This window comes from Chiroxiphia lanceolata, chromosome 14, assembly GCF_009829145.1.
Source record: "Chiroxiphia lanceolata isolate bChiLan1 chromosome 14, bChiLan1.pri, whole genome shotgun sequence".
Taxonomy (NCBI): domain Eukaryota; kingdom Metazoa; phylum Chordata; class Aves; order Passeriformes; family Pipridae; genus Chiroxiphia; species Chiroxiphia lanceolata.
The window spans coordinates 1,237,022-1,306,300 of record NC_045650.1 but is presented as its reverse complement, the minus strand read 5'-3'; the positions used below and the strand labels follow the sequence as shown (position 1 = coordinate 1,306,300).

The following is a 69,279-nucleotide window of genomic DNA, read 5'->3' as shown; positions in this document are numbered from 1 at the left end:
TCTCAGTCTCCTCCATCTGCATCCTGAGGAGTCATCCTCCTCTGGTACAAATAGGATGGCTTGCACTCTTAAATAGAAAAGCATGTTGAGTCCCTAGTGCCAAGTTCTACTTGCCAAATATTGCTACAGATCTAGAGCTTTTTTCTTCTTCTGTTTCAAATTTTCTGTTTGCTACTCTCTGGTTTGGTCATGTTTTCCTACATGCACACTGGCATTCACATGTGGAGAAATGCAGGTCTTTGTTGTCACTGCTGTTGTTGTTATTATTATTGTTCCTGTTTTTATTTCAGTGAATGCCTCACAGATACATTTTTTCTAAGCTTAAATTGCAGCCCAACATTTGTAAGCCCGTTGCATTATCTCCTCCTATGACTTGAGCAAAGTATTTTCTTCACAGCCTCCATGTCAGAAAACAAATACTCTTATGGCTCAAATCCCAAACCAAGCTTTAGATAAACATTTTATCATCATCTCAAACTGAGCTTTGATTGTACTTTAAGACAAGTAGAAGTAATAAGAGACAAAGGAATTCTCATGGACTTATAAATCCTTACAAGTCTCTGGTGTGGGAACAAAGCACGATTTCATTCAAAATTTGTAGCAAACCTAAAAAAAATTCTGCAAAGATTAAAACATTTTAAAAGGCTTTACAACCTAATTGCCTAAACCTGTAAACTATTCTTGCAAATGAGCCTTATTTTGTGTGACCAAAAGGTGTTGAAGCAGGCTCTAAAATACTAGTCTTCTCCCTCTTATTTTGTATGTTTTATCTTGTTGTGCACATTAAAGTGAAGGTGGTTTTTTTTCTGGGGGGAACACTGGAAAGTTAAAATAAATGTTATTATTGATCACATGCACTAAGGTTGTAAAAGAGCTCCCTGGATTTCAGTGTGAGCATTAATCAGTATCAGAGGGGAGGTTCAGCACCTGCTGATTTCACTGCTGATCTTCCAGCTGACAGAGCCCAGCTGGAGCAGCCACTGCCCTTCTGCCTTTCCCCAGGGAAGCTTGCTCAGGTGGGGTTAAATAACCAGCCCTGCAGGTCTGTGTGTAGCTGATGGGTAAGGAGAAAGGGAAAGAAAAGAGGAAGAATAGTGGGAATGCCTATGTAAGAGAAACAAAAAGTTTTCCTGGAGTTTCTATGGAAAGTATTTATGTAGTTCACTGAAGTCCAATTTATTATTCTCTCTTCCAGGAGAAGCAGGGACAGAGCAGCACTGGAGAGGGGTAGGTAGGCCTTTAGGAAGAAGGCAGTTAAAGGAAAAGAGGAAGGGACTGAGGATGGAGAGGTGCCAGTGGCTGCAGATGGGTCTGAGCATGACAGAGCTGCCCCCAACCTTTTGGCAGGTGGGGAAGAAGAGCATGGCTGGGGCACAGAGAGGCAGTGCCTGGCAGGGGATGGAGACGTGGACGAAACCAAGTTCTCACATTTCCTCTGTCTGGGGCGGTCTCCAAACACCCACAGGAACAGCCAGTTATTAAATGTGGCTTCCCATAGTAAAGGCACCTGTGTTTGTTTTTAAATAAAACAGCTAAAATAACTTTGCTGTCCTTCTCGCACTGCAATGCAATGTAACTGGGGAGCTCTGCACTTGCTGCTGCCTGGTTGTGATGCACAGGTGAGGTCACAGTGATGCATGTTATAGACCCACATGTGGTTTTAGAAGAAAGATTAGCTACTGGCTGCCAGGCATGGGAGGGTAGGAGTGAGGGGCAGCAGGCCAATGCATCCAGCAGGACTTAAGCAGAGAAAACATTTGATAAATACTCTCATGTGTTTTATTTGCAACGACACTTGTGAAATCACCTTCACAAAAGGGAGGAACCACGAGTGGGGAAAAAGGCAGGTTGATATCAGGTTGCTTTATTTGGCTGAAGCCAGGTAACAGTCATCAGAGTTAAACAAAGCCCCTGAACTGGCTACAGGCTACAACAGTACATCAGTATTCTTTCTGCTTCCCTCTTATCACAGACACCAGCATTTGCTTGCAAAACTGGGCTGCTGTAAAACTCATGACGTCTTTTACAATGCCACCCACACTGACTGTTACACTATGTACTGAAAATGCAACAAGGGCAATGCCATTCCATGGGAGAGCTGCAGAACACTTTCCCAGGTACTTGGACTTTAGTGGATAGTAGGGAGCTGTTTGGGCACCAATTTCATGTACTTGTGTACTGTCTTCAGTCACATGTTGCTGTATTTATTCCCTCTTTTCTTAGCCACCAGAGTTCTGGGGGCTCAGGTACTGAGATTCTACAGGAAAAAAGCTCAGTGTAGAAACCGTTATAGAAAGCAATTTATTGTCATGCTCCTAAAATGGTTTTATCAGCCTCTGGTTTATTATTTGAAAGAAAAATAGTGTATTATCAGAAATATGTGGAAGATAAAAAGTCACAAAGCAGAAAAGCTGCTTCTTCGCCTTCTTCTACTCATTCATGTGAGAATTCCCTTCTGTCACTGCCTCTTTTGCTTCTTGACACAACAGTCACCCTGTCAGCCTGCAGCAGATGCTGAGGCTTCAGCAGAGGGCACGTTTTAATATCTTAGACAACTGAAAATCTGTGAACCAGCACTCACACTAAGGAAACAGGTCTGTGAGTGTGTCACAAGCCTTGACAGACCTGCTTTGGGCACTGGTGCCCCTCTGAACGTGTCACCGGCTCACAGGGAGAGGTTCTGGCCAGGTGTGGTGTGAGCCAGCTGCCAGTCAGCTCCTCTGGCTCCACACCAGCTCCTCCTGCCACTGTCCTCAGTGTCCCTGGAGCTGTGGCTCACACAGCCAGCTCACTCTGGCCCTGCCTGATGTGTGCCAGAACAGCCCCCTCACACTCTGCCTCCCCCCTGACCGCTCCAGCCGCTCTCCGCCCTCTGACAGCCCTGAGCGTGATGCTCCTGGGAAATCCAGCATCTCCTCCGCCTGTGGTCATTCCTGAAGGATCTTTGCTGCTGCTGAATGCACCAAACAGCCCAGAACTGAGCAGGTGGGTTTGCCCTGGGCAGTGTGATGTTTAATTGCCTGTGCAGTAGCACCTCTCCAAGCACAAGTTCCAGGCAGCCAAAGGCCCAGAAACTTGATGCTCCATGTGAAGAACACAATGTTCACCTAGTGCTTGTTGCCAAGACTTGAAGGATGAATTTTGAGACCAGGACAGCCTATAAACTCTCACATTAGGCTGAGTCACTGTTCTGGCAAGATAGGCCTAATTTCTCTCTATATAAACTTATCTCCAAAGTACTTTATCATCCTGCAACTGCTCTAACACAACAGCCTCTGAATGACTGAACATTGCAGAAGCAATTATTTACATCAGGTGGGGGAAACAATGCTGTGGTAGGTCTTCCAAAGAAATGAAGCAAACCCAGATATTTTATTTTTGTGCTTTGTCTTAACACTCAACTCCTCTGTGGATCAGGAAAGTCTCAGTTTTCCATGCCAGTTTGTCCTATCCTTCCCAAGAGCATTGGGTCAGTTCATGTAGTTTTCATAAAGACTCCAACAACTGACACAACTCAGAACTGGCCACTGGTAAACAAGAATGATAATTGCTGGTAATTACACACTACAAGGAGGAGGAAGGCATTTAAAAGAAGCTGCAGGCTCTGCAAGACAACAATTTGTAGCTGGATTAAGCTGGAATAAACCCAGGTCCCAGAAGTGAAAAGACAGTGTTTCTAAGCCTAAAGCAACACTTGTCTGCCAGTTAGCCTGGAGTGTGCAGTGCCCAGTTGTAGTTCCAGGCTCTTTGGAAGCATTTAACACTCAAACATTAAGGGGACAGAAGCTTAACCTTTACATTCTGGAGGCCTGAATTTTTTGGGGCTGGTTTTGGGAGATTTTTTTGGACATGTACATATGTGCCCAGAAGGGTGTTTAATAACTTTTTAACCTAAATACAACAAAAATTATTTTTCTGTACTATCTCACGAGCACCACTCGCTAAAAAGGGCAGTTTAGCAGTTAAAACAATTAAGCTGAAATTCTTGGATTCCACTGCAAGGGCATCCAGTCTCTATCCATTAAAGTCTTGCTCGGGTTTTGCCAGAGATTTTTTTCTGGAGAGTGATGGATGGGCAAATGCTGGTAAAACTGTTTATTGTAGATTTTTCTAAGCCAAAGTGTGTTGGCCACAGCAGTTACCATGAGACACGTGGGAGAAGGGCCAGACCAACAGGTACAGTGTGGGTCTGGAGGTGGGAATGCTTCAGGAATATCCTGGGGCTGGAGGTGGGAATGCTGGGTCTGGAGGTGGGAATGCTTCAGGAATATCCTGGGGCTGGAGGTGGGAATGCTTCAGGAATATCCTGGGGCTGGAGGTGGGAATGCTTCAGGAATATCCTGGGGCTGGAGGTGGGAATGCTTCAGGAATATCCTGGGGCTGGAGGTGGGAATGCTGGGTCTGAGGTGGGAATGCTTCAGGAATATCCTGGGGCTGGAGGTGGGAATGCTTCAGGAATATCCTGGGGCTGGAGGTGGGAATGCTTCAGGAATATCCTGGGGCTGGAGGTGGGAATGCTTCAGGAATATCCTGGGGCTGGAGGTGGGAATGCTTCAGGAATATCCTGGGGCTGGAGGTGGGAATGCTTCAGGAATATCCTGGGGCTGGAGGTGGGAATGCTTCAGGAATATCCTGGGGCTGGAGGTGGGAATGCTTCAGGAATATCCTGGGGCTGGAGGTGGGAATGCTTCAGGAATATCCTGGGGCTGGAGGTGGGAATGCTTCGCAGAACTCTTCCCTCCTGGAGTGTTTGTATTTCCAGTCCTAAGGGGATTGCCAGAGGTCAGAGTTTCAAGAAATTAATCCCCGTTTTGATCTGTGCAGGAGTCTTTCTGTGAACCAGCACAGACAGTTTGTAGCACACCATGCACTTGGGTACTTAACCCTTTTCCCCCTTTTCTGGCTACAAATGCAAAGAGCAGACGCAAATCCAAGGTTTTTACAGGAAAAAAAACAGTTGTCCTCATAAAACCTGGGCAAACTTTAGAGGGGACTGGAAAATTATTGGCTTCAGTGGTATAACTCACAACTGCTAGATAAACATACAAAGCAAAGTACTTAAAATGAGAATTGTTTTCTCTGCAGAGGGCTGTGTAGGAATCCCTTGCAGGAGCTGATGCCATCAGGGGTTCTGGGGGGAAATACTCTGAGTCTTTAGCAGAGACTCAGGAGTGCTCCAGAGAGGAACTGCAGCACGAGGGCATATGCAAAGTGCAAAGGGGAAGATGGGGCACAGGGTATCAGGAAGTTTTTTAGATGGCTTTGATACTACAGAAAATATTAAGTGGAACGGCACCTTCGGTTCTAGTGCATTCTTTAGGGTGTGCAAATAGATTAAACACTTGGCAGAGTCTTTATATAATAATCATCTATATGAATAAGGAGTATTCAGGGTCTTTTTAAGTATTCACTTTCCAAGCAAATACATACAACAGAAGAAATTATTTTAGGCTTAACGTAGTTTGAGTTGGTTTTCAGTTGTTGCAGTTATATTTTCTGAAGTTTTCCTCTAAAAGTGCCAAGCTGATTAGTCTAGCTAGCTGCTTTCCCAGTCTAGCAGCCTCTTCCAGGGTTAAAACAAAAAGCAACAATTGCTAGATCTTTTAATTTCTGGGCCCCTCTGAACGTGCTGCCTGTTAACCCCTGAGGACTGCTGAAACATTTGTGCTCTGCAGGCCCAGAGCCAAGCTTAGCATGCCACAGATGAAGTAATGCCATACCTGTCCATCCGTTTGGCCTATTGCTTTACAATATTTGGAATAAAAAGTGAATTTCATCTCATTTTCTGTGACATTGTTTAGAAATAGCCCATTCTGACGTGTCAGAATGAAATGCAAATCACCCCTTTAGCGAACAAAAGTGTGATTTCTCACTGATGTTTTGCAAGGCCTGACTGTTATGATTGTACCCACTTGTATATCCTCACCTTCCTCCAGCAGAAAATGTAATGGAAAACGTAACCCTGACGATTACATACAGATGGCACCATCCCATGATTTCAGCTCTGGGTGGTGCTTATATTTCTGTGCTACAACTGGTGTAAATTAGCTTGGAGTCCTCCTCTGCTCATGCCTGATATTGTATCTTCCCTGGCAGGGAGAGCAGGCCCTGCACATGTGCTGGGGGAGGCCGTGCTGGCAATATTCGGGTTGTTTGGCCGTGACACGTTGCCAGTGCCAGCAAGAACCCAGGGATCCAGTTGGATTGCTGGGAACAGTATTAAATGTCTCAGATCATCCAGCCACGATTATCATCTTTGTGTGGTGACAGAGCAGGCTGGGGTGTCGTTTTTTCTTCATCTTCTCGTATGCTGGAAACAACAGCCTTTTCCAATTGGAGTCAGAGGATCTGTTATGGGATCGTTTATGTTCTGGGAGAAAGATTAGGTCTGTCAAAGTGGAGGAGGGAGGGAAGGGAAACAGAGTATCTGCACTTTGCCTATCCTTGAAATCAGTTTTCTCTTCTTTTCTGTCTCATAAATGCTGATTTTTCTTTTAAGAAGAGACAGAAAAGGCCTCCTGCTTCATTCAGCCACTCTTTCCCTCGGGTGCCTCAATTAATGGAAATTAATGTCATCCAGTAAATAGTTCCCTTCCTTTTCAGTCCTTAGCCACTGTCAGCACCCAGGGGCAGCAGGGCTTTCCAATGCAGCACTGCTGTCACTTGGCCCTCTTTAAACTTAGCACAATCCTACAGCTTCAGTAGACTTGGTCTGAATTTAAGCTGAGCCAAGTGAGAACATCTTTTAGAGGCAAGATTAAATGATTCTGGGGATTGACAGAAGAGTCAAAACACCAGCAATAGAACTTACCTGCTTTATCCATCGGTGTTCCCAGGGCTCTGGCTGTAGGGATTCAGCTAATTAAAATTCCTTTTACCTACATTTTCCTTTATAGCTTCAGGTGGCTATAAGAACCTTCATTTCATGTCCCAAACTATTATAATGTGTAAACCAGATGCTCTGTTCCACTCCAAAGTGGCAGCATTTCAACAGTAGATCAAATGATCCTCCTGCATAATATCTGTTACTGGCTCGTGCCTTCTAAGATTGTGGTAAGAATTTTAATGAAATGTCTAAAAATAATGTGAAATTTTAAGATTGTAAGTCTTTGTGCTGTATGAAGTGCTGTTTTTATTTGATTTTACCTTCTTTCCATTCCCTGTGTATGTGTGTACGTGTGTTTATGTGTGCATATATCTCAATAGATTAAATCAGCTTTTCTAAAGGCCTGGCTGGCTGATTCTCGCATGGAAAACGGACAATACCAGACATATGAGTTGTTACTTACTGTAAGATTATGAGCCCAGTCTTATTCCCAGGGAAGTAGGTTTAGAGCAAGGCCTACGTCCTTAATGTTTTCCCCAGAAAAGCCCGAGACAGAAACCTTGGGAGAATGAAACGTGAAACCCCTGGGGCAATTTAAGTAGGGCCACAGTTGAAAAGCAGCAAGAACAGGTTCCCTTTGTACTTGTCTGAGCTACACTTGGCATCCCTTGGGGCAAACCGGGAGAATTTCAGCCTTCCGTGTCTACACATCCCTCATTTTTCGGGAGGGAGGCTCGTTACAGAGGAATGCTCTCTGTTCCTTGGGAGCATGGAGTGGAAGGAGATCACTGATTAAAGCAGAGCCTTTTGATTATGATGAGGCTGCTTTCAGTGATTAAACACGCCAAAAAAAAAGTATTTTAGGGCAATGCTTTCTGCAGAAGCTTGGGCTAAAGTAGGCAGCTATTACAGCTCATGAAAAGCAGGCAGGTCAAGAGTGGGTTTGGAGGCTGGGAAGATGCAGAGCTTGGAAGGGGAAGTTACAATTTCAGGATTATGCCAGTATTCATCTGTAATGGGATCTCTGTTTATTTTTGTTTCTTGAGATGCTGTCGCAGGCATGTATTGTATTTACCTTGCTGACTCCAGACACACAATGCTGTGTCACTCATCACAGATAAAAGGCTCCAGTGTCCTCAGATAATTACGGAAATTTTATTAGCTATGATGAAACAATGATAAAAGGTATCAGGGCTTTGATTTCATCTTTTGGAAGGGAGCCTATTTTTTAGTCCACATTTTCCTTTTATTGGAGCAATTTTTTAAAGGACTGGTAATTTTTTAAGAGTCAAACTACCCATTTCTATGAAGCTTTTACCTACATTCCTAGGCATCGACTTCCATAATCATCATAATTATCATTATACACAGACCCACTGTTGCAGAATGATTCGTTAGTGGGACAGCACTGGAATCTCAGTCCATGGAGTCCACAGAGTCTGTTTGTTCACCCAGGATGGCAACACTCTGGTTTCTGTGTGACTGCTCTGGTTTGCATGTGCAATCCCAGCTCTATGGAACTCCTATAAAATCGTGGAAAAAGGCTGTTCTGGTAACATTTGTTTCTATGTATTTTGCTGAGTTGCTATGCTTGCATTTTTTAGTGTTTACATGCTGTGGGGATGTAAAAAACATAACGTTATGGGGGAAAGGGCAGAGCTTGCCTCAAATTATCATCGAAAGAAAGAAAAAATGCAGAGAAATGTCAGGAGATCTTGATGAACATGTTTCTGCGGGAACTGGAAAAGAGACCAAGCCACAAAATTAAGAACTAGATCCAGATTCCATATCCTTCAGCCTCACCCCTAAGGGGATGAAAAATTCAGAGCTGAATTACCACAAGTTTGGAAGAAGTTCCTTTATTTCAACTCATCTCTCCCAATCTGGTTATACTGATAACCTCGTTATAAATGTTAATAGAGCAACACCTCTACCTATTATTATACCTGAGCACAGCAATAACACTGCAATGAGACTATTGCATAAATGCAATTTCTTCCTATTTTTTCCCATTATTTGAATGCGTTGTTTGAAACAGGCAATTCTGCTGAATATTACTGAGCTGCCTACAAAAACATTGTGAGATGTTTCCTGCTTTTAAATTCAATATAAGAAAATCATTGAACTTGCTTTCACTCTGGCCCTTAAACTGATAAAACATAAATTACTGGTTGCAGGAGATGGGCAAACATGTCAACTCTTGGACTGAAAGTTAGAGGTTTTTTTATTCGAAAAACTAATTTGAGTCCAGACCAAGCCAACCACAAGATAATAGCAGAAGCTGCATTTAACTAAATAATCCAACCCCTCCTCCCCACTAAACGGATAAATTATTTTCTACATCAGAAACTTGGGATACTGCTTTTTATTTCTATATATCACAATGACATTAGGTGAGAGCTACTTGTAACATGTCTTCTGGGTACTGAATTTCCCCTTCCTGCATTGCAACATTTAAGATAAAGCAAAAAAATATCTTCCAATGAATTTTAAGTTTCACATTAGTGTTGTCACAATAATTAAATGAAAGTGGGATTTGGTGGCAGCATGTCCTGACTGTGCTGAGTTAGCAAGAAGTGCAGGACTAGATGGGATGTGTTGATGCTAGAAGTGACAGCTTGTGATACAACCCCAGTTACCTGTTGGGGTTCCCACAGTGGGATTAAAACACGGAGAGATTGATACATTTCTGTCCTTCAGCATTATCAGAAGGAAACTGGTCTGTCACTGAGCACTTGGTCACCCCAGCTGAGACTTTCAGGAGCCTTAATCATTGAATTAAGACGTAAAACTGTGATAATTATCTTCACAGTCAGTGTTCTCTTTCTTGTTGTCCTTCTTCTGGCTAAATTCCTCTGATAAAGTATAAGTGAAACTGTATGATGATGGGAAGGAGGAACCACATTTGTTACTTGGGCAGCCAAGCTATAAAAAGTGAGATAAAAAGACTCATACAAAAGAATACATAACCTTGAACCTGGCAATCTGCCTTGTGTCTTTTATCCTTCCTCCTTTATCACTTTGGTACCTAGTTGTCTCTTTATCTTTTTAAGTCACATATTCTATATCATTGCTCTGCTGCCAGGTCAGCTGCGACAAAAGGTAGCTTACTTTCTGTAAAGAGAGAATAACTGTGGAACAGGCAAAATTAAATATTTTAGCAATAAAAATATTATATAGAATATCTTGACCAGAATTCTGTGCTGGCTGCTACGTAGCTTCAGTTGCTTCATGCATACCTGGTCATCAGAACTGACCAAACCTGGGCTTGCAATAACGTTCAGATATTTCCAACTAAAATGAACCCTAGTTGGTTAGATTGACACAGGTCAATTAGGTTATTGATTAGGACTAAGAATATTATAACCTTGGAGAAAAAGACTCGCAGCATTTTTACTCTCAGTTTTGCAATGCTATTTAAAAGGACATCTAGCAGAGAAGGGTGATATTTAGGTAAATTTAATATGAGTTATGCAGAACTACCCTGTCTTCATCTGTCAATCTCAAACACAGGAGTGCAAAACTGTCTTTGCACCAGAGCAGCAGCAACCAATTCTGAAACGTGAGGATGGGAATGACCTCCAGCCTCTCTCGATGGGTTGTCTTTTGACAGGACTCCCACTAACAAATGGAAACTTTGTAAATAGTTTTTTGGTTTTTAGGGATGTCTCCTTTGGGCTTGTGTTCCATCCCAGCCCGGGAAGGACTGTGGGAGCAGCAGGACCAGGACTGGTGCCCCAGGCTGGGTGTGGGCAGGAGGCAGCTGTGGGAGGAGGAACACCCTGGATGGGTTCGGGGGAGATGGGTTTGACTCCTCCAGCTGAAGCCAAGAGAGAAGAGCAAAATCCATTTGGGGACGCACAGGAAGGGAACCAGCTAAAGGTGTTGGGAGACTTAAATCATCACAGCTGCCTTTTGCCATCCTTGTTTGGCCTCTTCTGAATTCCGACACCTACACAATACTCTGCCTTCTAAAAACAATGTTGGAGTTCCCGACATTGAACTCTGCAAACAAGTGTGTTCTCAATTAAGGGAAGAACTTCTCCTGCCCCCCCCACCTCGATCCGAGCGCTTGGCTCAGATGTTCAGGCCTCCAGAGGAATCACACCAGCACATTTTTCAGAAGGTTTCCCCCTCCCAAAATCCCATTGAATGGCTGTTTCTTATAAACCAATGGAGACAATTTCATGGCTTTTCCCTTTCATGGCCACCCACCTCCTCTTCCCAGCCAGCTTTGATATAAAAAGACAAATCCTTTCCCATTCACATCAAAAGCAGGAGGGTCGCCCTGTGTCACCTACCCTGGGATTTTGACTCAAGTTATTCGGAAAAAAAATTAATGGAAAGAGCAGCTTGGCTTTAACTCCACCACAGTGTGTGTCACAGAGAGTTTTCGGGGTCATTGACAGATCAGCTTCATAGACCAAACAGATAAATAGGCACAAGTTTTTCTTTAATATTATTGTTCATAATTTGTTCATGCCATAAGTGTGCTGAGTGCATTACAGAGGATACCAACCCTTCCTCAGGGAACACAGGGTCTAAGTTGGACATGTGTTTTGTATATTTGCAGTGTGTATTCAGGCACCTCCAGCACTGAATAGGCACTTTTAAAAACAAATTTCAAGTAATAACAATAACATGCTGAGTGATAACAACAGGCATGAGGGTGAGAGGAGGACGAGGGTTACAAAAATAAAGATCATGTGAATTGTTTGCTTTATGTCACACACGAGGCTTGGGATCTCTCTGTTTTTCTTTTAATTTGAATGCTTTTGTCATTCCTTTCTCCTTGGCAAGAAAAGCTGACAAACTTCAGAGGCAGAGGAATTGCTGCTGGAGTAAAGGAGCAATGAGGCAGAGGAAAGGGGCTCTTCCTGCTGATACCTGAAAAACTTCTGGCCTTGCTGCAGGCTGAGGGCTGACTTAAAGAAGGGGAATGAAGAAAGTCTGAACACAATTGCTATCCTCTCTGGTGTAGATTGTCCCTAGTACAGGGTTAAATTTTTGAAACGCCTTTCTTCATTCTTATTCCAGCTGCCTCTAACAATAGTGGAGGTTTGTGAAAGCAAAAGAAAAATAGCACGATGTTCCCAGGACTCAGCACTTGATGAAATGAGATTTCTGATAGTTTAGTGTTCATTCTCACGTCAGAACATTTACCTGGTTCTACAGGTACCTGGTACCTTTCCCTTAAACTGCTCAGTGGGTTCCTCAGTGTTTGGAGTAATCCCTGCATAGGGGGGATGTTTCTATGACACCTTTGGCCCTAAAAAACGGCTGGAGCACCCTGTGCTTCGAATAGTTGGTTTAATCTTCATCAGAGCTCTTCCTGAGCATCCCTTCTGGTGCATCTTACAAGAACCTCGGCGTGAGCTCCTGGTTGTTGTGTTTGCTCAGGTGTTGTTTGTTGGAAGCTTCCTGCAGGGAACCCGCAGTCAGTGCTGTTACAGTGGGCACCTGGGGTGGTGTCCCAGGAATTACACAGCAACCAGAACCCTGAAACAAATTCAGCAGCAGAGTTCATTGTGGTGCCTTGCAAAGGAGTAGGTTTCTGAGAGTGCTCTGGATTTGAAGCAGTGCTTCTGAGAACACAGCTTGTAGTGCCTGAAATCCTACTGTTCCAGGGAGACCCTGAGGGGTTTTCAACTCTTTCCCCTTATTTTGTGTATGGGGTCAAGAGGCTCTTAAGGGCTGTCTACAAACTGGGGGTCTTATGGGGAGCATAGAGGTGTCCCAGGCAGCTTCACATCCCGTGCTGCCCCAGGCAGAGGGGACAGCCCAACACCAGCACAAATCCGAGCTTATGTCTACATTTGTGCTGGTTGCTGGACCAGCCCTTGGGGCAATACCACTGCCTGGTTGGGTTTGGAAGAACCAGAAGTTAGATGGACTCATGGTAGGACTCGCTGGCTCCCGTTTGGTCTCAAGAAGTAGGGTGTAAACTTACTACTTTGTTTGTCCTTAGAAAAGTGACTCTTCACCTGTCTCACATCCTGCAAATCCCTTCTACTCCAGCACATTCCTGCCACTGCATTTCCAGTGCCAAGGTAGGGGCCTGCCAGATGTGGTCTGTATGTGCTTTTGTTTCCAGCTAAGTCTATTTTTTTTCCCTGGTAAGCACGAGAAATGCTGTGGCCTGTAGATGTAGAACACGTTTTTGCATTTTCTCCATTGTGTGAATAAGTTAGTTGCTAATAAAGCCGATTCCTTTATCAGATGATATTTGCAAAAATATTTGTTACACATGCTGGAATTAATTTTTTTTATCGGTTATTTACCTCTTGTGGGGATTACAATGGGCTGTGCTTCGTCTGATAACTTTTGCAGCTTATTAGATGTGAATTTACTGGCTGTGAACAGTTGAATAATATGAAACTCACAGAAGAAACAAGCTGCACCATCCATGGTGTAACAATCTCTCTTAAATTAGCTCTGGCCAAAGTTCATATTTCACAATCCACTAAATAGCTTTCTTATGGATCATAAGATGAACATACATTGAGTGAGGCAACTGAGTTTACAATATCTTTGGTATAAGGTGACCACTTTCTAACAGATCATGACATTATCAAAGTGCTATTTGAAATTAGCTCCATATGCTGCAGCAATGCTGTAAGATTTTACCCAGAATTTCATTTTCAAATGTTTTTCATTCAAGTTCACTGAGGGTAAATTGGAAACACTTGGGTATATCCCACTTATGGACTTGTTAAGACCCATTTAACTCTAACATGTGGGTGTGTGGGGAGAGAGGAAGGAGAGCTGCAGGATGGTGTGAGCAGGGATAACTCTATCTGCTGCTGGCTTTGGTGTGTGTTTGCTGGGGACTGCACAAATACTGCTGTGAACACACACTCACCATCCACGACTTGTATAAAGATGGGATTTTGCTGTGGAAGGGGTGAGAGTCAGCCTTTGGCTCTGCCTGGCTGTGGCAGAGGGTTAAGCAGAGGCTCAGCTCTGCCAAGGTGACAGGAGCCGGTTGGCAGCGGGCACTGAAGAGGAGCCCAGGCAGACCTGCACTGGTGCTGTGCTTGGCTGGTAGGCTCTGGGCTGGCTTCAGACCTGCTTTGTCAAAGCAGGATCCTGCTCAGGATGGTCTGGGAGTGGGGCAGGGAGTTGTTTTCTCAGGTTCTACAAAACAAACGTGGTGATCTTAGCATTTTCTTTTTTGGTGATCATTGGGTAATAAATGCGTCAGAAACCCAATTGGCTTTCAATTATTTTCTTTCTTTAAAAGAAACTGTATGAGGGACTGTATGTTGCAAAGAAGGATTCATGTGTCTTATTTCACAGACTTGAGGAGCTGAGGAAGGGACCAAACTGCTTCAGTGACCACTGGCTACAGAGAAGAGGATGTTTTTGGGAGCTTTGTTACACTTTTAGGCTAATAGTATTCCTTCTGTAAACATTCTGCCTCTGCTACTAGGAATGCGTAGAAAAACCTGGGGTTTAGTAGCAGTACTAAACAGTCTTTTTAGCTGTTTGTATAAGATGTTTTGAAGCACTTTAATTTGGACCCCAGGGTTGGACTCAATGGTCCCTGTGGGTCCCTTCCAACTCAGGATATTCTGTGATTCTATGGATAGTGATAATTCACATTCACAGGTCATATGGAATAGTGACTGAAGGGGAAAAGTGCGATTTTCTTAGTGCTCATTCAGTTCTGCATTTACATTTATCTGTGATATTTAATTATGGGCAGAAACAAAAGCTATGAAGTGTCTTGGTAGCTGTCCGGTCCTATTAAATACAGTCAGCTTTAGTGGTGCTGGTAGTATTTTGAAGGTTAAAAAAGTTCTCATAATTTGTGGGCATTTATCACGCTATTTCTAGCAGGTTTTCGGTGTCAGACAGGATCTTTCTCCTAAGGGGGAAATGCAGAAGAGAGCTGACTGTTGTTGGGAAGCACCAGGAGATGGGATGCAACAGATCCAACACATCACCCACCCAGCAGAAACAGTGTCAGGAGAGGTGCTTGCTCAGCTTACCCATGGCTGGGACGGTATGGTTCTCGTTTAGAAAGTTCTATTCACCTAAAATCTCCAATTCTTGTCCCCTCAGCATGAGTGTTTCTGGGTTCTGCAGCAGGGCCTGGAGTGGAGCCGCACACGTGCACACCTTCCCATCTGGTGTTTTATGGATTGCTTGGAGGAGCTGTTACTAAGCAGCAGCTATATCAGGGCTCCATTTTATAAAGAGGAAGGGCTGTGTTACTCATTTTGTATCCAAAAAATTCATTTGTTTTGCATTCCCAGAAGGTACTTTTATTCTTCCAGAAAGGTCAAGCAGAAACATTGATGTAAGTCCTGTTTATGGCAATTTTGTTAGATTTCCAGCAAGTGCAGTGGAACATATTTATAACAAGTGTGTTTCTCTCTGGGGTGATACCATTAGTCAAATATGCTTTCTCATATTTCCTCTACATAAACACAAATATGTTTTAAGATTCAAACTTACTGGTCTTGAGGATTCCCACAGCTACATCTCATTAGTGGTTCAGAAGGCTGTGCTAGCCATGGTTTCAATTTGGGATGCAAAGGTTTTGTTAGGGGAAAGAACTTCAACCAGACCAGAGGGCTGAAAACCAGAATAATATTCTATGTGTGGGCTGTGGTCCTGAACAAAACAGCAACAACCAGGAGAAGTGTGACGCTTGTGATTCAACATGCCAAGGATCCAGGCAGGTCTGTGTTTGGTGCCCAGGTCTAGGCTGGGCTATTGTGCTGTTCCCAGAGTGATTAACATCTCACACACTCAGCTACACCCCATGTGCTAATAATACAGCTGTCATCCCTGCTGCAGAACAGCACAGACTCTGCTCTCTCCAGGTATTCCAGGATATGTTGGTGTCCTGCAGAAACTGTGAAGAAGTGAACTGTCCTCTGCTACAAGTGTCAGGAACAGACTGGACAAATCAAACTGATGGCCGGGAAGGAGATCAGAAGTTGGGAAGAAGATCAGAAGTTGTGACTAACATAGTCATGGTTATAAATAAATTATGTATCCCCACTTTAATCTCATTTCTTCATTCACAGGACTTCTCTTGAAATAACTGGAGGGTTAATCTAGAGAGTGTCCAGATAAAGAGGCAAAACCCAGTCGAGCTGAAATGACATTTTACATCTCAACATAATAATGAACTCTCCACGAGTTAATTATTGACAGAAAAACCTCATCTGAAGCCTTAGGAGGATCTATCTACAGAGTGTGTCAGGTTTTTCTTCCACAGACATCTCAGTGTGAACAGAGCTCGGTACAGACACAAAAACTGGGTTTATAAGAGTTTTAGAACTAGGATGCCTTAAATGCTACATTTAAACACAAGTCTCACTGATGTATGTGGAACAAAAGTGAATAAAACTGGGAAGTGCAAAAATTCCTTTTCTTCCTCCTGCTCCAGTTGAAGTGCAGCTGTTTGAAATGCAGAACTCCCCCTTCGTGGGGTCTACCAGCAAATGCATTAAGGATTTTTTGGAAGCAATATCTCCAGCTGATTCTACATGTCCTAGGACCTGAGTGAGTTGAAACAGAATTTCAGGACAAAGTTCCAAGGAATAGCATTAAGGGCGTTGTTATGTATCACTATGTTAAAAACACTAACTACAATTTAGCAGGGAAAAAGCTGGCAAAATCCTACCTCCTCCAGCCTGCCAATATTCCTAAGAGCTCTTGGGGCTCATCGGCAGCACAAGGGGAGAGTGAATCCAGTGGTTATATTATGTTCCAAACATTTGGGGCCAAAACTTGTTTTTCACACAGCACTTCAAGAAAAGTATTTTGTTTTTCCCACAGATTAGAATGGACAATTGACAATAAATTCCATTTTTCTCAGCGTCATCAGCTATAATTCCCAACCCCCATTCTGTCCCTCACACTCACGGTCCAGAAGAGCTGGAGCTTGTGTAAGGCAAGAAAAAAGGGATGGGGGCTGTCAAAGGTGGGTTTAACCAGCAGCACTCACTACACTATTATTAAATATTTTTTTTACATTGAAGACTAAAAGCCACAATTCCAGGTATTTTAAAGTGTACTAGTTTTATATGAAATGGATTTGTTGGAGATTCGTAACAACGTGAACAAAACATTCATCCCTGATAGACTCAGTGGTATCTCAGCAAATAGAATTTGCTGTTACTCAGGGCTGAAGCTGAAGGTAGATCCCATGCCAGGCCAGAAGAGAAATAGTCTTTGCTAGGAATACAGAACAATTTGAATTACACAACACTCATCAAATTTTCTTTACTATCCGATTAATGGAATATCAACAAGGAAAAACGTGATGGTGAAACAGAGGTGAAGAATTAAATCCTGATTTTGGAAATCACTTGCTGTGTGACCAGACTTTCACCAACATTTTGACAAGTAAAATAAGTTTAGGAGTAAAGCCATGTGGGTAACGTGGTCTTTTCTTCTGATTACTTAATTACACCTCATTACAGATTTTATACCCCCAGCTTCTCTACCCTGAAGTATCTCTCAGATAATGAAAGCAAAGGAAATGTACTGGAATTGAAGGCAAAATAATAATGAAAAAAAAAATGGACATTATCTCTAAAACATAGTCAAATTAACAATTTTATTCATTAGAATACTATGGACAGAGCCATGCAGAGTCTGCTAAAGACAGTTGAGAAGACACATCTCTAGGTGATTTCCACTAGAAATGATCCCCTGTGTGCATCACAATCATTCTGGGTCTATCTGTCACTGCTGGGCTGGTTGAACATTATGGAAAAGAAAACAGTGGGGAAGATTGTCGTGATTGACAAGAGATTAAAGGATTAAGTAATTATAACTTGGATAAATTACAATTAAGGATGAGGAAACCTTCTGAAAGTAACTGAAGTTGAGCTCTGGAGAGGGAGCAACACTATTCAGTGTTTTCCATGGGGCCACAGGTAGGAAACAGAAAAAGAACCTGAGGGTAAAAACTGAAATTCGGTCCAGTTGTTCTAGTTAAGGTGGTACAAGTTTCATCACCAAGTCTTTTATATTTCAATGTTATAATATATTTTATGCTGCAGAGGGTGATCTGTTACTGTCAGATGTGCAAACTAAATCTGAGATACTTAACAGCTGTTAATTGTCTCTGTGTGTGCAGTGCTCTCAGGTCCATACAGCTCTGATGGGCTAACAGAGGAAAAGGGCCATGGAAGTGAACATTCATCAGCCATAATGCGTTCCTTTTTAGGAATATATCTTATAGATACTGTAGTAGATTCTTGTGGGAGTTAATACATTATACATGAAAGCACTAAGAAACTGTTTGTAGGACCAAAACTTTTGTATATCTTGGATTTGTAGCTTTAGATAAGCAAATATTTTAATAGATCCTTTTTCCAATAAATCAACAATTCTAGTGTCCTAGCAACAGTTTCATAGCTGATTAGAAGTATCAGACTTCCCAGGGTATTGTGGAATTCATTCTAGCAATCCAATTTAATTAATTCTGTTTTCAAGCTAATTACCACACTGATGCAGGTTCTGAAGCTTGGAAGAAACCCCAGATGTAAATGAGACTGGAGCATCCTCCAGGAGATGGGTACAAATCCATGAAAAAAAGGAGTAAGAAAAGTCATTGTCATATAATGATGGCATTGATTTTAAAAAATGCCTAAAAATGAAGCTTATATTTCTTCCAAAGCCTCTGCTGGCAGTTTGTGGAGGAGCAGCAATGTGTTTGAGAGCAGCACTGGTATTTCTGCTGTGTTTGAATGCAGTGCAAGGTGTGGAGCAGTAGCTAAAGAAATGTGGACACTGCTGCTCTAGGGGAGACTCTGCCTCAGGAAGTGCAAAACCTGACAAATCAGCTCAGAATGTTCAGTCTGGGTTTTACATTCAGAGGTTGAACTGCTGGGGACACACTAGGTCTGTTCTCTGGGGTTTATCAGGGTGAAACTGTAAAATAAAAAAGAAAACTCCAGTAAGGTAGACAAAACTACATAAATAGACAAAGACAGTTGCTTTTTCCATATGAGTGGTTCTGTAGGCAAGAGAGCTTGTCTTGAAGGCTGAAAATGCCTCCCTGTAGTTCATTAAGGAGGCTCCTTGCAGTGATAGTCCAAATGAGAGTGTTCTGTGCCAGGGGTCGTTAATGGGGCTCATCAGAAGGACCATCCTGTTGGATTTCTGGGATCTGGATCCCAGACAGGTTCTTCTTCAGGCACTGCCTGGAAAACAGTGCCCTTGGTGCTCTGCCCCTGCACTGAGCTTTCATCAACAGAGCACAGGTTCTCCTCACTGAGATACATTTATTCTATTATTTTGCAAAGGAGAATCCTGCAAGGACCATGAACAATGTTTTCAAATCTATACCTCGAGTAGGAACTAACAGCACAGTTGTGTTGTCCTCCCGATTTCCTTGAGATTTGTCCTTCTCCAGTGCCTGAGGATAAACCCAGTAATTTGAAATTTGCATCCATATTATCTGCTGCCTTCCCCATCCATATGCACCATCTCCAAGAGCCCAGGGCAAAGATGCCATTATACTCAGTCACTACCCATCCAGGTGCAGTCAGGAGATCTAAGAGAATGTTAATAAAATGTCTGATGAAGAACAAAAAAAAAAACCTGCTATTGTGCCTGTAAGAATTGCTGCTGCCAGGAAATTAAAAAATTACACGTGGCATATGCTGCCTGGCTGCACTCAGCACTGCTGTTCAACTCCAAGAGCAAGGCCACCAGGTACAAAGAAAATCAAGTAAATTGTTTTGCAAAAAAATAAATCAAAATCTGGTGTGATTACGAAAGCGTCACTCTCTTCTGTGCATCTCTGAGACTACCTATTTTTATGGCTTAAAACACAACTCTAAGAAATCTGTGGCATCTCATCTTTGAAAGATGGCATAGACTTAAACTAAAAAAAGAAAAGAGTTTTGCTGAAGCTTCACCATGGTCAGAGGACACCAAGCTTCATAGTATGTTGTTTTAAGAGATAAGGAAATAAAGAATTGGCTGAAAGTGTGTTTATCTGCTTTCAAAGCTCCGTAGTGTGGTGGAAAAAACATGCTGGAGAGTGTTTGAAAAAGACACAGATGAAAAAAAAGTAATCACAGAATGCAGCTATTTTAGAAACCAGCAACTGTGGATCCTGCTGCAGTGTAAGGACTGGATCCACAGAAGAACTGGGTCAAAAAGGTCATATTTCTCTCAGAGATCTGTTCCATCAGACACCGTCTCCACTCCTGCCTGTGTGTCAGATACCAGCCATGGTCTGGGGGTCTCTTAGAAGAGGCCTTGGGAAGAGCCCTGAGCGTATCCAGGGCTCTGGGCTGGTGGAGCCTTTTGACTTGGGAAATGCTTCTGGTTTGTGTTAGAGAACTGCATGGACTTAAACCACTGGAAAGCAGCATCTTCTCTCATTTGTGTTCCCCTCAGGAAATGTTCTGTGCTGTAACTGCTCTGGGTTTGAACACTCACAGCCTGGGGGTCATGTGGCCCCAAAGCAGCAGCAGCACACGCTGCCCCTGGGGCTGGTGGGACCCCATGGTCTGAACGGCCTCCTCCAGCCTAAAAGCTCCTGTGGGTCCAGGATTGCTTTAACCACTGTAACAACAAGTTCTTACCCAGGGTTTGGCTCAGCATCCATCCCATCCCTTCCCATAAGGGACCCATGTGGGACAAGGGCTCCATTTGCTGAAAAGACACAGGGATTTAAGACATCACAGAAGCATCTCCCTGGGTGGTGTGTGTTTCTCTCTCCCTGTCCAACCTTCTCCAAGGGCACTGTGTGAGGAAGGCCCCCTTTGCTTTACAGAGACAAAGGAAAAAAACCCCATTAGATCAGTAGACTAAGTTATTGCCAACTAATGTGGTTAATCCAGTGTCAAATAGCAAATGTCTGTGACAAAACTTCAGGATCCACCTGGTGATTGCAGGAGAAGAGGAGGGATGGGGAAGGCAGACTTGTTGTAGGTATTTAGAATGATATTTGTTTTAACATTTAGCCTTTAAAAGATATGGAAAGATATATATCTACTGTCTTATTAAGAGGATGTTTTTAGGGTGCAAAATTAAGAACTCAGAAAATAGAAAATGTAGCATTTATGGTATTTCATGGGACTTTTAACCTATATCTGTATTAAAAGTGCATTTGATCAGATTTGAATCTCTATGGAGTCTGTGAAGACAAGAGTTGTGAGGAAATACTTCGATCCACGTTTGGGCAAGGCTATACATGTGACAAAACAAGATTAGGATTTTTTCATCCCCAGATTTATTTTTCTGTAGTTATTCTGACACAGACTCTCCTGTCAGTGTGGAGAATGAGCAGTTCTGGAGCTGGATGGACCTGGATGTGGATTGGGATTGTGTGGACTCCAGCACCCTCTAATGGTGCCAGCCCTCGCTCACTGTACGTTCCTAAATCCTTACAAACAAGCGACTGTACTTGTAGTAACGAGACCAATTCTGCTGCAAGTGGTCGATCTTTCACTCGGTGGCAATTAACAGTTTTGTGCTATTTTGAACAGCTTTAGCTGCAATCTGTGCTGTCAGACCTTTTTACAAACTCCATGAATCCTGCCCGTGTTTCCACACTAAGTTACGAAAAAATGCTAGAGCGGGGGATGGGATGAATGAGAAATCTGAGCGTGCAGGATGCAGGGGATGAGCAAGAGCAAGGACACCCCGTGTGCAGCCTGGAAGGGCTGGCACTGCCAGGTAAGGACAAAACAAGCTGGGAAACCTATGGGGGAAAAGTCGATCCACCTGGGTTTAATTATAGTGGGGGGATGATTGTCTAAATCTAACTTTTCCCCCAGAGGTATAGAGAGAGATCTTAAAACTATATGTTCAAACACAACCCTATTCACATTGTTAGAGCTCTGCTGATTTACATGAGTGTGTTTTAGCAGTTTCCTTAATTTGCTTTATCCACTGCAAGGTAGTATTGTGATGTTGTACACAGGTTATTGGATAAACGTGCGGTTGGACCATTGTATGTGTGCACAAACTCATGTGAAATGCAGGATTCCCAGTACAGAGCTGCAAAGTCCTGCTGAAAATAACAAAAATAGCTTTTCCTGAGGTTTCTAGGAAGGTGTTAATGTGTAAATGTGGCAGCTTATCCCAAACAGTGGAGAGGTTTTGCTGCATATAACCAAAATACAGCTGGCTTGTAGGTCAGTACCACTCAGTCCTCACTGCACTTTTACCATCTCCCAGTACTTGGCTGGAAAAAGGGGGAAAGAAGGCAAATCTTTTGTGCAATATGACTGTCTCTGAAGCCAGTAGTCAAAATGATCAGATCTCTTGGGAATTCTGAAGATGCACCTCCTTTTTCTCTTTAAAAGTATCCCCTAATCCTGACTCTTTGGCCCATTAGTCCTTTCTGACAGGACAGCGATCAAACGAAACTGCTGAATTCCAGCCTGTTTGGAGCTAACCCTGAAGGCTCCCCAAACCCTCCAGCTCTAGGACAAACTGTGTGAGCTGTGACTGCACACAACACTCTGGGTGACAGCCACAACACCTCCCCACAGCTACAGAGCTCTGCATGGCCAGTCTCTGCACCCAGCTCTCTTTTGAGCTCTGCAACCACCTTCTGAATTTCCATGTTTCTGAAAAAGCTTTGCCTTTTGACTCCTCTGCATGAGTATTTGTGATAGAAAGCCCAAATCTGGTATGATTAGATTTAGCATTTTGGATTACATTGATCTCCCTACTGACAAGTACAGTTTGTGATAGTTCAAGATAGGACTGAGATAGGGAGGGTTGCTGTGTTTTCCTACAATATACTGGACAAAAATGGGCCAGCCTGGAGGCTCACTAGCTCTTTTAGATCAGCAGCAGCTCAGGAGCCAGTTGGGGTTGGGTTTTAGTTCCCTTTTTAGCTCATGGATTATCAAATCTTCTTGGATGTCTCTGATAAGCAAAACCACGTGTAACCTACCCAGATATAATTATGTCTGACAACAACAAAAAAACCCTTACACCTTAATTTTACATGCACTGGCTTAGAAGTAGTTTGAAAAGCTGGATGTGCACAAGGTTTGGCTCACTGCTGTTTGTGATGGGTTGCAGCTTTCCTCACACCCTCAGGGGTTGCTTGTATTACAAGCTCAAACAAGATTTGGAAATGAACAGTGGGGAAGTAACTTGTGCAACTTTGGTTTTCTGGATTAGAATATAATTTCGAAATTCATACTGTAGTCTGGGCACAGTTTCACATTCAACACTGGAAAGACAAGCTGTGTTTTCCCGTTGTGTTTTTTTTACAGGATGAGACAATAAAGTGCTTTTTACCATGAGTATTTTTTTAAAAGCTTTCTCTTGAATGACACTGAAATTGGTATATGTAGTCGGGGGGGGAGGGGGGCTTCTGCAATAGGTAAACTGTTGTAAAAACTGGCATTTGTTTCTTGATTTATATTGTTTCTTGATTTATTTTAGTTGTTTTACGGACCAATGACAAAGCCATCTTAGCTGGTGTCAGCTTTGCTCTAGTCCTCAGACTACAGCTCTTGGTGATGACGTGTTCCCTGGTGCCCACAGATTCTCTGCTGCTGGTGAGTCATCACCATCTCCCTTTCTTTGAGCACTCAAAAAGTTGTTTTTTGAGAAAAAAACAAGATGAGCCTTATTTAAATTTCCCTAAAGCTGCTGGTACTTAGGTTCTTTCTGCAGTCTGTGACAGTAGTTTGGAACAGTGTAGTTACACTGTGGGTGCAATCACAGCTTCCTGTACTGTGCACGAGTTTGACTCTTTGCTGAAAGAGTTGTGTGAGATGTGTCTTAGCAGGAAACTATTCATGGTCAGGAGGAAACTTAGAGATATGGATGCTAATCAGGATAATCCCACGTCTTACTTGCAGCAGTCGTAGTGTCTGTGGAGCCCAGTGAGGCTGCACCGCCAGAGAGGACTTTTTTTCCTTTGTACAATTGGCGGAAGCTCCACTTTAAATTCAACATTTATTGTGAATAACATCTGCAAGTGTTGATTTCTGAAAAGGGCACAAGGTGCCTTATCCCAGTTACATCTCACTCCAGCTATTTCAAATGAGGAGCTACCACTTGAACCATAAGTGCAAAAAATACATTTTAAGAATTACAATATTTCAAGGTCGCCTGATTATTTTTGTTTTAAATAGCTGTATTTGGGCATCTCACCTCAGATGAGCTCATGTTCATATGACTAAGTATCCCCTGGAATTCCATGAAACAAGAGAATTTTGAAGATAATCCATGTGGATCTTAGAGTACATAGAAAAACTGGCTGTAGAACAAGAAAAACAGTCTCAATTTTACTTGTAGAGGCTTTATCTGAGAAGGTCTGTTCACTTTTACCACGTTCCTTTGCTGCCTTCCTGTTTCACATGCACACACAGGAAAAACGTGCCATGGATGTACTGTTCATCCCATCTGTCTCAGAGGAGAAGAGTCTGTGAGTTTTTCCAGGTAGTGATTTAGCTCACAGGAGTGATTTTTAAATTTTGCTGTATGTAAAGTATGTTGCTGGCAAAAATGTTCGTTCTTGGCACTGTAGAGTGGGGGAAGGAGGGAAAGGAAGCAGGCATTCACATCTTCCTCTCCCAAATCCTAGAAACTTGGAGTGTACCTGTCCTGAATCCTCTCCCTGAATCCCCTGGAAGGAGGTTTTTCTTATATATATGTACAAGAATATATGTGTATATATATATAGGAATATATGTATGTATGTCTGAGATTTCATGCTTAGGGCTACATGCAGCTCAGGCCAACATATGTTATCATATCTTCAAAGAACTTTTGCTACAGCAGGGACTACCCAAAACCTTGGTTAAGCTGGACCACACACAGAAAATCAAAACTGCCCAAAAGCTCAGTGCTTGTATTGTATAAAGAATTTAGTAGCCTAAGGAAGAGGAAAATAGTGACTGTATAGAGTGAGCAAGGTAGAGAGGAGGTTAAGGCAGCTGTCACCTCATCAGTGAGCACATTTTTTGAGAAAACCAGAGGTTGTAGATCATCTCCATCTAAAAATATTGAGAGAATTAAATATGGAATTACAAATGTGGTCTGAGGATTTTTGAGTGATGTCTGAATTCTGGGATCTGGGCAGGAGAACGGCAAATCTGGGGACTGCTCAAAAACTGTGACATAAGTTGGCAGAGGCAGCACAGCTCCAAGTGTGATCCCAACCACAGGGAAAGTTTTAGAACAGCTTCTGAGGGAGAAAAAACTGATGAACAAAGAGGTGACCAGAAAGTGTTAGAAATTACACCAGGGGTTGTCACAAGAATATTCTATCAGGTAAGTCTTCCTCTTGACGAGAAAATGAATTTCCTCACCAGAGGCAACAGAGCAGAGTTCATTAACTGGAGCCATAACTCAAAGCACATCACTGAACGTGGGAATGAGGGGATTCCTGCAGGAATTCTGTGAAGCAGGTTGGGGCAGCAGGGCATCTTTTTGTTTTCTTTTTTTGTACATTAAGTGTCATATTCTCAAGGTGTTGGAGGGGAATCTCTTTTTTTTCCACTGGTTTTCTGGAATCTGATCTTCCCATGTACATTCCATAGTAACAAGTAAATGTACATATTTACTCACTAGATGTGTGTCTGTGTATGTATACATTCATATGTACACATTCAAGTAGTCAAATGAATAAGTAATAGTAGACAGGTGCTTATTATTGCTTATTCATTTGACCACTTGAATATGTATGTGTGTGTATATATATATATAAATCATAGAAGGGTTTGGGTGGGAAAGGACCTTAAAGCTCATCTTGTTCCACCCCCTGCCAAGGGCAGGGACAACTTCCTCTGTCCCAGGTTGTTCCAAGTCCTGTCCAACCTGGCCTTGGAAAAGGCTTCCAGGGGTGGGGCAGCCACAGCTTCTCTGGGCAACCCATGCCAAGGCCTCACCACTGTCATAGTAAAGATTTTTTTCCTACTATCCTATCTAAACCTACTGTCTTTCAATTGGAACCTCTTCCTTCTTGTCCTGTCCCTACACACTCTGCACATGAGCACACCTGGGTGTGTGCTTGGGTCACTGGAGAGCAGGGCAAGGCTGGTGTGGCAGTGCAGGGGACAGGACGGTCCTACAACATCCCAGAATACCCCCTTCCGGGCTGGAAGGGCCCACAGTGGCTCATCTGGTCCTACCTCCCCATTCCATCACGGCCATCCCCGAGCACATGGCACAGGATTGTGTCCGGAAGGTACTGGAATATCCCCAGGGAGGAGACTCCACCGTCCCTCTGGGCACCCTGTTCAGTGCTCAGTCACTGTACGGGGAAGAAGTTCTTCCTCATGTCCAGGTGGAATTTCTGGGCATCAGTTCCTGCCCCTTCCTCCTGTGCCATTGCTGGGCCCGTCCGAGCAGAGCCTGCTCCATCCTCTGCCCCCTCCCTGCAGATATTTATACACATGGATGAGTTGTCTCCTCTGGAGGCTGAACAGCCCCAGCTCCCTCAGCCTTTCCTGGCCACAGAGATGCTCCAGTCCTGGCCCCATCTCCAGTCTCTCCCCCATCTCCAGTCCCTCCCCCATCTCCAGTCTCTCCATCATCTCCAATCTCTCCATCATCTCCAGTACCTCCCCCATCTCCAGTCCCTCTCCCATCTCCAGTCCCTCCCCTCTCCAGTCTCTCCATCATCTCCAATCTCTCCATCATCTCCAGTCCCTCCCCCATCTCCAGTCCCTCCTCCATCTCCAATCTCTCCATCATCTCCAGTCTCTCCCCCATCTCCAGTCCCTCCCCATCTCCAGTCTTTCCCCCATCTCCAGTCCCTCCCATCTCCAGTCCCTCCCCCATCTCCAGTCTCTCCATCATCTCCAATCTCTCCATCATCTCCAATCTCTCCATCATCTCCAATCTCTCCCTCATCTCCAGTCCCTCCCCCATCTCCAGTCCCTTCCCCCTCTCCAGTCTCTCCCCCCTCCTCTCAGTCTCCCCCCATCTCCAGTCCCCTCCACAGTCTGCGCTGGCCCCGCTCCAGGTGCTCCATGTCCCTGCTGTGCTGAGGAGCCAGAGCTGGACCCTGCACCCCAGCTGTGCCTGACAGGGCCAAGCAAGGGGAAGGGTGCCCTCCCTGTCCCCACAGCAGCCCAGAGCCCAGACGCATACAGTGTTTGGGGTCCTGGTGGCGTTTGGGGTCCCATCAGTGTTTATTTGGGGTCCCAGCAGTGTTTCTTTGGGATCTCTGGGTTCAGGAGTGTTTGTTTGAGGTCTCTGAGCTCAGGGGTATTTATTAGGCGTCTCTGGAGTCAGTGTTTATTTGGGGTCCCAGCAGTGTTTATTCGGTGTCTCTGGGGTTGGTGTTTTTCAGCGTCACAGCAGTGTTTTTGGGATCACAGTGGTGGTTTTTGGGATCATAGCAGTGTTTCTTTGGCATCGCAGCAGTGTTTGGGGATCACAGTGATGTTTCTTGGGATCACAGCAGTGTTTATTTGGAATCACAGTGGTATTCATTTGGGACCCCAGTGGTGTTTTGGGGACCCCAGCGTTGTTTTTGGGACCCCAGCAGCGTTTTGGGGACCCCAGCTTTGTTTTTGGGATCCCAGCGGTGTTTTTGGGACTACAGCAGTGTTTATTTGGGACCCCAGTGGTGTTTTGGGGATCCTAGCAGAGTTTTTGGGATCACAGTGGTGGTTATTTGGGATCCCAGCAGTGTTTTGAGGATCCCAATGGTGTTTATTTGGGATCACAGCAGTGTTTATTTGGGATCCCAGCGCTGTTTTGGGATCACAGCAGTGTTTATTTGGGATCCCAGTGCTGTTTTGGGATCACAGCGGTGTTTATTTGGGATCCCAGTGCTGTTTTGGGATCACAGCAGTGTTTATTTGGGATCCCAGCTGTGTTTTGGAGATCCAGTAGTGTTTATTTGGGATCCCAGCGGTGTTTATTTGGGATCCCAGCGGTGTTTATTTGGGATCCCAGCGGTGTTTATTTGGGATCCCAGTGGTGTTCTGGGGATCCCAGCTGTGTTTTGGGGATCCAGCAGTGTTTTTTCGGATCCCAGTGGTGTTTATTTGGGATCCCAGGGGTGTTTTTGGGATCCCAGTGTTGTTTTGGGGACCCCGGCGCTGTTTATTCGGGCCCCCAGCGATGCTCCCCGGTTCTCCCTCAGGGGCCGCTCCCGCCCCGCCCGCCAGGGGCGCGGCGCGCAGGCGGCTCAGCCGATGGCCGATGGCGGGGGCGGGCAGCCGCGCAGCCGCGCGCCGATGTGCGCGGGGGCCATGGCGCTGTGGCGGGGGCTGCGCTGCTGCCGCCGCGCCCTCGCCTGGCTGCCCGTGCTGCTCATCGCGCTGCTGCTGCTCTGGTCCTACTACGGATACGTCTGCGAGCTCTGCCTCGGTGAGCGCCCGGCGCGGGGAGAGGGGCCCGCCCGCCCCGGGCCCACCCCAAGCCGGCGGGGCTTCGCCGGGCCGGGCTGCGGGCGATCCCCCCCCGCCCTCCTCCTCCTCCTCCCCTTCCTCCTCATTATCCTTCCTCCTCCTCATCATCCTCCTTATCATCATGCTCCTGTTCCCCTTTCTTCTCCTCTTCTTCTTCCTCCTCTCCTTCCTCTTCTTCTCTCCTCTCTTTCTCTTCTCTTCTCTCTCTTCTTTCTTCTTCTCTCTCCTCCTCCTCCTCTCCTCTCTCCTTCTCCTCCTCTCTCTCTCCTTCTTCCTCCCTCCTTCCTCGCTCCTCATCTCTCTCTCCTCTTCTCCTCCTCTTCTCCTCTTCCGCCTCCTCTTCTTTCTCCCTCTTCTTCTCCTCTTCTCGTCCTTCTCCTCCCTGTCGTCGCCTCTCGCCGTGTGTGCCGGTGTCCCGGTGTTCCCCCGTGTGTCCCGGTGTTCCCGGGTGTCCCGGTATTCCGTGGGTGTCCCGGTGTTCCGTGGTGTCCCGGTATTCCGTGGGTGTCCCGGTGTTCCGTGGGTGTCCCGGTATTCCGTGGGTGTCCCGGTGTTCCGTGGGTGTCCCGGTGTTCCGTGGGTGTCCCGGTATTCCGTGGGTGTCCCGGTGTTCCGTGGGTGTCCCGGTGTTCCGTGGGTGTCCCGGTGTTCCCGAGGTGTCCCGGTGTTCCCTGTGTCCCGGCTCCTGTCCCGTCTGGAACACCCCCGGGCAGAGCAGGAGCACAGGGATAACTCTCCATTCCGGGCCGGGTCCATTCCGGGATGAGTTCCTGGGGTTCAGGCTGTTCCCGGGTTTGCCCCGGCCGGGCTGGGCTGGGACTCAGCCCCTGTTTGTGTGTCCGTGCCGGGGAGGTGCCGGTGGGGAGGGTTGGGACAGTGACCCCACTGTGAAGGGCCGGGTTGTAGCCGTATGACAACGTTCAGATGTGATTTATGAGCTAAACAGTAACAAAAATCAGTCTATGCTCTGCCTTGAGGTAGATATATATACATATAAAACATATAAATATACATAACTCATTTTAATATATATATTCTGCACAGGGAAGAAAAAGGTTACATGAAATCACACTGAAGTTGTTACAGTAGCATAGAATGCTACGTTTTAGAAAGGAAAGTTTTGTACTAGCTAGAATTGTGTATTTAATGTAGCAATTTAATTGGATAGTAAGTTGCAAATGTTTTGTATGCATGCAAAATCTGTTAGTAGGAGAAAGGATTGTTAGTTCTGGGGGAGAGGAGAGGTGGGAGCTTGGACTTCTGAAGTTGTGAGGAGGAACATGAGGCTCTTTCTCTCTCGGGACAGGGTAAAGGCAGCCCAAGGTCCCAGAAGGTGGTTTGGGATGTTCCTGGGACAGGAGCTGCCTTCTGGTGCTGCACATGGAAATCAGGTTTTTGGTAGGGTTGGCAGTGTTTTTTCTCTCGATGGGCAACTAAATTGAAATGCAGTTTCTTTGGTCTGTTTTAATTGGTAGCTTGGCAAAGCCTCAAACATTTCATTGCTCTCAGCCCCTCTCTGGGACTGTGGGCTGTTTCTTTCAAGAATTCACACAGAACAATATCTCCAAGTTGCAAGGAACTGTCATTACATGTGACCAAAAAAGAGTATTTTCTTGAACTGTGCTTTGTTGGCAGTGCTGTACAGGTTCAGTAAAGTTGAACACTGGCTTGTTCCAGGTCCCAGTGCAGCTTTTAGAAGAGACTCAGGTGATTTTGCTGGGGTGTGGGTTGGGACTATGTTGCTCTGCAAGTGCTGGTTCAGCTGCCAGGAGCTCAGCTCACTGCCTGGAATTATGGCTGAAAATCATTCATTTGCCCACACCCGCCTATTTTTTCACCCCGTCTTTCTCTCCCATCTCTTTCATTTGCATATGGAGGAGGTTTATCTACACAGGAGTTGGAATGACTAAATTATTTCAGGATTTGAGCATTAACTGTTGGCATGTGCTGGTACTTTCAAAGCAGCTCTCAGGACGTTCTCCACATTTCTAACACAGCAAGGCTTTCTGTGCTGGCTGCTTCTCAGCTGTTGTGAGCATGCAAATAGTAGATGCTTTGTTTGGCTTCTTGGTTTTCACCCTCAGTTGTGTTCAGGACTGGGAGTGGTGAGGGGGGATGTCCTGGAGCCATCTCATGATACTGGATTTAAACTCTTACTGACTGGTGTGACCAGTGAGTCACAGTCCTGAGGAGGCCCTGATTTCTTGTCTGGTTGGTGGTTGCTGCCACAGAGAGAACAATGATCCTGCAATAAAACCTTTTACACAACCTTTATTTATGCTCTTTTCTCAAGTAAAACCCTTAGCAAGGCCCTGCTGCAAATGTGACACACTTCAGGAGGGAGCCAAGCATTTGTGAAAAGCTGATGTCTTCATAGCTTGATTGGCAGCAAACCAAAGCTAAAATAAAGTTTCCCTCACAATCTTGCTCACCTGAAAATGAGTGTGCAGAGACGCAGCAAATATTCAGTCTCTTTTCACCCACGTTGCTGTGTGTCACAGAACTTTGTCTTCCAAGCAAATATCACAGAACCACTATGCTTTCAGTTAAAGAGAGATGTCTTTGTGTCTACTGTGAAACTTGGATGGTGGCTTTTAAAATAATAGATGGATTTTAAAGTAATCAGCACAAGTAGACATTGATTGCTGGTTGGTCAAGGTGGCTCTGTTGGTGTAGGGATTGTTCTGTAATTACGGTGAAGTAAGGAGAGGTTGTAAAATCTCTACTTGTAGGAGGTGTAAAAGTAATGGAGTCATTGCAATTGCTGACTAGGCCAAAGCTGAGAAATGGTTAATTTTTTATTCATGCTGATGCAGAAATGCTTTGGACAGTGCTTATGGGAGGGGGTCAAGACCACCAAGAGACTGGTAGAAAGGAGCTGCAGGTATGTGGTACCTGCACAGAGATGCTGCTTGGACAGTTGCTGTAGGAGCCCTGGTAATCTTGTCACATCACTGTCACTAGAGGATTGGTTTTGTCATTTCTGATGTACAAATATGCAGAATATATTTTATAAATGGGAAAATACAGCATAAGTAACAGTTACTGAACATCTTGTTGTGGGGTGTGTGTGAGTGAAGAAGAGTTGTTACGGCTGCTTTGGATTTGATGCTGGACTGTGGGCTCTCTTTTTGCCTCTTGAATGTGAACATTTTTTCCTAAAATGGCTGTATTTCACATAGGAATGTCATTTGTAACAAACTTTTCTGGGATTCCTATTTGCTCTGTAGACATATCTTTTTTTTCTTTTTCAGTGACTGTGAGCAACCCTGTGGAGAAAGGTACGTGTGTTCAGTTTGCTGTTTGACGCTCAGTCCTGGTGTAAAAGGATTCACAAATGTTCCGGCTGAAATACCAAAAATATTTGCTGTCAATCTTTGAAATGTACATCCTCTTTCAATGTTTCCTTCCTGTAATTACACTCCTGGGGTGCACAGCAAGCGTTGTTAAGACATGCTGTAACTTTTGGATGCATTGGGAAGTGCCCTGTTTACTCACAGCATAAGAAAACATGGGAAGGTTTTAATCCCTCTGACTCTTTCAGGAAAAGGTGTGCCTGTCTGTGCACACCCACACTTCTCCCTTTCTCTTTCACATTTTCAGAGCTCATTTTACAAGCCAAATAGAAAAGACTAGTTCTGTTCTGTGGCCCACCTATTTTTCCCGTTTCCTTTGATCTTTCAGAGAAAGCTATTTTTAATGGGGTTTGTAGGCAGGCACAGATTTTTTCTTGTTTCTGTTCCCCACTAACCGGCTCTGGAGCTGTAATGCAGTAGGATCACTCCATGAGACTCTTTCCACTGGTGTGTTGTTGGAAGCCACGATCATATTCTAAGGATAAGGAGTCAGTGGCCATTTTAGTATTCCTCCTCTTCTTCCTGGAGGTGCTTTGGAGGCTTTTGGCTAATCCAGGTGGCCTCTTTGTTTCATTTTCCAGGGTTATGAAGGATAGAAGTAGGTGGAGTCATCGGGGAAGTTGTTCCATGAAGAGCAATGCCAGGTGATAGTTAAAGATCCTCCAGATTGCTGCATCGAGTCCATTCTCTTTCCACTACAAAGCAGTCCTAATATTTGAAATTGCTACAGAGAAACTCTGGAAAGCAGGATATTAATGATTATTCAACAGTAGAAAGTTAGTAGTTGCCCAATCCATTAGTGCATCTCTGGGTCAGCTTCCTCTAATGTGCTGTTTGATCAACTAAAACTAAACCTGTTGCAAGATATATCTCTTTTCATACTAATTAAAAAGTGGCTGAGCTCCACCTGCACCGTAGTATGAGGATAATCTCAAACAAGCTGGGAGCATAAGAATGACTTATCTTTGATTCACAGCTCCTTCACACAGTCCATCACATCCTTGTGAGGTGTATCCCATCATTTGCCATCTCATTAGAGTCTCAGTGATGCATTTGGCTTTTTTTACCAGTTTTCACACAGGAAAGACAGTGTTTTCACACAGTTAAAAAGTGTTTGGATTTTAGACTTCTCTTTCCACTAGTAGTATTTATTTTAATCTTAGTTTCTAGAATTTGAAGCTTAAAAGAAATGAGGGAAATGAGATTTTTATTGCAATTAAATGCTATGTTCAAATAAAACTGTATTGTAACTTTGCTAATGTCTTAGTGAGTTGAGTGTTAAATAACAGCTAGTTTGTGTAGCTTAAGAGCTGCTGCTCTTTGGCTCCCTGATCATGGAATGCCTGCTTATGCCCAAGGGCTCTGGATTAAAGTTGGCATGTTGAGATAAGACTGCTCTGACACGGGCTGGTTTCACCTGTATCCAGTGGATTACAATTCTTCAGTACTCACAAGACCTGTTTTGCTCACTTTGAGAGAGGTTTTCCTGATTTATTGTATCAGCTGTGGCAAATCTGAAAGAGATTGGATGTTTTCTAGTAATGTAAAGCTCCTGTTCCTCTTTCAGCTCTGCCAGGAAGGCAGCAGGGGTGGGCAGTGCACTGGCAATATGGGTCTGTGCTCTGACTGCATTTAGCAGCAACTGAGCCCCAAAACTGGGAGGTGCTGCAGGATTGCAGTATTAACCTGCGTGCTGCTCAGCACCAGCCAGTTCTGCCTGTCTGTGCCTGGGATGTGGGGAAGAGAGGAATCCTGGCATTCCCAGGGATATGGGGTGGGCACCTGCCCTGGGAGGGAAGTCTCTCAGAACTGTATCTTCCTCCCCCACGGAGGGGGGAGGCTTGTGAGCTCATTTACCCCCCCACCCCGGGCGCAGCCCCTGAGCTCTGGAATGCTGCTGGGAGGTTTGACTGGACTGTAAGAATGGGGAATTATGCCCCTCCTAAATAAAACTTTTGCTTAAGAAGTCATTGCTCTCTTTCTGTTTTTTCTTTTTGTTTTGTTTTTAGTGGCCTATCTTGTAATATTCCATATTCTCTTTGTGCTCTTTGTGTGGACATATTGGAAGTCTGTTTTCACTCTCCCAGTGCAGCCAGACAAAAAGGTAAGAGCCCCAGCACCTTCCATTCCTTGCAGAGCAAAAGCAGGGACACTAAAGAGAACTCAAAAATCCTTTGGTCAAGTTGATCTGGACAGGACAGTCGGATGCAGACATGTATTTTAATGCTTTTTCCACCAAGTATTTACTTTGTCATGTTGCTTGGATTGGTAGATTATTTTTGTTTTGTTTTGTTTTACCTCTCTGTGAAATACTAAGACAACACTATGTTTGGACCAACAGAGTGAGGACAATGTTTGTGTGGCACTCCAAATATACAGGCCTTAATCTGATCCTGATTACAAGAATGTAAATGTATAAATAACAACTAATCCCAGTTTTAGAAATATAAAACTGTGATTGGGGGCAGGTTTTTGCTCACAAGGGAAGTGCTTAAAGTGTTATCAAGGTGAGTAATGTTATTCCTGAAAAATAGTCATCTAAGGCAGCCGTAGGAGCAATTCGAGTAAATTGGTTTGTAATCTTTAAATTTCACATTTGCGTTTTTTACTGGTGTATCACGTGGGGTTCTGGCTGCCCAGCACTCACTATCTTCGTCTTCTTCACAAACACATTTTCACACTCAATTAACCTCGTGAGCGGGAGTGGGAGGTAAAAATGTTTCTAGACTTGCCTGTATTTGAAGCATTCTCTCTGCTCCCCCTGGGTAACTGCTCCTCTCATGGCTTCTGCCCCCAGTTCCACATGTCCTACGCTGACCAGGAGCGCTATGAGAACGAGGAGAGGCCGGAGGTGCAGAGGCAGATCCTCGCCGAGATCGCCAGGAAGCTGCCGGTGTACACGAGGACAGGGAATGGAGGTGAGCCCCAGGGAGCTCGGCAGCTCTGAGCTCAACAAGCGCAGTCAGGTAGCACACACTGGCACTCCAGAGGGTCCTGCCAACCAACAGCATTTCTAGTGCCACTGCAGCACCCATTAATTCCTGTGGGAATGATTTTCATGCCTTTTTTCTCAAGTTTTCTCTTTGGAGAAGCAAAAAAGCCTTGAACATTCCTTCATTCCATGGAGGACCAGGTGCTGCCTTTCAGAAGCAATATGCTACCCTTTGGATTTATGTTCAAAAACCCACGTTGCCTGTGTTTAGTATGAGCAGTAGAATCACAAGATCTGTCATCATATTTACTTAAAATGGAGTCTGGCTTAGAGATGCAGGACATAAATCTGTGACCAGATGTTTTGGCCATGCTCAGTGATTAAATGCCTCTGGACTCCTTTTGCACCTTAAAGAAATCTGTGTTCATATTGGAGGCTCTGACCTGCTCGTTTCTGCCAGGCAAACCAAAGAATTCTGAAGTAAAGAACTGGAATAAATAGGGAATTACCAAAATGGAATGTATGTACAGTCTGAGTAAATGTGGAAGCCAGAAGGAAATGTGCAGTTTTGGTTTATCACTTTTAAGCTGGCTGTATGGTTTAGAGTAGGTTTAGATTAGAAGTTGGGGAGAAATTGTTCCCTGTGAGGGTGGGGAGGCCCTGGCACAGGTTACCCAGAGAAGCTGTGGCTGCCCCATCCCTGGAAGTGTCCAAGGCCAGGTTGGATGGGGCTTGGAGCAACCTGAGCTAGTGGGAGGTGTCCCTGCCCATGGCAGGGGAGTGGAATCAGATGATCTCTAAGGTCCCTTCCAAGTCAAACCATTCTGTGATTTCAGTGAGGATTGCTCCCCCCATCTGCAGGTCTCCAGCAGAATCAGGAGCATTGCTAATCCTGGCAGCAAAAACCAACAGCAAATGTACTCATCTGCTGAAGTGATAGAGGAAGGAGTATGAACAGTTAGGAAATGAACACCAATATCAGCTATCATGTGGGAAAAAAAAAAAAAGAAGACTCTTCCATCATTTGGTGTTAATTTGTCTTTAATCTCAGGTATTCGGTTCTGTGACAGATGCCAGCTGATCAAACCTGATCGTTGTCACCACTGCTCTGTCTGTGCCATGTAAGTCAGGGACTGTGTCTCTGAGGTGAACACAGTCCCCATGGGGTCCTGTGGGTGGGCTGGGCCTTCCCATGGCTCTTAACACAGAAAGGGACCCAGGGGCCTCTGTTCCAACTGCAGCCTCCAGTGCTCCAGTGAGAAACCCTCGGCATAGCTCTTCTCTAGACGAGAACAAAGGACATTAGTTGGCCTTGAAGAAGTAATAAGAGTTTCATCTTAAAACAATACTACCTTAAAAAACTTAGACAGTATCATTTTGACTTTCTGTCATGTAGAAATCTCACAAAAACCAGAGGTTTTGCTGTTGATCTGCAGTTGGCAATTAAGTACCAATTAAAAATCTTCCATTTTTCTTTTTTGTCCTTTTACAGGTGTGTGCTAAAAATGGATCATCACTGTCCATGGTATGTCCTAGATACTGGTTTGTGGCTTTCTAAGAAAGGTTGCTTATATATAATATATTTCTGGCACATATTTCTGTATGCCTCTCTCATTTCAGGCCATCCATCTCTTTATGTTGGGAAATATATAAGATAATTACGCTTCAAAATTGCCTGAAATGTTTGATATTTTGAAAGACAGATTATTTGTGCTTGTTCCATAAACTATATGTGAAAAAGCTGTGATATTGATATCATTTAAAACCCAACTGCTAATTTACTCTGACTATTATTCAAATTTGAAAGGGACTTAACCTTAGCCTTTAGTCTGGGGTCTGTCATCATTTCAGCTGCACTTGGGGGTGCTTTCAAATAGTAACATCTGCATGTGGATCATTTCTGAACTGATGCCTGTTCAGAGACCATCAGTGCAGAAAGCTGCATGGGTTACTTGAGCTTTACCCTTTTGGAGAATTGCTGCCACTCAATTTATTAAACTCCTCCTTTTTTTAAAAAAAGGAAGATTTCAGAAATCAGAAACAACACAAACATTTCCCCACCTGAACCTCCCTGGCAATCAAAATTGTAGAGGATTTTCCAAACCTGAGCGCTGAGACAAACCCCCACTATGTTTTCCTGCATCCTCTGGTTCCTTTGTAGAGTTGTCCTGTGCATGGAGAATTAGAACCAAATTTGGGCTTAGCTGGGTTGGATGTCACCAGCAGCAGCGGTGAATGTGGCTGCTGAGGTTTGCCCTTGGGTAAAGGAGCCCAGAACTCCCAGAGCCCATTGCCTTTGCAGACAAGACCCAGCCAGGAGGAATTAGCTGCTGCCTCTGGGACACATTGGCCTGCAGTACCAACCCCAAAACATGAGCTGTGCTTGTCCTTGGCCCAGCAAGAAGCCTTGGAGTGAAAAGCAGAGACTTGAGTTCTGTTCCATTTTGGCCACTAAGGGGAGCTGCTTCTTGCCAAATTCTGTTGTGTGAGCCAGAGGTTTAATAACCCCCCAAACTGGTCGTGCTCTTTGTGTGACAACCATGTGCTGCACAAATCCTGATTTCAACTTTGCTTTTGTCCTCTAGGGTGAATAACTGCATTGGATTTTCTAACTACAAATTCTTTCTACTGTTCTTAGCCTATTCTTTGTTGTATTGCTTGTATATTGCTGCAACAGTCTTCAAGTATTTCATTAAGTATTGGACAGTAAGTTGTGAAATCTGGTTCCTTTTTCATCTCCTGTGAGTCTCGTGGGGTTTAGTCACTCTCGTTGCTGTTTTGCTCTCAGTCAAGTGGAGGGGCTGCATTTTTCCTGTGAGGTACTTTCCTGGGCCCCTTTTCAGTCCAAAACTCCCATTATATGTCCAAAATGCACAAAAGCAAGAAGCAAATAGACCTCAGGAATTCCAAACTGTACACTAGCTTCTGGGAAAGAGGTTATATCCTTTTCCTTTTTGTTTGCATGTGTGTCTCTCAGAACGTTTGGAATTGATGTTGACTTTGATCTGTACATATTTACTGAAAAGAGAAAAAAAAAGTCAAGCTCCCTTGTTCATTTTCTAATCCCCATAGAATTCCTTTCTCAGTTTAAAACTGGACTGAACTGAAGTAACCTTTTTATTCAGTTGTTGCTGGTCACTCCTATGCAGCAGTGCCAGCTGACAGCTCAGTAAGAGGCTGGCCCTTGGCCTCTAGCTTGTGTCCCCTCAGCTGCTGACTTTGTGTTCAAGTCCCTTAACTTTGCTGGGCATTAATTGTTCCTCACGCTCAGCAGGGCCCAGCTGTGAGCTCTGTGCTGCTCCCATGGGATGAGCAGAGGCTGGGAAGTGCCTTTGTTCCCTGCAGGTGCCCAGAGCCTGCCTGTGTGTGCTGCTGGGCACCTCTGGCACTTGGCTCCTCTGCTCTAGAAGGAAATGGGTGTCTCCACCTCTTGTAAGGTCCCACTTGGTTTTTAAGCTTTCCCAAGTCCTCTCTGCTCAGTTCTAACCCCCCTATAGCTGCAGCTGTGCAGGCCAGGTTCTCTTGGCTTGCCTCACCTTTCAAGAGGTGCAGAATTTTAGTGTATGCACAGGAAACTCAGCAGAACATAAAGAGGGCTTCAAGAGCTCCTGCCTGCTTGTTTCCCGGTGGGCACAGGGTGTGCTCCTGGTGCCCAGGTGGGAAGGGTGATTGCCCTGCCTCTGCTGCACACCAAGAGTTGTGCTTTGGGAACAGGAGGGGAAATGAACCACCTCATTTCTTTGTCTCTCCTTGGGTTTTATACTAAGGTTGATTTTTGTCTATACGAGTTTGAGAACTCCCAATAGGAGTTTTAGAAGCTCTCTTCTCTCTAAGAATGAAGAATTTCCAGCTTTAATTTGTTCCTATCACTTGTTCTGTGTTGCTTTTCTTTCCAGGGTGAACTGACCAATGGACGTTCCAAATTTCACATCCTTTTCCTTCTCTTCGTGGCAATCATGTTCTTTGTGAGCCTCATGTTTCTGTTTGGATACCACTGCTGGCTCGTTAGCAGAAACAGATCCACCTTAGGTAAAGCTCTTGTGTCCCTCTTCTTTTTGTAAGACACACCAAGGTGCTGTGAGAACCAAAAAAGAAAATAAAAAAGGCATTTGTTCTATTTCTGTGCATTCCTGCTGGCTTATGAGGGAAGGAAGATTTAAGATTTTGGCACAATGCTGCAAAAATTTGTCATTTGAAATTAGTTGTGTTTGTTAGCTGGTGTGACAAAAGCACACAGGGAAAGAAAAAGCACAAAGGGAAACAAGAGTCTTACAGTGTAAAAATTATAAAAATATTATGCATATGTATAACCATGTTTGAAATGAGTGCAGCTTTTCAGGAGTAATGGTTTGTTATGTTCAGATGCTGGTGTGCATCCTAAACCAGCTTAGTGAAGTTGGGAAACAGTGTCCATTCTCATTGATAAAAGCAAAGAAGTTATGGCTGTAAAACCAAAGAAATTATCTAGAACAGAATGATTTTGCCGAGTAGTTTCTTTGTCTTTCCTCAGATAAATGTTGCTCAATTTTTAAAGCTTTTTGGATAGTTTTATAACAAAAAAGACACTATCAAGAGTGAGCAAATATTCTGGTTTTGTCTAGTTATTAACTTTAGAACTCATTTCTTGGGGCACAGAAGCTCATCTGTCCCAAAGCATCAGACCTGTGCAGCAGCTTCGAAGGTAGATCAAATTGTTTCTAAGGCACTCCAGGTTCTCCTCCCCTCTCTTTTTTTAGTTTTGTGCCTCACCATAACAGAGGGTCTATTTGCATTTGTTTGTTCATTATATCATTAATGAATGAGGCAATTTAAATCTCCAGTGCCACTTCTGGAATACTCATTGAAGGCCAACCTGTTTAATTCTGCAGATTTTTTTACTTCGAAATTTTCACCCACTGAATTTCTACAAGTCTCGCAGAAAGAACTTTTAACTCTTGTTCTCTAGATTAAACAAACCATTTTTGGTTTGATTTGACTGTCCTGTAGTTGTATGACCAAATTCCTGCCTTTGATTGGAAAGTCTTTACAGGCTTTGCAAAATGAGAATAAGCTTTCACTCATTCTCAAACTTTGTAGTGCTGAATCTATATAATCTATTAAATCATGTTGACTTTAGATGGCCACATCATGCACAATCCTGTTTCAGAGACTTTGATTGATTTTCATTTTTTTCACTGAAATTGCATCTGTGTGTAGAGGCTTTCTCAGCTCCGGTGTTTCAAAATGGCCCAGATAAAAATGGATTCAATCTTGGCTTTGTAAAGAATCTTCAGCAAGTGTTTGGAGAAGAAAAAAAGCTCTGGTTGCTGCCTATTGCCTCAAGGTAAGTAATAATCAAGTGAGTGCTAAAAGCTGATACGATTTTTGCCATTTTGTGTATAGGTTTAGGTCACAGGAAAGTGGGGGTTTTATGTGTCTTTCAGTAACATCTGACTAAGATTGAGGCCATGTGTCATTGAAACACAAATGTGTGATTTCTGCCCTGAAGAATCTGTGCTATCAATTGATAAAATTTACACCTATGGAATAATTGCTCTGTTTTCATAATTGTTTTCCTTAGTTCCCCCTCACTTCTACCTGTCCACAAGTTAATTTTTTCTGTTTGTTTTGGGTTTTTTTCTGTATCCAATTGATTTGATCAAGTTAGCACATTGAAGTTCTGCTAAAAATTACTTAATTCCAGGCTTTAGATTTGAACTTTTGTCCCCAGTGAGCTTGAAGGAACTGAGGACCAAAACTGCTCTCTAGTAAAACTTGGCATCTGAGCTGCCATGAAAAATAAACACGGTGCTTTTCAAAGCTGAAATATAATTTTAAGTAAACATGGGAAATAGAAGCAGCAGAAAACTTTGTTTGCAGATAAAATGTGTTGAAATTGTCATCCTTTGAAGCTGTTTTCCCAGTGTCTCTCTGCCTTTTCCATGCAGCCAGGGGGATGGACATTTTTTCCCCATGAGAGCCTCGTGTGAAGCTCGGAACCCTCTCCTGGCAAATGAAGAGCAGTGGGAAGAGGATGGAATAGATGAAGAGCCCCAGGGTAAGGTAACACTGTAGGAAATCAGTTGTGTCCTGACCTACAGTGCCTAATAGATAAATTCAAAGTGATCAAATAAAAGTGGTGTTGGCTGAGTCCCTGGGCAGCTCTGCCTTGACTAATGAGCACAGACTGAAAATAAGCCCTACTTTGGAGTCAACTTTTTTGTTTTCTAGTAGCTTTCTACTTGCAAGTGAATGGACTGAGAGGGTGGTACAAGTTGCAGAGAGAAACTGAGATTGCCACAAACTGAGTGTTTTTACCTGTAAATGTTGTTACATGCAGTGCAATTATCTAGGACACAAAAAAGGAGAATACTAAGATTTTTTAGAAGTGCAGGTATCTTCTGAGAGTGTGTGAAAGCAGGCATGCAAACACCTGAGTGCAGGGATACATTTAAGAAGCTCCTTTATACTTTGTCCAGCTTTATTACAAGAGTAAAGCAGTTCATTTGATGCTGGACTTGATGTGCTGATCTCCGTAGAAAAATAGATGTGCTGGGAGCAGGTCTAGGTGAGCTGCTATGTTTGTGCAGTCAATTTGATGGTTTTCTGGCATTCAAAGATACCTTTTATGCTATGGAAATCCTATTATAAACCAGAATTTATATGTATATACATTCTTTGATGGTTTTTGTTGGATGGATCCAAAATCAGTTTAATGATTTTACATTTCTGTGTTTGAAGTTGATTTTTTCCCCCTTGGATGTTTACCTGCAAGCTTTGGTCTTTGGAGAGTACAGGATGTATTGGAAGCTCAGGATTTGTCATTAGTTTCTGCTAACGAGCCCCAGTCCCCTTGTTTGAGGGTTCAGAAATCCTGTCTGCAAGAGCTCCTGGTTTTTCCTGTGGAACAAGGATGCCATTCACAGGTTCCTTTTAAAATAAAGGTGGTAATCCCACCCTTTTTTTCCCTTTAAGGAGTGGTGATAGTGTGAATTAATTCTGAGGTTATTTATAATCCATGGATCAAACATCAGAGACATGATTTCCATAGTTGTGCTCTTTGTTGCCTCAGAAGAGTTTTCAGGAACTTCGCTGATAAAGTTCTCTTTCAGGGTGTACATTTTAGTCCCACATGTGCAGGATTTCTGTTTGAGATCCTGTGAGGAAGATTTAGCCTTGGGCAAAGGGTAAAAAAGCTTTTCATGTGAACATTTTCCTACCCGTGCTGTGCCATGAGCTCTTTAATCCTCCGGCACAGGCCCTGCTGCTCAGGCTCTGCTCAGATCTCACCTGCAGCTCTTTGTTCAGATTTTCCATTGTAAAATAAACTGAGTTCATGTCCTGCTGGGAAAATCCACTCTCCAGGAGTTTGTCAATAGGACTGAAGAGGCTCATTTCAGCTTTTCTTCAGATGAACTGCTTTAATTGGTTCCTGTCTGTGTGTTAGAAAACTACCTGCTCTTCCTGGTTTGCTCTATATGTTTTGGCAGTTACAAGGTAACACAAATTGGTTTTAAAAATACTAGAATTGGCTTTAATAGTAACAAACTATGGCATCTCTCTGAATTTTTTGTGAGGCTTAAAACAAGTCCTTTAGGAATGAGTCAGAACTTCTTCCAACTTTTACAAAGTATAACTTATCTGAATAAATAATTAATTCTTACATATGAAAACATTTGACAGTGAGATGATTTTTGGCTAGATCATACCCCAGAATATGATCTGGAGCTTATATGAAGTTCCTCAATTTATAGTACTTATAAAATAACTGACATTTACAGGCAGTTGAATTAGATGATCGTTATGGGTCCCTTCCAGCTGAAATATTCATGTTCTCTCTTAAACAATAGAAGTAAACCATTATAATTGAGTAGTCAGAAAGACCTGAAATGTTACATTAAAACTGAAAGATCTTCATTTGTCTTTGTGGCTTTAAAGCTTGTGACATGGTTATGAAATAAATAAAGCCAATAATAGAGCAATCTCAGTTTGAAAGCAGCTGTTCAGTTATCTCTGACAAGTGTTGTCTATTTTCATTTGGAATGACTCTTAAAAACACACTTCCATACTTAGTGAAAAATATATTCTCAGTGAGAAAACCAGGTTTACTTACCTCTGACTGCTTTGTTTTTCACTGTACAGGTTCTGGTGAAGCCTCAGCCCTTGTCATAGAAAGGGAGACATAGCAGTGTGACAGTGCAGCCTGGTAAAGCTTGAGCACAAAGGTCAGTGTTCCTTCCTTTCCCTCAAATCCACACTCTGCAGGGAAATGGGGAGGGGCTGTTGGACAGGGTTTGGCTTTAGCAGTGCCATCCCCATGGTGCTTGGACAGTCCCTGAACACTGGGGATGGAGCTGTGATTTCACCAGTATTCCCCAGCTTGCCCAGAAATCCCTGGCTCAAGGGAACCTGAAGGGCAGGGGTGGCTCTCAGCAGCCCTGGCTGGGGGTCGGCCCAGGTAACACCAGAGCCACCAGCACAGTGTGTAGAGGAGGACACAAAGCCTGTAGCTGCTCTGGAAAATGTGGCAGGAACGACTCTTGCACTGACTTGTACAATTCCAAGGTGGGAAGTCTGTGCAGGGATTCATGGAAGGAGTAGGAAGGTGCAGGTGCAGTCTAATGAAAGTTGAGAGCAGCCAAGTTGCAGTTGGGAGAAAACGGAAGTGACCTAAGAAGTGACCTGGAATGTCACATCAGCTGCTACTCCCTGAGCTATTTTTTTCCACTCTGGAGAAAGGTGGGTACAACAACAGATGGCACTGTGGGGAAGATGCCGCTCCCAAAACACTCCCTGGTCTGTAAAGCTGTTCTGCCTTTGAGAATGGGGCACACACGCAGGGAGCTGCAGGCTCTGTCCTCTGCAGGCTCCAGGAGATATTCTCCCAGAGGAGCGTAACAGGCCAAGATCCAAGGAGTAGGAATCTGCTGTCCCACTTGCAGAAGGTGGGACAGGCAGACGGAATTTACCCCTCTGTTTTCCAGGGGTGTTAATAACTATTGTTTGGCAAAGCACTGCCTGGCTGTGCTCACATACAGGGCACCTCCAGACTTTTGCCCATGGGCTTCTGGCATTTTGTGGATACCAGTCCATTTTCTTCCACTAACAAAAACCCAAAAGTGTTTTTTCTGTCAATAGTGAGGACTGAATTCTGCCCTTCTACTGGGGAGGGAAAACCAGCATTTTCCTTGTTGTTCTTCACGGCTTTAAAACACTCAGTTTTAAAGTTCAGATCAGCCATTGATGCTCATCACAGCAGTGTTATAGGTGCATGTTTTTGTTTCCTTAGATTTCAGCTTCCCTCTCAGGAGCCTACACTTTCTCTTGGCATGGACTTCAGTTTTGAGGGGCAGAAAACAAGTAGATCTTCAAGATGAGAAAACGTCCTGAAGTATCACCCAACTGGAGTCTGCATCTGAGAGTGCTTCTCCAGAAATCCTGCTGTCCAGATGGCCCAAGACTTTATAAGTTTCAGTTACAGAGTTAACAGAACAGTTTTATAGAGTGATTGTGGCCAATCTTCTTTGGCCTGCTCTCTTTATTTTATAAATACTATATATTTTTATGCAAAAAAGGCAAAAATGTTGATGACAGTGCACTTCCAAAGGCCTTTTCATTTTGCAAACGTCAGGGACTCGAGTTCTTGAAATTCTACCAAGCCATAATATTCTTGGGGATGGTTATTTATTTTGAGGCTGATTCCCCAACCTTCTCTTGACATTTTCTACTGTGTTTGAAGTTCTGAGTCAGTTCAGCCCAGTGCGAGACAGACCCAGTTAAATCTGGCACTAAATTGGTAGTTGGGTGTAAGTGTAGTGAAAGAAAAAGTGCTGAACATGCACACTGACATGTGCAGCTGTGAATGCAAATAAAATATTCCCATTGCCAGTATCAAGATTCAAGAATATTGTGGCCATAGATTTTTTTAACTTTTTTTAGGAGGGTGTTATTGTCTTAGAGTTTGTTTACAGTGCTCTTTGCCCAGTCCTACTTGCAGGCACCTAAAATGCAAACAGGAACTTCAGACAGTCCAGTTTGCATTAATTCCTAGGGCCAAAATGTCCACTCATTCCTGGATCGGTGTTTGATGGAAATTTGTGTGTTTGTGGAATCAGAAAGGAAGGTGTGAATTCGAAACACAGGAGTTGGAAATGACAGTGAAAGTTTAGCTCCAACAGTGGTGTTTGGAGTTTACACTCCACACGAAATGCTGAAGAGATAATTGATATATAGAGTTTTTCAGACTTCTTCCCAAACCAGTGCACTGACTGGTGGTTCCAGGGGTTTCAGCACTAGGTGATCAGATTTTTTTTACTTTTTGCTCCATTTGCAGGCAAAGGGATGTATCCTGGTTCTGTTCTGGGGAAGGGAACTGACCCTTTGGCCGGATTATACACATTTTTCTAGACTTGACTCTTTTTTTATCTGCATGATTCAGCCCTGGCAGCTCCATCACTCATGTCTGAATTAGGTGCATGCTTACAGTATTAGTGTACTGCCTTTAAGATCATTTGGTACCATTTTCTCTCCCGGTTTTGTTTTGTTTATCAGCCCATTGGCATTGAGGTGACTGCAGAGGCAGTTGTGCCTGTCAGGAGAAATGACCTGAGAAGTGAGTTTGGTGACAAAGGCTTTGCCTACCTACTAAATCCTTTTTTTCCCTCTGTTTTCTCTGCTGCTGCTGCCAGTGGGAAGGTGTCTGTGAGATGGGAGAGCCTTGCAGAGACTTTGTGCCCTCAGGAGCAGTCGTTTCCCTGCTGTGATCCTGCCCTGGGGACAGGGATCCTCAGCTCTGCAGTTCTGTGCAGAGCAGGCAGGGATCTCTGGAGTGTCTTACTGCTGAATTGGGTTGTGAGGGGTCAGGGTGGGCTCACCCAGGCTCGGGGTGGTTTGTCTGTGTCCTCAGAGTGCTCTTGAACACTCAGAATGTTCCTGCTTCAGCCACCAGAGCCCTGGCCGTGGGGTGGCTGTCACAAAACAGCTCTCGAGTGTTTCTCCTGCCCATCTAAACCTGCATTTCTAATGTAAATCTCGAGTTGGACCTTCCCCCGCGTGTGATGAAAGATGGCAGCAGAATTAATCACCTCATTTTTGGTAAAACGTGCTCTGGAGGGGGAGTTTGAGAGGACGGTGGCAGCTAAACACAACAGGAAATGTGCAGGAATTTAGCACCAACAGAGGTGCTATTTGTGCCTTCAAAAACTCAAAATTCCTTGTGTAGAAAACCAGGAAGAAGATCTGGGGACTTTCTGTTCCATTCTGTCAGCTGAAGTGTATTTTTCAGAGCTGTGTGGATTTACAGGAGTTTTCTGAGCAGGTTCCTGTGTCCTTCCTGGGTTTGGTTCTGGTTACAGCTGTGTCTTTGAGCTGTTTCTCTGCCAGGCAGCAGCAGCAGCAGAGCTGCCCACGAGCTCTGCAGGCACCATCCCTGCCTGCTCCTGCTGCAGCAATGCTCACTTGGCAGTACAAAAAATCAGGTTTCATCTTCTAATAATTATTAAACCAGATGTCTTTAAAAGGCTGCTACCAAGCTCAGATTTAGAAGCAATTTTAAACATTTCCAAGTAACTTTTATTCAATTTTTTTTCTTGTAAATAGTTATGGCCAATTCTTCCCTTTCCTTAAAAGCAGCTCAGCCCCCTGTGGTTGTAAAAATCTCTTGCTCAGGTAGAAAAATGCAGTTTAATCACTTCAGAACCACTCCCATCAATATCCACATCAGGTGTTGGAAAGCTTCAGGAGATAAACACAAAAGCTGTGTAAAAATGAGGCAGAACAAACCAAGGGAGACCCACATGTCTGAGTGACTGAGCAAGCTCCATTTTGTTCCCTTCTCCTCGCTGAAGGTGATATCCTTGTGTTACCCTGGCATTTGTCCTGTTCGTGCTGGGTAAATGCACTGGCAAACAGCAGTTGCTCAGCTGCTGTGGTCACTGCTGCAGGTGCTCAGAGGGAAGGTACTTGGCCCAGTGCAGGGCAGGTTTTTTAACCTGCAAATGGCTCTTTAAGGGATACACCTACTGCAACACCTCCTTTATCCTCATCCAGAGGCTCTCCACCATCATCCCTGACTGTGAGGGCTGTGTCATCAAACCTGTCCCTTACCTGCCCTGCCAGCCCCTCCTGAGCAGCTGCTCCCTCCATCTCAGCTCTGCAGGGATGGGACTTAGCCCACCCAGTCCCACAGCAGCAATGGCACTGCGGCTCTGGGAGCTGCCCAACACTTCCAGTGCATCCTGGGTGTTCCTCCTGCTGCTGTGCTGGAGCACAACTGTTCCAGGTCTGCTCTGTGTGCCCGGGAGCAGCCTGTGTTCCCCTGGGACCAGCACCTTGGGATGTTACTGTTGGTCTCTGGTCAGGTGCTGTAAATCCAGTTGCACCAAACAATTTGGTGAAGTGGAAAGGTTTGAATCTCAGTTCTGGTGCTGCTGGAAGTTGTGAGACTGTCGTGCTCAGTGCTGAACCGCAGCCTGGAGCAGTGTGGAGGCAGGAAGGCTGTTTTCTCTGCCTTAGTGGCAGACATGGACTAGAGAATGAAGCAGAAAATGAGTGGTTCTCAGCTCAGGTCAGAAACAGCTTCTGTCCTTAGGGGATCTCCTCCTGCTGCTGGAGCTGCATGGTGTAGAAGCAGCTGTAGGTCAAGAAGATTTTGTTGCTTGGCTGAGTGCAGCCAAGGTGGGGGGCTGACTGGAAGGGGCAGTGCTGGGCACGAGTAGCCCTGGGGCCAACTCCCATCAGGGCTATTCCCATGAGGCCCTGGCAGCTGGAACAGGAGCACCAGTGGTTGTGTAGCTCTGCCAGCAGTCACCAGGCAGTAATAAATATGGGTTGAGTGCCAGCCAGCGTGGCAGTGTCAGACCCACGGCTGTGGATTTGTGAGCTTCCCTCAGGGCACAGGAGTGTGGGCTCAGCACCTGCCACCTGGCCTGGGCTCCTTCTGTTGGTATTGCAGCATTTTACAAATGCATCTCACATCCTCCTTGAGGCTGAGCTGTCTCAGCCATGAGCAACTTTTCCAAGTGATGTCACCATGGGAAAGAAGCAGCAGATGGTCTTGCTGGACTTTACTGTGGTACCTGCCACTGTCTCATCCCTCTGCTCCTGGTTTCATGTTCCAAAGTAACTGATCACTAACAGTTACTCACCTCTATCCCTCCTCACCTCTCCCATTTACATTCAGGTACACTGTACTCTTAAAAAAATAGGGAAAACATCATATTGATGTTTCTCTGGGTAGAACTGTGGTCAGTCGTGTCCTGGGCCAGGACTCATCCCCACCCCACTGCTCTGTCGGTTCCCTTTTCTCTGGCTGAGCTGGATCTTTGGAGCAGGATAACTTTGTTTTCCTTCAAGCAGGGAGCAGTACTGTATGTTTTTAGCAGGCTCTGTGTGTGGTGCACAGTCATTGGCAAGAACCAGGAAGCTTCCTAATGGCACTGTGCAATGAATGTTTGCTTCCTGGGAGAAATGGGAGTGGGATTCAGCAGAATCCACACCAGCTGGAGCTCTGGAGCTCTGTATGCTGGTATGGACTGAAAGCACAACTTTATGCATAAAGTCTGTAATATGAACATAAATAATAAATAATTTACCATTTTTTCCCTGAATTTAGCTCTGAAGGACACGCTGAGCTGTTCTCAGGGCCCCACTGCCTCCCCTGCAGAGCAGTTACTCTGCAGAGCAGTTCCTCTGTGCAGAGCCAGCTCACTCACCCAGGGGTTTAATTAGGAGGTGGAGGCACCGCTGACCTTGTCTATTGAGCCAGAATTAATTAACTCAGAAGGGTCATGTTTTCATTCAGTGACTCCTGTGGTACAGATTTTTGAAGTTGATCCATAGTACTTGAAAATACCTCAATTTTATTAATATTTGTCCAATCCTATCAGCTTCTGCTTGGTTACAGAACACTTGCAAAAATCAGCTCGCTCTGATGGGATCAATGACAGCATTTGCATGGTAGAGTGGTTGCTTTCAGTGCCAGCAATGGGCTGTCAAAGCTTGGCAGGGCAGCCCCCCACGGGCTCTTCCCGCTTAATGCTGCATTTCCTGCCCTGCTCATTAGCGCTGAGCTCGCACCCACTGCTGCAGCCTCCGAGTCTTGTCCTTGTTCCATCTCCCCTTGAGAGTTCTCTCTTCCTCCTAAACATGTAGTTATTTTCAGCTGTGAGCTGCTTGTGCTGGTTTTTGGATACTGTGAAGGTGAGTAGGTGTCATTTTATGCAGTTGTGCCTGTATTTTATTTGTAGTTAATCTGTTTGTCAGGTATCAGTTTGTGATTCTAATCATCAGGCCCAGCTGGCTTTGCTTAGAGCAGCAGGATCCCACTTCCTGCATTTTCTCTTTCCTAAAAACCTCATTTCTTCATTTTTTTCACTTTAGTTTGGGATGTAAACCTTGTGAAATAAAATCTGAGTTTACATTTCAAATACAAGTCTGTAAGTTGGTCATGCCTGCATGCTCCTTAAAAAAATTATTTTTTTCTGTATAAGGTTTTAGGATTTACAGCAGCATTTGTAAAGCTTTAGTGGGTAACAGACAATGTTAAAAAAAGTGTATGTTGAGGGGGGGAAAAAGAGCAGCCAAAAAAAACCAACAAAAAGGACCAAGGGATCATCTTTGTTTCTTCTTTTGGCTGTGTTTGAAAAGAAATGCCTGCTTGCATCAACCAGCTCATGGAACAGGCAGGGATTTCACCTGAAGGCATCCCTGCTGTTTCAGTACTTCCTCAAGTACTTAATTTCTTGAGTTCAACATTGGACTAAATCCCGTGGAACCAACAAAATTGTTCTCCCCATCTCCTTCCTCACCTGGAGGTGTGTGCTGCCCCTTCTCAGATCAGCACTTTCCTTTGTAAGAGAAATAAAAATCCAGTGGATTCTTGACAAGGTCAGTGTATTATTTTTTTCCCCCCTACCTTTTTCTGGAGAATCCAGGAGCCTCCTGGATGTGTCCGAGAGAGAAATCCCTCAGCACCTGGGATCCCAAAGGGTGAGTTTTGTGACTAAGAACTTGTGTGAGGAGGTGGAACCTGTTGTTCTACTGTTCTGAACTAACTCCATGTGTGGTCATTCTTCCTCAGAATTAATGAAGTAGCTTCCTGCTCTATTCACTGCCCATCTAAGCAGGAGCTACTCCAGAGTGAATCCAAATCCACTGTTGGAGCAGGGAACTTGTAACAGCTTCCCTTTTGCTTAGGAACATAGGAAATAGAAAAGGTCTTGTTATTTTATAAATTATAATCTGATCAGATGGCTGATCTTCATCTGAAAATGATGTTTATTGTGCCAATGGGTCCCTGAAAGATGAAACTTAATTTAAACCTCAGGATCAGACCATAGCAGCCCTGTCTGCATGTGCTGTTCAATGTTAGCAGGAGTTTTTACTTTGCCTCACAGGAAAGCCAGTGGGTTTCACTTGCTGGAGTTTTTCCAGGCAGGAAAATGGGGCTGAACAGCCACTGCAGGAGCTGCTGTGTGTTGGGAGCTCCCAACACACTCCCTCTGCACCAGGGTCAGGGCTCCCACCACTGGAACCCCCTGTGGAAGCTGAGCAGGCTCTGTGCCAGCAAAATCGGGGAAACAACAGAATTCCAGTGGATTGGTGTGTTTACACCCAGCTGTTTTTCAGGAAGCAGCATGGGCTGGTGGGGGTGTTTCTTACCCCAGCTCTGGTCTGTGCTGCCGAGGATGCGCAGCTCAGCCGGGTGCTCTCAGACAAATCCCTCACTTCTTCATTTAGTAGGAAATAACTATTTTCCAGTGAATGTCACAAAGGGACTGGTGCCCACCTTTGGGGTGCTGAGTTGGGGTCAGGAGTATAGTGCTGCTGCTGACAGTGAGACTTTTGATATCAAACGGGTTTTTACAAAAGCTTGGGAACTCATTTTTACTGTTGGACAAACGTTCTGACTACGCTGATGCTCTGTGGAGTTTCGCTGGCATTTTCCAAGTGTTTGTACAGTTTCTACAGCTGAATATCCTGTATGTTCTGCTTTGTTGTTTTCTATTATGCTTTATACTGTACTGCAGGCAAGTACTGCATTAAAACCATTTTTGGCTAATTTATTATACTTGTGAGTGGTTATTTCCTACACTCAGGCTAAATGTTCCCTCTCTGGAAGCCTTACACAACTTTAATTAATTGGAATTACCACTTGGAGCAGGGCAGGTTCTTTATTTGTGACAAAAAAGGATTCACTAAATGCTGGGAGTGGTGGGGGCAGCCCAGGCCTTGGCACTCTGCTCACCTGCCCAGAGGTGCAAAGGACACTTGAGATAACCTTCCCTGACCCTGCATTTGTTAGAACATGGATATGTTTTAAAAGAATAATGGACTATATTGTACTTATAGATACATTTCCCCAAAGTTACAGTAAGGTAAGGCCAGTACCAGCTGAAGTGCTGGACATCAGGTACTTGGTGCCAGGGATTTAAAGCCAAAGACAGAAGGAATTTGGCCCTGACTGCTGTTTAATGTGACCCATACAATGAGTGCATCGAGGGCTTGGAAAGGCTGCTGAGCTCTGAGGGCCACGCTTGTCTGCTGGCTGTAAGTCCTGTTGCTCTGTGAACAGAACTAGAAATGGAGTCCCAGCTTATTGCTGTGGTTTTCCTCATTTAAAAGGGTCGGTGAGACCAATCCAGCCACAAGTTTTGACTCCTAAGACTCCCAAGCACTGTATGTGTAGAATTTCCACAGGCACTGCTGCTCCCACCCCTGATTCCCAGTTTTCCAGGGCATGTCTGCTGCACTAGGAAGCTTCTTTATTCAGGACCATTGAGCAAGACAACTGGGGATGTTTTACTATTTGAAAATAATGTACACAGAGCAAAATTCCTCTGGTTCTCAGCCACCAGCCGAAGACCAAAAATTCTGCCAAAAATTCCCTGTGGCTGCTCAGAAGGACACTGAGGTCCCAGTGCACCCCTAGTTTTGGAGGCATTGGGAGTGGCTGTACTGGCTGACCTGGAGTGATGGACAGTGACCTCAGAAATGAAGGAGGCTCTGCTGGGATTTAGTGGGTTTATTTGCTCTGCAGGCAGCCACAGACAGGAGAGAGAAGAATAAATAAGTTAAAGCAGAGTGTGGCAGTTTAACAACCCCAACATGGAGATGCTTGGCCGTGTAACCAGAGTGCTTTGATCCCTGTTCAGGCCAGAACTCACCTAAGTCAAGTATTTCCCCCTTTGGCCAGAAAGGTTCCCAAACATGCCCTTGACAACCCAACAATAATAAAACATAGAAAAAACCTCTTGTAATGTCATAGAGTCACATCCAGTTGTTCTGAGATTGTCAGTCTGTTCCAAAATACTTCTGTCCAAAGTGTGTTGGTGCAACAGGATGCACTTCTGTAGTTAAAATGGTGATTTCTGGGAATTCCTGGATGATGGATTTGGCACCTTTGAAGAAAAAGCAAAGGCAATAATGACTACAGTGCTTCAGCACATGCCAAATTAGGATCAGCAGCACTCTGAAGGTGAGTCAGGCTCTGTGCTCCTGTCTCCACTTCCTGTTCCTGCCTTAGCTAATGTCTGAAGAAAACTTCCTGACTGCAGGGGATTGCTTTTTTGGGGGTCTCTTCTTTGGATTTTCCTTTCCTTTACGGTACATGTGTACTCCCCACCTAATGACTAAAGTGGTTCCAGGCTGCCAGCAATAAGTCCCTGCAGTCCAGCTCAGTGTTTTGGTAGTGATTTCTGCCATGGCCCATTTCTAAAACACACAAGGCCCATTTACATACTTCCCAGAGGCAGATGTCCCTGGTTTAGATCCCCTTTTCCCAGATAACATCTCTACCGTGCAGACAGGACTGTTCTGTAGCTCCATTCACCTCCCACTCCTGGCAGAACTGGTGTCCTTTTGGTGCTGGACCTACCCATCCCATTCCATGGGCTACTGCCATTGCTCTGGGAGCCATGGAAGCCCTTCATGGACCTGGCAGTGCTGCAAAATCCTGCTTTTAGGAATCCTTTCCCATTCGGCGTGACAGGCCCTTTCCTTTCTGCTGCCCCACTCACTGCCCACACCACGGCTCTGTTTTACAATTCAGCCATAAAACCCCCAGCCCCCTCTGTTCTGGGCAGAGTGACGGGGCTGGGCTGTGGCAGAGGCTCAGCTCTGCCCCACTGTGTCACACGTGGGACTGATGTCACCTCCCCAGGACACCCCTGTGCCCCCCACAGCCCTGACTCACCGTGGGGTGTGGAGAACAGGCTGAGCAGGATGATGACACTGGGCTGGACCCCGTGTTCCACCAGCACCTTGACAGCCTCGATGACAGTGTTCCCAGTGCCTGCAGGGGACAGAGGGACAGACTGCATGGGTTTTTCCCCTGGATGATGAACATGTCTGAGAATACCTGTGGTAATGTTGGTGTGTGACTGAATGGTGATTCTGTCCTTTCCCACTGGAAAGCCATCACCTCTGCATGTGTTAACCAGAAACCATTGCACTCCTAATGAAGGAACTTAGACTGGAAAAGTTACCTCATCCCAACAAACTCCTTATCAGAGTAGGGGTTTTTTGTCAGTATTAACTGGATTTAATTTTAAAGTAATTTACTTCTCAGATTATAATATTGATCCAAAAATGTTTTTTAATAATGTAAGAAAAATACTGTTTGAATCTTGGCTCATGGCAAAATTTTAAAAAATCAATTTATACCAAGTCTTAGTCTTCAGCCTTTCTCCCAAACGCCGCCATAGCCAAAGGATTTGCTTTGCATTCCCACTGGTGCAGCTGACTAATGTGTGTCCTGGCACAGCCTGATAATTCCCTGCTCTGTCACCTAAACCAAGCAGAAAACCTCATCCAAGCCCCTGAAATTTGGAGGGTTTCCTTTCATTCAGGCCCTCCCCGTTCCGAGGAGTCTGACTGTCCATAAAGGTGGCAGACACTCACTCAGGATTGGGTACATCAGCAGCACTTTCCTCCTGTAGATGTCTGGAGGGAACTTGGCGTAGTACACCTTGGCTCGCTGGGTCTCCTCGTCGCTCTGGATCAGGATCTTCCCGATGCGGATGGACCGGCAGCAGTCCCGGAGGCCTTGTTCCATGGCCTCTCCTGCAGGGAGAGCACAGGCCCCAACAGCAAAGGGTTACAGGCTGAGAAACAGCCCCACTGCAGGGACAGGGACAGTCCCACCACTGCTGAAACAGCCCCGCTGCAGGGACAGTCCCTCCTCTGCTCCTCTGGGAACAGTTCTAAAGGGAGATTGTTTGTCCTCAGTTCTAAAAACACTTGATGTTCTTTTCCTTTTTTCTGTGCTGAGACAGAAAACCGAATCCCCTCGGTGTTCCTGAGCCCCTGGCTGTTGGTGTTCCTGAGGTGTTGGTGTTCCTGAGCCCTGGCTGTTGGTGTTCCTGAGGTGTTGGTGTTCCTGAGCCCTGGCTGTTGGTGTTCCTGAGCCCCTGGGTGTTGGTGTTCCTGAGGTGTTGGTGTTCCTGAGCCCCTGGGTGTTGGTATTCCTGAGGTGTTGGTGTTCCTGAGCCCTGAGTGTTGGTGTTCCTGAGCCCCTGGGTGTTGGTATTCCTGAGCCCCTGGGTGTTGGTATTCCTGAGGTGTTGGTGTTCCTGAGCTCTGGGTGTCGGTGTTCCCGAGCCCCTGGCTGTTGTTGTTCCCACACAGCAGTGCTGAGCTCTCAGAGGGCAGAGCTGGCAGTGGCAGAACCAGAGTGTGGGGTTTGGGGAACATCCGTGAGCTCTGCCTGGAGCCCCCCCGGTGCAGAGTGTGGGGCAGGAGCTGTGGGGCCAATGGATTTGACAGCACAGATCCCAAGGTTTGCACAGCACTGGGAAATAACTCTGCCACCACAGGGCGTGGCTGGAGTGGGGCCCTGGCTCTGGGCAGGAGTGGGCAGTGGGAACCAGAGGAGGAGAAGAGGCCAGAGGAAATCTGTTGCAGCCATTTGTTGCCTAAAATGTTAATGAAAGATACTCCTGGACATTTGTGATCAAGAACAACAACTGGCAGCTTTGGGTAAACCTTTGCTGTAAAGAAATATTGTTGCACATTTTTTGCAAGGAAGTTCTTACAGGTTTCCAAAGTGTTTAATTCACACTCCTGTAACACCAGCAGTACCTACCACTCCTCATGATGCTGACCCCGCAGTTTCCCTTTTCAAATCGGACTCCTTCATACTTGTGTCCTGTGAGGAAAGAAACCAGGGCTCAGTGGCAGTTCCCTTCTGCCCCCTCTGGACACCCCTTTGGGGACACTGTGCGACGTGACCTCAGTAGGAATGGAACCAAGATCCTGCAAATACCCAGGGGACAACACCAAGGCCATGGGTCTGCACAGGTGGTACAAACCACCCTGCACCCCAGACCCTGCAGCCCTCCAGCAAGCAATGGGAACAGGGCCAAAACCCAACTGGTAAAGAACTTGTGCTCTTTTTATCATTGAAAGTCATGTCAGAACAGCAGCACAGCAGGGATCCTGCCAGGTGTGTGTTTATAGCGGGGATCCTGTCAGGTGTGTGTTTGAAAGCTCAGGGATTTGGTGACTACTTTAAATAAAGGACACTATGCAAAAGGAAGGTGAGAAGTGCATCCCCCAGGAGCCAGGTAAATGCAGTCCAGTGCTGCAGGTGACAGTCAGAACTGAAATATGATCCTACAGTGCCACTTGATCACCGAAAGAAAAAAGGGGCAATGGTGTGCACATAAGACTTCCCACTCAAAACACTGTAGAGCTTCCAAGTGATGTCCCTTGCAGGAGACCTGCCAGTCAAACTGAGTGACACACGAGGGATGGTCATCGATCTGTCACAGACTGATGGGAGCAGAGGTGCCAGCAGAGGTGCCAGCAGTGCCCCAGAGGTAAAGGAGCTGCTGTTTCACTTCCAAAGGAGCCCAGGGAAGTGACGGTGCCCCCTGGGTGCTGCCTAAGCTCTGCCGAGTTTCACGGTCCACCCTTTCTCTAACAAAGCAAAGACATACCCATGATTTACTGCAGAGGGTGGGAACGTGTCATAGGTTTGAAAACAGATGTTGGAATTTTCTTTTTCTTCCGTAGGGTCCCGTTCCCGTCCCCGTTTCAACCCCCTTTTCTTCCGGGCTGGGGGGAGTCGGGGAGGGGGTGTGGGCGGAGTGCGGAGGAGCGGGGAGGGGGAGGAGGAGAGGGGGAGGGCTGGCGGGGAAGGGCGGGGGCTGCAGGAGGGCTGGAGTCTTTGCTTCGGGGGCTTTTGGTTTGGTCCGGGACCGGACAGAGCAGGAGCCCGTTTTTTGGCTGCCTCTTTCTTTTTTCCTGAGAGGAAATTTTTTTCCCCCACGGGACACCTGGGGGAGAACAACCGAGAGAGAGAGACCGACCCATCTCAGAGCGAGGTATTCTGCTTTCAAGACTGCCTGTGGGAAAAAGGACTTGGTTTTTTTTCACTGCTGGCTGCGAGAGCTTTGAACTGCCGGGACAGTCCTGCCCCCCCTCCCTGGGTTGCCGTGGGTTTTCCCTCCCCCTCACCTGGGGGATTTGGGATTTTGTTGTTTCTTCTCAAAGTTTTTGATTACAGCATTTGTTGTTTATTCAGATTTTGTTAATAAAAAGCTGTTTCTTTTCCTTTTCCACACTTCCACTTGAAGTCTCTTTTAATTTCTAAATTGTAATCTTGTTAAACTAAGACAGAATGTCTCCCTGCAGAACTGCCAATGGAATTCTCAGGGGAACAGGACTCACCTGGTGCATGTCTTACAGGTGTGCTGTGGGTCACACCACACACTCAGTTCCCACTGACTTGTGATGCCCTCAGCAGCTGCCTTATGAACACAACTTATGGATCTTTACAGCTCATGGGAGCAAACCACAGTTACTGCCATGGTTTCCTCTAGTGCCAACACAGCCACTTTTCATTTCCTGCTCATGTGCCTGCATGGTGAACTGTTTCAGGCTCCCCAAGGGAGGTGCTCAGGGTCACAGGGTTCAGTTTTAGGCAGTGCTGTGGGGAGCAGGGAGTTGGATTCCATGATCCTGTGAGTCCCCTCCACCTAGAGATATTACATGATTCCTGTAACAGTTCTGGGTTTTTTATATTAGTTACACTTCCACTTCTTGTCGTGCCCAGGAGAGGAGTCCTTTCCCACGTACCTGTTGGAGTGGTCACAGTACATTCTGTGTAGGGCAGTTGATTCAGTCCCTCTTCAACCACCAGTCTGATCTGTGGAACCAAAGAGATGGGTCAGCTCGAAGGGATTTGTTATCTATGGACATAAGATACTCCATGTTAGCAGTTTTTAAAAGCACTAGATGAACACCTAACAGCCCAAAGGGTCTAGAAGGGTCTTTTTAATAGTAGTTAGGGACTGAATTTAGAGACCTTTCTGTGGTGATGCCTACATTTTGCCCACAGATCAAATGAAGGTATTGCGAAATCAATTTGGGGGAAAGGGGGATTCCTCAGCAATCATAAAACTGACTTTATTTATATCTGGCAGGCCTAGACATCACAGACAAAGTTTTCTCAACAGAGGAATGAGGCACTTATGTAACTTCATTTGCTGATAGGAAATACCAGTGAGGGAAAGGGAAAATTTCCCCCCTCAGTTCCCCTCCAGTCGAGCTCTGAGGTCTATTTTCACATCTGTTTTTCCAGGACTAACCTGCAGTGGGGCTGCCAGAACAGCCACTTTTACATTGCTGCAGCAATGTAAACACACCACTGAGTGCCCAAAGACAAGTCAGCAGATCTAGAAATCTCTTTATCACCTTCTTCTGGCACTTGCCAGCTGTGGGTACTGTGGGATGCTCTGCCAACCACCCCCACTGTTGTTTAGGTGGAGGTGCAGCTCATGAGCCACACACCCCTCCAGTGGCCACAAACCCTCCAGTTCTCTCCTGGGGCTGCCCTGCAGCTGCACCCCAGGCAAAGTTCCCAAAATACCTTCATCATGATTGCCCCTGAAACATGCTTTGGGTATTAAAAATGTTAAATTTCTCTCTGTTCATGAGCCAAAGATTTGTGGGCCAGAACTGCTCCAGGAGAACTACAGCTGAGCCAGAGATGAGCCTAGTTATTCCAAAGTCCCTGTAGGATGGCAGAAGTGAGGGGACTGTTCCTGGGATGGAGCAGCTGTACTGCTCCCCTCAGGCACTTCCCATCCCAGAAACAGGGCACGGCAGGCTGGAAGGTTTTTTCTGGTTTTCCATTCTGCCCCAGTTCCTGGCACACAGGCAGCCTCTGCTAGAAATGAGAGATGGTCCCTTAAGTTTATAATCCCTCTTTGGAGATTTTTTTAGTCATTTTAGTCCAACTTTTTTTCCTAGAGTTGGGTTTGTGGCAGCCTTACTCAGAGGTGGTGGGCAGTTTCTAGAACATCTGTACCCAATTTTATTTTATTTTTTAAAGTCAATTCACACCAAAAAATCCCCAACTTTTGAGCCAGGTTTGGAAGAAACACTTTTTTTCATACTCCTGTTTTGCTGACAGGGTTAACATCATTCTACATCATCTGCCAAAAGTTTAGAGTAAAGCAGTGAAGGTCTTATAGCCAGATAAGCTCCTTGATCTTCCTACACATATCAGTGTTTTACACAGGGGCTGGAAGGATTCTTCTGTAAACTTGTCAGTGTTGATAAAACACTTCTTTCTGCACTGTGCTTTCTGCCACCTCCATACTCAGGGATTGATTTCCATTTCTTTTCTCTCTAGCCCCAAGAACCAGCAGCCCTGTTCCTCTCCCAGAGAGGTGGTTGCCATTGCTTGGAAGCTAAAACAGGTATTATTATGGCCTCACGTGAAACAGGAAAGCAAAGTTTAGGTCCCAAGGTAAAAGAATGTGACCAGAAATTAAAACCGTTAATTAAAGTTATCAATAAGAAAAATAAAGTCTATTTTTAATTGGGAAACAAAAACAAAGCTAAAAGGGATGTTAATTTCTGGTAGGCCTGCTTAAACTGTCAAGGCTTCCAGAGTTATGCTGAAGGTTTAGATTAAGCATTTAATGCTGATATACAGAATTATATGTCAGCGTGCTCATTTATTAGAGTTTTACATTTAGGATTTACCCCAGGGCCTTTGCAGTAAACAAAGAGAAATACTGTTTGCTTTGAACCTTCATTAGTACAAGATCTGCTAGAGCTGTCAGCAAAAACAAGAGTTAATGGAGGGTCCAAGGAGCTTTAGCCAACTACCACATAAACATTTCAAGGATATGAAAATGTTAGTGAAATCTATCTTTTCTCAGCCAATTAAGCATGTGAATGAAGTCTCACCACAAATACCAGGGAAGAAATCAGGTTTGACCAGTTCTTCAGATTTCAGGAACAGAGAAATCTGGATATAGGCAACTCTAACAAGCAGGTGACAGTGCTCTCATTTAAAGGGGACCTAAACATAACTAAATAAGGAATCAGTCAGGGTGCAGTGGGAGGTGGTGCTGCTCCAACCACATCAAACTGGGAAAACAGGAGCTCTTTCAGAGCCACCCCAACAGGTATCTGTGATCTTGGCAGTTGCCTGTTACAACTCTCCTGCCTGCCTGCAATTTGGAAAAAGATGAAGCATTTAAAGGTCAAGAAACTGGAATGTAAATAAATTCTGGAGTGACCATTATAATGTTCCCCCATCTGTGGGCACACAGCAGGCTAACTTTTTTATGGGACAGCCATGCATCACCTCATTTCCAAAATCATAGTGATTCCTAGGGGATCTAACCCATTCTGTGTTACTTTACTTGGAAGCTGAAAGGAGGCAGGACAGCAGGCTGTCAGCCATGCTCTCTATCTGTACAGCTCCTTGCAGCTCAGCATTTCAAACCCCTTTGGAACTATCCTCCCCTGAAAGAGGCAGGCGAGCAGAAAAGGACCTGCTCAGTGTTATACAGGGAGTGATGGTAGGGCTGAGAAACTAATTCATTCCTCAACCTCAGGCCTCCAGTCACACCCCAAAATCTGCTTTCTGCTGCAGAGCACTGGTGTACCTGTGACCTGAGGTGACATCAATTCAGTACCTGCACAATGTGTGGGTGCTGGGATCAGTGTGAGCCTCCTGCACCAGGAGGAGCTGTCTGCCAGTCCCTCCACCCATCCTGAGTTCTACCTGTCCCACCACAAGTCATAATGACTGGTTGTTTCCCATGCCAGAGGCTTGCTTCCTTCACAAACACCCGATGGATTGTCCTCATCCTCATAACTTTAATCCCACATCTTTCAGCTTCAGGATCCCAGCCCTGGCAGTGGCTTTCAGACACGCCCTGATAAATCACCACTTGGTAACTGCTTTTGCTCACAAGTATCTTTGAATGTTTCCTTTGTATCATCCTCTTACACTAGGAACAAACTGCCAGAAATCCATCAGCTTTAGAATCCTTCCTTAAGACCTCTCCTTATGGTGATCTTATGGGACACTGCCACTAACAGCTGCCAAGCTAATACCAAGCTTAATTGCATTCTCATTTTCTCTCTGCAGCAAGGCGTATTTTGTTCCCCTACAATCCCACACACGTTTCTTCTCTTCATGTTTTGAGTTTTGCCATTAAGCTCTGTTTGCTCATTGGGTGAACAATACAGCAAGTCATAACTATAGTACTTTGCTAAGTTTAGTAGAAACCGTGTCCCACATGAAGCTGTGACTGTTCTTTGCCACACCTAGGAATAACACACAGAAAGTGAGACTCCTACATATTGTTCCATGTAAAAGTCTTCCTAAAAAAAAATGGAAAACAGACCAGCAGATTCTTCAGCAAAGAGCTGCAGGACCAACACACTGAGGTGTTTCTGTGAAGAGCAGCTCCCCAGCTTTGCTGCCCAGCCGTGAAAGATGCTGGTACAAGGGCCTGAACTCACTGCCTGGAAGCTGCAGTTTCTAGCAATGAGGAAGGGAAAAAATAAAAAAAATCAGTGAGCTCTTCAGGACATCCATGTAGAGTGAGAAGGTACCTGGGAGAGGTCCTTCACACTAATCCCTCACAATAAGCTACTGGAATGCAGGAAACTTTCTCAAGAAGGGGAATGCGGGGGCGGGGAAAGTGGAAAGCCACAAAGATAAAAAGCACTTCAGTCACAATCCTGGGTTGTGGTCATACCTAAGCCCTGAGCAAGCCTGGATAAGGCCTGGATTAAGACTGGGCTTGTCACAGGGAACCAGCCTGCTGTGGCAAATGGCACTGGGAACTGAATGGTCTTTGGACTCTCTGTTAATGAGAGTGGATTTGCAAAAAGCAAACACCTTCTTGCATCCAAGGAAGTATAGGTGTGGTAGCAAGTGCTGTGGTTTTCTTTAAGCATGTAATTTCAATGAGAAAAAGGCTGCATTCCCAACAGTCTTTGTTCTTACTAAAAACTTCCAGCTGCTTTGTCCCTGATAGTAACTACCCTATGGCTAAAAGCAAATTCTCTATGTGGATGCACCCCAAGCTACTAATCTAAGACACAACAAGTGCCAGGAGGCACTTCTGCATGCAAGCCATTGTTAACATCTAGGCTGTAAGAAATTGTACTGCTCTGTTCCCAAGATCAAAAGTGCTGTTTCAAAGTAAAACTCAATTATCTTTAGCCTCTGTGCATCTGTTTATAAACAGTCTCTTATTACTACTGCTCCCTGTCCTCATGTAGCTGTGTCTGATAATAACATGGTTTCTGGAATACATCGAGATGAAACAGAGAACAGAAGTCCCTACACAGAAAGTTGCTGTCAAATAGCAATTTCCTTTGGTTAGGAAAGTTGCTCTCACACCTTATTCTGTCCTGAAAGACCTTTTTAATGGAAGAGTTACCAAGTGCAATGCCAAGAAGAAGACATTCTTCACCTACCAGACGATCAGCAGAAAATACGAAGTCTCCTCTACTGGATTTCCTGAAAAAAGTAATAATTTATTTTTTAAATTGGGGAATAATTTTACGAACATTGATTAAATATAACATTAATTCAAGGGCAATATATCCTAAGGCAGTTCAGAGAAAAATCTCCTACTGTATACAAAATTTATCCCAGAGATTCTGCATCGTAGGTTTCCTGTTTGGTGGCAGGCACTGGGATGCAGTGAGTAAAACCCAGGGTTTGGCTCTTACTGCTGCTCTGTCCCAGTAGCAATTAAAGCATGAACACATAGGGATGATGTTCTGTAGGTATTCCATTGTACTGCCATTCCAGCTCAGTTCCAAAACACATCCCAGGCTCAGATGTGCACCAATCTGGTGCATTCCCTGCAGCCCTCAGCAAGAAGAACTTCAGTTTAGAAATCGTGGACAATGACAGTGCAGATCCTCAGCCCTGAGACTGACAACACACCGGATAAGCAGGGGACATATCCTATCTTATCTGGAACTCATTCAGAATGTGAACAGATCAGTGAACCTGAGATTAAAGTGAGCAGGGATTAACAAGCATTCCCATTAAAACACCTCTCTGCCTCTGATTAGCCTGGGTACAACCCTTTACTCATATGACTCTTTGGCTTTTGGCCCCTTCAGCAGGCAGAATGAAAGGTTAAAGGCCTGAAATTTAGAAGCAGATTTTAACACCTTGTTTCCCACAAGACCAACTCTCACTCCATGAGAGTAGGACATGTTTCCAATCAAGAGCTCAGGCTTGCAGGACACTCACCTTCAAAACACTGAGACACAGCAGTCACATGGCAGACAGGTCCTTTGAAATGTACTGTTGTATTAATCACAGCAGGAAAACCCCTCTCTCACTGTCAAACTGTGATACTCTGCAGGTCTCCTTAACACCATAAAGAGAGTTCTGCATTTAATCCCCAAGGTTCTGTGACATCTCACATTAACAGGAGTGAAAGGCAAGAGGTTTGTCTGCTCATTGCCTGGGAATTGGTCACTGAGCCACACTGAAAAAACGAGGTTTAAAAAGAGTGTCAGCCTAATCTATTTTCTTTGCTTGTACTAATAACACACTACAAAACACTGTTTGCTTTTATTTTTTTCCTTCTTTCCAGTAAAAACAGAATATTCCTAATTTTCTGCCACTTTGACACTAACCAGGTAATACTCAAAAAGACCCCCAAAACTGCGAAAAACAACCCCAGACCCCTACAATTATAAGAACTACTTTTATTAAGATTTTTGATAGGATTCATATTTCCATCTATGGTGTGTAAGTATTTTTTTAAAAAGGAACGTAGCAAAGTAGCACATCTAGGTTCTCCCAGACTATGGCATTTCAGAAAATCTACCCAAATCTCAAAAATGGGTGGCAAGGCAAGTCTACAATAAAGTGATATATATTTAGGGTGGATACTCTGAGTTATTAATACATATTATTACAGGCTTTAAACTAACTACTCTGTCCTTGCAATGACACAGATGGTTTTATGCCCAGTTCACTGAACATCCTTATCATGCCTGGTTTTTGAGAGGGGGAGGACAACAGAAAACCACACTGCATAAAAATGAGAATAGTTATACTGAAAATGAAAGACCTTGTGTACACGGGCAGCTGCAAAGCTGGAACCACATTTCAAGACCCACATCCTACGAGCAGAAAAAAAGCCTTCTGTGAAAACACTATAACTGTTCCCCTGAAATACCAGAGAGAAGTATAGAAAGTAACGATCCATGGCAGACTAGAAACTGTTTCAGCTTCTTGATCGAGTAACAAGACAGCATCTAAAAAGATGAGGCATTAAAACCCAACTTGACGCAGGCAGCTACCAACGGGAGCTTTGTGGTAACAATATAGAGTCATTTCAGTTTGTTTCTGAAGGCCAGGGAGCAAGGCTGATGTACAGTTGCGGTCACCTGCCTGTCTTGAGAGAAGAAATGGGTTTTGGATTTGCAAGGTAACTGCAGGGTTTCTTCCTGCTTTGGCACTCGGTCCTTAGTTACAGGCACGGACAGGGCTGCAGGCTTGGGGGCTTCTCTAACTCCAGTTTCTCACTGTGATGGTAAGGCTGGAAAAAAACCCCTTCTCTACACAGAATTTGTACAAGGCCTTTTTAAGAAAACCGAAGGCACTGGACACACTGTTGGCATTCAGGGAAGTGATGTAGCTAAGAAACAGGTCCATGTTCTACCTGCAGTACTTCAGTACTTAACATCCTTCAGTATTTCATTTTTTCAGTGCCTGGGCTGGGGGTGGGACGTGAAAGGGATCCCACCCTCCCTGCTGCAGCAGTCAGCTTTACTCATCCCAGGTGAATTATACACTCCTGAATCATTCTGCTCTGTGCAGCAGCCAGGACTGTGTGTCCCACTGCTTTGCCATCTGCATTTCTATGGTATCACTGTTCCCTAGGGAGTGAGAAGCCTTAGCAGAGAACAACAGAATGATCTCACCTAACAGACACAAGAACCTTTAAATATCTGGATTTAAATCATGTCTATTGTTAAATTAGGAGTTAAAATGACACTACCAACCTGAACTAATGAGTTTGCTTCGACATAAACACATTGCTGAACAACTCATTTCAGCTTCCAGATCCCTGGTTCTCATCTGTAAGGCCAGAAATCACTTTGAGATAATTCCCTCCTTGGGAAGAGGCTGTAACTGTTTGTTCCAGAATGTTCAATACTTAAATGCACCAGTTCACACATCATTAGAGCACTCGAGATTCATATCCAGCACACAGTGTAAAAGGCATCTGCCCCCCATTAGGCATTCACTGGATGGAAAAGTGACAAGCCTGAGGAAAAATGAGCAAACCCATGCAAGCTGAGGTGATCTACCCATCTCTCCAACTCCAGCACACAGACCAAGTTCTTGTTCATTTTAAGGAAGCAAAAGAAATACATGGTTATTTTAGTCTACCAGGCTAAATCACGTACCCAGGTGTCTCTGAACCCCACAGGACATGATGACCAGCCAAATGAAGGTGGGTTTTTCTTTAGCTGGCAATTCACAACCAGGGTACTTCTGATGAAGAGTTTCTTTCAGTACTTGGTTTAAATGCTAGAGTGGCTACAGTTTTCTTAAGGCAGATTGCACCTGCCCAGGGAAAGGTTAATAAACAGTGCCCAAAAAAGCCTCTCCCCTTCACAGCTAGGCATGTTCCAGCATCTTTCTGAATGACAGGGACTAAAATAAGCCAGTCTGAGGTCTCTTATTTAATGAGATGCAGCTGAATTTCTGGAACAGAACACAAAAATAATGGTTCCCTATCGTCCTTACCTACAAAGTCTATACCTGGCTTTCTGAGCAGGCTGCTGTCCAGTTTTCCTCACTGGCTGGGAAGGGAGCTTGGAAGTGACAGTTACATCCCCACTGCCAGGGCAGAATAAAGTACAGTCTGCGATTGCTGTAGCTGCTCTGAGTAATTCATTATTTACAAGCCTTATTCTAGACTTCCTCTTACCAAAGTCTTGTGCAATGAAGCTGATGCAACTCTAAGAAAATGTCTTCCAAGTTTCTGGATAAGCTCACTATAACCAGAAACCTATTAAATGGACTTGCAGCAGTTCAAAATCTGCTTACAACAAAATAATAATAACTAAGTACAGTAACTACATTGTTAGTATTTGCCTATATGCTATTTCCTTTTCACTAACCTCAAAACCTTTTACAGGCCATCACCAAGCCTGGTCTGGATTTCCTCTCTTTCTCTGCTTAGCCCACTTACAGCTTCCCTCTCTGCTTTGCAGGGAAGCTGCCAGGCCACCGTTCTCACCTGCAGAGATCTTCTGTGTGGTCTTGCCACAAGTGTCGTCCTTACACAAAGACTACCTGTGGGTGCTCCTGCCTGCCAGGAGATTATGCTTTTCCACAATACTTTGAAAATTAAGGGGAAAAAAGCCAAAACCCAACCAACCAAAATACAAACAAACAAAACTAGGCAAAAAATCCCAAACCACAACTAGTTTAAGGTAACAAAGCTCAGGTAAGCTAATAAAATTAATGGAGGTATTGTTTCTTTGAGAGAGTTTGGCATTAAAAACTGTATTACTGTTAGCTATAAAGAGAAGAAGAAAATATCAAAACGTAGACTATGCAGATGGACAGATACAAAGCACAGGGACAAGCAGTGTCTGTGCAATGAGTTAGTTATTGCAGATGTCACAAAGCCAATGCGTTGCAGGAAGAGGTTTTATTCAGAATCTGATCACTATTGATAAACTTGATTTCACACCTTTTTGCTGGTGGTTCTTGCATCAGAGGTGGTAAATTATGCTTTTAATAGACGGATGGTACTTATATTCGTCTTATATTGCATACTAAATTTAATACCTTACAATACCACCTTTCAAGTGCTGAACAATCAAAGGTACAGACACACCATGTGTTCACCACCCGAGATGTGCTGTGGAACACCGTGCTCACATCTCCCTACAGCCAGAGCCCGGGAACGGCTCCATGCCCCGTCCCGCGGGTAGGATACACAATATCCGGACAGCCCAGCTCCTGTCGGGCCCGCCGGAGTGACCACTAAGGTACAGCCTCCTTCCTCCAGGGCTTTACACTCTTTTGTACCGCACGCTCCGTGGGATGATGATGTGGCACGCGAGCTCCGAGCCGCCCACGGCGCAGAGATGAGAAAAAAACCTCACATCAGGGAGGGCAAAGATCTGTGAGGGGGTTCGAGACCCGCCGAGCCGCCGCCCCAGTGCCCGGCGGCCCCGAGGCGGGGTGGGCAGGGGACCCCCGGGAGCGCTGCCCGCCCTCTGCCCTGCCCTGCCCAGCCCCCGCGTCACCAGACATGGCCGCGCCGCCGGCCCGGCGCTCAGCCCGGCACAGGAGCGTCCCGCCGGCCCCGGGATCGGCCCCCGGCCCCGCGATGGGCCCCCGGGATCGGCCCCCGGCCCCGGCGGGGATAGCGAGGACGCGCCGGGACCCCACGGGCAGCGCATCCCTGCGGCGGCCGCGCCGAGCGGGGAGCCGGCACCGGGGTACGGCCGAGAGCGGCTCGGCGGGGCTGCGGCTCCCTGAGGAGGGAGGCAGGGATGGACGGAGGGGCGACCGGCGGCGATTCCCCCGCAGCCTCCCCGGCTCCTCCCCAGCCCGCGCTGCCCCGCACCCGCGGTCCCCGCCCGCCCCGCGGCGCTCACTTGTCCCTGATGATGGTCTGCAGCTCCCGCAGCTGGTCGTTCATGGGCAGCAGCTTCAGCTGCGGCCCGATGGCCGGCGCGCCGCCCTCTCCCGCGGGGACCGGCGGCGCCGCCACCACCCCGTTGCTGCTGCTGCTGCTGCTGCTGTCCGGGCTGGGGCAGCCGCTGTCCTCGCTGGGCTCCGCGAAGCGGATCAGCCGGGAGCCGCCGCCCGCCGTGGCCGTGGCCGTGGCGGCCGGCGGCGGCTCCTCCTGCGGCCGCGGGCCGAGGCGCTGGTTCTGGCAGGGCATCGCCTCCATGCGCCGGGGCCGCGCCCCCGTGCGCGCCGCCGGGGCGGGGGAGCGCGCCCGCCGCCCGCGCTCCATTGGCGGCCACAGCCGCCGCTCAGCGCGGGGGCGGGACCGGCTCCCAACCCTCCGGCCCCGGCCCTGCCCCGGCCCTGCCCCGGCCCTGCCCCGGCCCTGCCCCGGCCCTGCCCAGGCCCTGCCCACACCTCCCGCTCCGCTGCCCCGCGGCTTCCCCGGGGACGTGTCCTCGGAGCCCCCTGTGAGCGCAGCGCCCCCGGGTCCTGCTGCGGGGGTTTATCTCGCTTAATTTGATTTGGTTTGGGGGGCCTTTACAGATAACAGAAACTGTAATGGATGCAGAGTAAGAGATGAGGTAGGATTCGAGGAAGTCCAAAAACGTAATTGTGTTTTTTTCCTGAATACAGCTGCCCAGGTGTAGCTACCCCCAGTGATGTCTGCAGGGACACCCGGGACAGCTCCGCGCCGCAGCACAGCTCTTGGCACGGATACGCGTTCACATTTCCACCGTGCCAAGCTCTTGGGAAACGTGCTACACGGAATATGCTGCATGTGGATAAAAGAACCCTCAATTATGGTATCACAGATCTGACATAGCTCTAATGTCTCAACAGACATGTATGGTCAAACCTCACAACACCATCCTGAGACAATCCCATCACCGTTGAACAGGGAGGGAGGAGCGGGATCCACATGCCTGGACCCTGTGTCAGGGACAGCAGCTCTTACAAACTCACAATGAGACTCTAAAACTGAAGATGGAAAACATGCATTTAATCATTCAGTTCATGCTCTCTTTAGTACAGTCCCTAATTTTTTTGTCTAATACAATTTTGAAATTCTGAAGAATGACCAACTGCATAAGAATACATACTCCTTTCATGGAATACAAGAGGAGTGTTTCATGTTCTGATGGAATATTGACAATGACATTCTGCCACTCATCTAACACTGAAAAAACAGATCAGCAGACTGCTGGAGGGAGGTGATTAATTTTGAGAAAGGCATTAAAAGTGCTAAATGCTGGTACCTTAGTTTCCAGAGAACTAAGGGGGGACTATGCCCCATGCTGTAAACATCTAAGAAGGGGGATAAATTCTTAATGATGATAGAAACAAGAAATTCTGGAAGTAGGGAGGATCCAATAGAATACAGAGAAGCTAAATATAAACACCAGGAAATAACTGTGAGTTACAGCTAACAGCAGGATACCAACCCCAGGATCTGCACCCTTATTTGCTCTCTCTCTCTCTCTCTAAGTGCAAAAGACAATCCTCAAGATACCATATAAAGTTGAAAAGAACAATATGCCCAGGCAGTTCAGGAAGCAACATAAGAGAAAACAACCCACCCACAATGCATGGTTTCCTGTAACATGGATGAAATACGTAGGAGGTATTCTTCCAGCCACTATAAATGCATCAAATGTTGACAGCTAAGAATTTCTACTTAGAAGATAATTATTTTCATGATCAGTAAAAGTTCATGGGCATTTTTTAAGTACAGAGATATTACCAGAGAACAGCAGCTGTATTTGGAGCTGGAAAGATTAACCAAGAGCCCAGCTTAACTCAAGCAGACTTTATCCCTCTGTGACACCTCTAATGTCAGTGGTGTGAGCCCTGATAAACCGTAATGTGTATTGAAAAAGCACCAGAACTCTTTCGTAAACAACAAGCCTGGACTGTCTTTCTATGAAATGTGTTGTCTTTTGAACATTGTTCGGTGTACAAACTAGAAACTTGCAGTAATTTTCCCAACATTCCAAGAGACACACATGCAAACATAAGACAGGAAAAGGATATCACTTCTCTGCCAGAAGCTAATCTAAGTTTGGAATTCCTGAAGTTTTGGACTGAAAAGGGGCCCAGGAAAGTACCTCACAGGAAAATGCAGCCCTCCACTTGACTGAGAGCAAAACAGCAACGAGAGTGACTAAACCCCACGAGACTCACAGGAGATGAAAAGGAACCAGATTTCCCAACTTACTGTCCAATACTTAATGAAATACTTGACGACTGGTTGCGGCAATATCCAGCAATCCAACAAAGAATGGCTAAGAACAGTAAAGAATTGTAGTTAGAAAAATCCAATGCAGTTATTCACCCTAGAGGACAAAAGCAAAGTTGAAATCAGGATTTGTGCAGCACATGGTTGTCACACAAAGAGCACGACCATTTTGGGGGGTTATTAAACCTCTGGCTCACACAACAGAATTTGGCAAGAAGCAGCTCCCCTTAGTGGCCAAAATGGAACAGAACTCAAGTCTCTGCTTTTCACTCCAAGGCTTCTTGCTGGGCCAAGGACAAGCACAGCTCATGTTTTGGGGTTGGTACTGCAGGCCAATGTGTCCAGAGGCAGCAGCTAATTCCTCCTGGCTGGGTCTTGTCTGCAAAGGCAATGGGCTCTGGGAGTTCTGGGCTCCTTTACCCAAGGGCAAACCTCAGCAGCCACATTCACCGCTGCTGCTGGTGACATCCACCCAGCTAAGCCCAAATTTGGTTCTAATTCTCCATGCACAGGACAACTCTACAAAGGAACCAGAGATGCAGGAAAACATAGTGGGGGTTTGTCTCAGCGCTCAGGTTGGAAAATCCTCTACAATTTTGATTGCCAGGGAGGT

At 45.2% G+C, this 69,279-nt stretch overlaps 2 protein-coding genes across 2 annotated transcripts; one reads left to right on the top strand and one right to left on the bottom strand.

Annotated features, from left to right (window-relative positions):
• Positions 1-27,981: 27,981 nt before the first annotated feature.
• On the top strand, positions 27,982-50,485 carry ZDHHC15 (zinc finger DHHC-type palmitoyltransferase 15). Its single transcript, XM_032702266.1, has 12 exons — positions 27,982-28,117; positions 31,413-31,439; positions 33,524-33,618; positions 34,312-34,432; positions 35,498-35,567; positions 35,939-35,971; positions 37,032-37,152; positions 38,343-38,475; positions 39,643-39,769; positions 40,374-40,483; positions 42,568-42,650; positions 43,715-50,485. The coding sequence occupies exons 1-11, from the start codon at positions 27,985-27,987 to the stop codon at positions 42,609-42,611; spliced, it is 1,014 nt and encodes a 337-aa protein (XP_032558157.1). The 5' UTR covers positions 27,982-27,984; the 3' UTR covers positions 42,612-42,650; positions 43,715-50,485.
• Positions 50,486-51,433: 948 nt separating this feature from the next.
• UPRT (uracil phosphoribosyltransferase homolog) lies at positions 51,434-66,662 on the bottom strand. Its single transcript, XM_032702269.1, has 7 exons — positions 66,352-66,662; positions 61,168-61,210; positions 56,506-56,575; positions 54,509-54,571; positions 53,326-53,487; positions 52,619-52,717; positions 51,434-51,824 (listed from the first exon to the last, which is right to left on the bottom strand). Exons 1-7 carry the CDS (start codon positions 66,648-66,650, stop codon positions 51,718-51,720), a joined length of 843 nt encoding a protein of 280 aa, XP_032558160.1. The 5' UTR covers positions 66,651-66,662; the 3' UTR covers positions 51,434-51,717.
• Between the last annotated feature and the right edge of the window lie 2,617 nt (positions 66,663-69,279).

What these genes read in the sequence shown, in the direction of transcription:
- ZDHHC15 (XM_032702266.1), top strand. Translation starts at nt 27,985, where the DNA reads ATGTGCGCGGGGGCCATGGCGCTGTGGCGGGGGCTGCGCTGCTGCCGC. An exon ending in CAGTGCAGCCAGACAAAAAG is followed by an intron (nt 33,619 to 34,311) that starts GTAAGAGCCCCA and finishes TTCTGCCCCCAG; the next exon opens with TTCCACATGTCCTACGCTGA. An exon ending in AATAGATGAAGAGCCCCAGG is followed by an intron (nt 40,484 to 42,567) that starts GTAAGGTAACAC and finishes TTCACTGTACAG; the next exon opens with GTTCTGGTGAAGCCTCAGCC.
- UPRT (XM_032702269.1), bottom strand. Translation starts at nt 66,650, where the DNA reads ATGGAGGCGATGCCCTGCCAGAACCAGCGCCTCGGCCCGCGGCCGCAG. An exon ending in TACTGTGACCACTCCAACAG is followed by an intron (nt 54,572 to 56,505) that starts GTACGTGGGAAA and finishes CTTTCCTCACAG; the next exon opens with GACACAAGTATGAAGGAGTC. An exon ending in GGTCAGCATCATGAGGAGTG is followed by an intron (nt 53,488 to 54,508) that starts GTAGGTACTGCT and finishes CTCTCCCTGCAG; the next exon opens with GAGAGGCCATGGAACAAGGC.